General features: G+C 44.6%; 1 protein-coding gene across 6 annotated transcripts; it reads left to right on the top strand.

Annotated features, from left to right (window-relative positions):
* The first annotated feature begins 6548 nt into the window (after positions 1-6548).
* Positions 6549-63222, top strand: UCKL1 (uridine-cytidine kinase 1 like 1). 6 transcript variants are annotated; one of them, XM_073607407.1, is made up of 15 exons: positions 6549-6617; positions 15583-15767; positions 16482-16588; positions 22434-22604; positions 25070-25141; positions 27870-28059; positions 28175-28236; positions 45460-45479; positions 49080-49178; positions 49492-49585; positions 50656-50718; positions 58103-58225; positions 60161-60268; positions 60356-60512; positions 62781-63222. In XM_073607407.1, the coding sequence occupies exons 1-15, from the start codon at positions 6589-6591 to the stop codon at positions 62849-62851; spliced, it is 1551 nt and encodes a 516-aa protein (XP_073463508.1). In that variant the 5' UTR covers positions 6549-6588; the 3' UTR covers positions 62852-63222. The 6 variants fall into 6 exon arrangements, with proteins under 6 accessions (XP_073463508.1, XP_073463507.1, XP_073463506.1 ...); XM_073607406.1 differs by having other exon boundaries at positions 15580-15767; XM_073607405.1 differs by lacking the exons at positions 6549-6617; positions 45460-45479 and adding exons at positions 12286-12545; positions 30425-30441 and having other exon boundaries at positions 15580-15767.
* Positions 63223-63892: the final 670 nt, after the last annotated feature.

Below are 63892 nucleotides of genomic sequence, written 5' to 3'. Positions count from 1 at the left end.
GAAGCACCTGGGGTGGACGGGAGGAAAGGAGGGGCCAGCGGGGGAGGAGCGCGCCACGAGAGGTCTAATGACAGCTGCTTTGCAGGGACCAGATCTACCCGTCAACTAGCTGAGATTGACGGGTGGATCGCAGTCATGGGGACCCCTATTGGCAACGTGCCACCTCATCAGTGCCTACCAGCGCAGCCTCAGTGTCCACCAGTGGATCACTATCACTCCCGGCTCTGTCCTGCCCCCTCCCCTGGCAACAGACAGAAGACTCAGCTCGAGTGGCCGCCGCAGCCGTACTCCATTCGGCCGATCGCACTGCTCTGTCTGTGGCTGAGTGACAGGCCCAGCTGGGAGATAGCCCGGCGTTCGCGGGTGTCTGGGAGACCGCAGTCAAATGCGGAAGACTCGCGGGAGACTTGGGATGTCTGGGACTGGCACCCAGCTCAACCTCTCAGCGGGCCATTGAGAGCCTGAGCCAGCCGCTCCTGCCCCTCCACAGCCCAGCGCTCCAGTGTGCGGGGGGGGGCGAGCAGAAAACGGTGACTGACAGCAGCTCTCTGCTCACGGAGCCCTGAGAGCCGAGAGATCTGCTGAGTTTGATCGCTTGGTTCTCAGTGTTAGAGCCAGTGGAGGACAGATGCAGCATCCACTTAGGGAAGTATGATTCTGAAAAAAAAACAAACATCTCTTTCAATTCCTCCCAATGTATTATAATTCCTGTAGTAAATACCCCTATGTTCAGTATGTGTGTGTGGAGTATACCCCACCATAAATGTACTATAATCAATACAATATAGACCCACATGCCCTATATTACAGTCCTTTTGGCCTTGTTATATCTATGAGGCATATGTACACTATAAATACTCCTTGCACTATGTAGATCCCTGCGTCAGGCTTGGGTTCACTGTTTCCCTCCCTGTCATTCAAGAGGGTAGTATATTATGGCATATATAGTATATTATTATTAGTATATTATGTTCCTTCTGTTTGAAACCATTGGTCAAATTATAGGTACTAAAATGTCCTGTAAGAAATTCTTGTCCATTTCATGTCTATGAGGGGTATACAATTTAATCTAGTGCCCTTGCCATGTCGCAGGGATAGAGAGGGTAAAAAAGGGGGAGGCGTATGCCTATATATTAAGAATAATGTACAAGTGAATGTGAGAGTTGACATCACTAAGGGAGCTAGGGAGGAGGTGGAATCCTTATGGGTAGAGCTCCAAAGGGATGAAGCTAAGGGGAAAATAATACTGGGAGTATGCTATAGGCCCCCTAACCTGATTGAGGAGGGGGAGACGGATCTCCTGTTATCATAATGGGGGATTTTAATTATCCAGGCATAGACTGGGCCGAGGGAACCACGCATTCGTCTAAGGCTCGCCAGTTCCTAAATGTCTTGCAGGACAATTTCATGGGTCAGACGGTAGATGCACCAACTAGAAACAAGGCATTACTAGATCTACTGATTACCAACAATACAGACCTGATCACGGATGTGGAAATACGGGGCAGTTTAGGAGACGGCGATCACAGGTCAATTGGCTTCAGTATAAATCACACAATTAGGAAACATAAGGGGAATACAGAGACACTGAATTTCAAAAGAGCCAACTTCCCTAAACTACGAACCTTGCTAGAAGATATAAATTGGGATAAAATCTTAGAAGCAAAGAACACGGAGGAGAGATATGCTTGCTTTAAGAGCATATTAAATAAGGGCATTAGCCAGTTTCCCATTGGGAAATACATTTAAAAGTGTGAACCAAAGTCCTGGATGGCTTAACTCTAATGTAATAATACATATAAAAGCAAAGGAGAAGGCCTTCAAAAAATACAAGGCTGAGGGATCATCATCAGCATTCAGACTTTAGAAAGAATGCAACAAGATATGTAAGGGTGCAGTTAGCCGAGATAGAACACGAAACACACATAGTGGAGGAGAGCAAAAAAAGTCCCAAGAAATTCTTTATGTATATAAACAGTAAAAAATGGGAGGACAGACCATACTGGCCCCATAAAGAATAAGGAAGGACATCTGGTTACAAAGGATGGGGAGGTGGCGAAGGTATTGAATTTATTCCTCTCCTCAGTCTTCACAAGGGAATCGGGAGCTTCAGTAACCAAAGGATTTGTCCTCATGACACATCACAGGAAGCACCCTCGTGGCTAACAGAGGACCGAATTATAAATAGACTTGGGAAACTTAAAGTGGTGTTCCGGCCGAAATTATACTTTTTAGATAAAAATACCCCTATAATACACAAGCTTAATGTATTCTAGTAAAGTTAGTGTGTAAACTAAGGTCTGTTTTGTTAGTTTATAGCAGTGGTTTGTTATTTTATAAACTTACAGCAGGCTGTGGCCATCTAAAGTGTGGGCATCTGAAGCCAGACTGTATTTCTTCCTGGATCTCATCCTTGCAGATCTCGCACATGCTCAGTGCAGCACAAGCAGTGTAATAGGTTTCAGGTCAGTTTTCCATAGTTGTAAAAGTGGGTGGAACTCCACTTTAACATTAATAAATCACTGGGACCAGATGGCTTGCAACCGAGGGTACTTAGGGAACTCAGTCAAGTAATTGCCAGACCATTGTTCCTAATTTTTACTGGCAGTCTACTGACTGGAATGGTACCAGCTGATTGGAGAAAAGCCAATAGAGCACCAATATTTAAAAAAGGGCCAAAATACATCCCTTGGAATTACAGACCAATTTGCCTAACATCAATAGTATGCAAGCTCTTGGAGGGGATGATAAGGGACTATATACAAGTATATAGTAATGAGAACGGTATCATTAGCAGTAATCAGCATGGATTCATGAAGAATCATTCTTGCCAAACCAATCTATTAACCTTCTATGAGGAGATGAGCTGCCATCTAGACAAAGGAAGGCCCGTAGACGTGGTGTATCTGGATTTTGCAAAAGCATTTGACACAGTTCCCCATACACGTTTACTGTACAAAGTAGGGTCTGTTGGCATGGACCATAGGGTGAGTACATGGATTGAAAACTGGCTACAAGGGCGAGTTCAGAGGGTGGTGATAAATGGGGAATACTCGGAATGGTCAGGGGTGGGTAGTGAGGTTCCCCAGGGTTCTGTGCTGGGATCAATTCTATTTAATTTATTCATAAACGATCTGGAGGATGGGATAAACAGTTCAATCTCTGTATTTGCAGACAATACTAAGCTAAGTAGGGCAATAACTTCTCCGCAGGATGTGGAAACCTTGCAAAAAGAACTGAACAAATTAATGGGGTGGGCAACTACATGGCAAATGAGGTTTAATGTAGAAAAATGTAAAATAATGCATTTGGGTGGCAAAAATCTGAATGCAATCTATACACTGGGGGGAGAACCTCTGGGGGAATCTAGGGTGGAAAAGGACCTGGGGGTCCTAGTAGATGATAGGCTCAGCAATGGCATGCAGTGCCAAGCTGCTGCTAACAAAGCAAACGGAATATTGGCATGTGTTAAAAAGGGGATCAACTCCAGAGATAAAACAATAATTCTCCCACTCTACAAGACTCTGGTCCGGCCGCACCTAGAGTATGCAGTCCAGTTCTGGGCACCAGAACTGCCAATTCCATGTCTATGAGGGGTATACAATATAATCTAGTGCCCGTGTCATGTCTATAAGGGGTATACAATATAATATAATGCCCATGCCATGTCGATGTGGGTATACAATATAATCTAGTCCCCTTGCCATGTCTTTGAGGGGTATACAATATAATCTAGGGCCCATGTCATGTATATGAAGAGTATACAATATAATCTAGTGCCCATGTCATGTATATGAAGAGTATACAATATAATCTAGTGCCCATGTAGGGTCGCCACCTCATCCCTTTAAACCCGAACACATATGAATTGCACAGGTTCTGAGGCTAATTTGATGCAGATAAGGCACCAAGTGAGTTTAATTACCACCTTAATCACCCACAGAACCTGTGTAATTCATGTATGTTCCGGTTTAAAGGGTTAAGGTGGCAACCCTATGCCCATGCCATGTCTACGGGGGGTATGCTATATAATCTAGTGCCCATGCCATGTCTATGGGGGTATACAATATAATCTAGTGCCCTTGCCATGTCTAGGAGGGGTATACAATATAATCTAGTGCCCTTGCCATGTCTATTCGGGGTACACAATATAATCTAGTACCCATGTCATGTCTATGGGGCTATTCAATATAATCTAGTGCCCATGCCATGTCTATGAGGGGTATACAATATAATCTAGTGCCCATGCCATGTCTATGGGGGTATACAATATAATATAGTGCCCATGCCATGTCTATGGGGGGTATACAATATAATCTAGTGCCCATGCCATGTCTGTGAGGGGTATACAATATAATCTAGTGCCCATGCCATGTCTATGAGGGGTATACAATTTAATCTAGTACCCATGCCATGTCTATGGGGGTATACAATACAATCTAGTGTCTGTCATGTCTATGAGGGGTATACAATATAATCTAGTGCCCATGTCATGTATATGAAGAGTATACAATATAATCTAGTGCCCATGTAGGGTCGCCACCTCATCCCTTTAAACCCGAACACATATGAATTGAACAGGTTCTCAGGCTAATTTGATGCAGATAAGGCACCAAGTGAATTTAATTACCACCTTAATCACCCACAGAACCTGTGTAATTCATGTGTGCTCGGGTTTAAAGGGATAAGGTGGCAACCCTATGCCCATGCCATGTCTACGGGGGGTATACAATATAATCTAGTGCCCATGCCATGTCCATGGGGATATACAATATAATCTAGTGCCCATGCCATGTCTACGGGGGGGTATACAATATCATCTAGTGCCCATGCCATGTCTGAGGGGTATACAATATAATCTAGTGCCCATGCCATGTCTGAGGGGTATACAATATAATCTAGTGCCCATGCCATGTCTATGGGGGTATACAATATAATTTAGTGCCCATGCCATGTCTAGGGGGTATACAATATAATCTAGTGCCCATGCCATGTCTATGAGAAGTATACAATATAATCTAGTGCCCATGCCATGTCTATAGGGGTATACATTATAATGTAGTGCCCATGTCATGTCTAGGGGGTATACAATATAATCTAGTGTCCATGTCATGTCTACAGGGGGGTATATAATATAATCTAGTGCCCATGTCATGTTTATGAGGGGTATACAATATCATCTAGTGCCCATGACATGTCTATGGGGGTATACAATATAATCTAGTGGCCATGCCATGTCTACGGGGGGTATACAATATAATCTAGCGCCCATGCCATGTCTATGAGGGGTATACAATATAATCTAGTGCCCATGCCATGTCTAGGGGGGATACAATATAATTTAGTGCCCATGCCATGTCTATGGGGGTATACAATATAATCTAGTGTCCATGTCATGTCTACAGGGGGGTTATACAATATAATCTAGTGCCCATGCCATGTCTGAGGGGTATACAATATAATCTAGTGCCCATGCCATGTCTATGGGGGTATACAATATAATTTAGTGCCTATGCCATGTCTAGGGGGTATACAATATAATCTAGTGCCCATGTCATGTCTAAGGGGTATACAATATAATCATGTCATGTCTACAGGGGGGTATACAATATAATCTAGTGCCCATTAGTGCCCATGCCATGTCTATGAGAAGTATACAATATAATCTAGTGCCCATGCCATGTCTTCGGGGGGTATACAATATAATCTAGTGCCTATGCCATGTCTATGAGGGGTATACAATATAATCTAGTGCCCATGCCATGTCTATGGGGTATACAATATAATCTAGTGCCCATACCATGTCTATGGGGGTATGCAATATAATTTAGTGCCCATGCCATGTCTAGGGGGGTATACAATATAATCTAGTGTCCATGTCATGTCTACAGGGGGGTTATACAATATAATCTAGTGGCCATGCCATGTCTGAGTGGTATACAATATAATCTAGTGCCCATGCCATGTCTATGGGGGTATACAATATAATTTAGTGCCCATGCCATGTCTACAGGGGGGTATACAATACAATCTAGTGCCCATGCCATGTCTATGGGGGTATACAATATAATCTAGTGCCCATGCCATGTCTATGGGGGTATGCAATATAATCTAGTGCCCATGCCATGTCTATGGGGGTATGCAATATAATTTAGTGCCCATGCCATGTCTAGGGGGTATACAATATAATCTAGTGCCCATGCCATGTCTAGGGGGTATACACTATAATCTAGTGCCCGTGCCATGTCTATGGGGGTATGCAATATAATTTAGTGCCCATGTCATGTCTGGGGGGGGGGGGGGGGGTTAAACAATATAATCTAGTGCCCATGTCATGTCTTTACAACATGGTATGATAATACGGACATCTCCTGCTACAATTATTATTTGGTAACAGTGACTTTTAGTATCTCGGTCACCATGGTGACTCATCTAACAATCCTGCTTAGAGACGCTGGGAGCCGCGGGTGCTGCCGGGAGTTGTAGTCCGGCGGGGAGAGGCGCGCCGCGTGAGCTGCTGGAGGAGGCGCCAACTTGGAACTACAGTTCCCGGCATCCACAGTCCTACCTGTGACGTCATTCCCGGAAATGGCGGAGGATGGGAAGGAGGCTGAGAGGTGAGAGAAACCCGGGACTTTAGGGGGTGTTACTATGGAAACAGGCTAGTCTGGCTGGTGGTTTCTATGGCAGCCTGGTGACTGCTGTATGGAGACAGGCGTAGGCCTGTGTGCTGGGCCCTGAGGTGTCTGTCCTGTCAGAGATGGATGCCATGGGCTCTGTGAGAGGTCAGCGTCCTTACTTGGTGTTCACAGGACCATACCAACCCCAGCCTGAGCAGAGTAATGGAGGGGGTCCATTCCTGGCTGTGTTACTTCATGAAGACATCTCCTCAGTGGACAGGAAAAATGGAAACCCACCCTGGGTCCTCTTAACGCCAGCCATTGCTTTATTGCACTACAAGGCCCCATTCACACCTTCTCGTTCCGGCAGAAACACCTCTAAAATGTGCATTGCAGTCATTGTTTCCTAATGGCGCCCCAATGGCGGTCATGAGACACGTGACAAAATTCGCATTACAAAAATGCGCAAAGCTCACCGCCAAAACAAGTGCAAGAACTACTTTGACATATTTGTCACACATAGGGCAGCGACAAAAACAAACAAAAAATAATAATAATATGCTTTGTGCAGGTGTGAAGGCCCCCCAAGTCTAGGTTCACACTATCCCACACCCGCAGCCGACACATGGGGCTCCATCAATCCTTTTGTATTTTTATTTCAGCATGTTATTGGGTGTGCAAAACCATATGGTGCAATAGCCCCATGCAGTTTCTGTTCAGCTGCCCAGTGAGGGCATTTTGGATTAAGGTTCGGGGACCCTTCCCTGCACTTCCCACAGGTCAAGCAGCCCATTCTAATGAACGGGTAGCTGTGCCTGTGCATTCACGGCATGCAGGAAACGCAAAGATGTGAACTTAGACTAAATGACCTGGAGCCCCCTGGTGTTGGAGCTAGGCTCTGTTTGTTATTTTCAGTAATAAAATTAAAGTTTGAAAACAAATTGTAGTGCCTCCTACATGGTCAGAAGGAAAAAGGGTTCCCTACATGTTTGGTCAAAAGGAGAAGGGTTCCCTACATTGTTGGTCGGAAGCAGAAGGGTTCCATACATTGTTGGTCGGAAGCAGAAGGGTTCCATACATTGGTGGTCGGAAGGAGAAGGGTTCCATACATTGTTGGTCAGTAGGAGAAGGGTTCCCTACATTGGTGGTCGGAAGGAAAAGGGATCCCTACATTGGTAGTCATAAGGAGAAGGGTTCCCTACATTGGTGTTCCGAAGGAGAAAGGTTCCCTACATTGGTGGTCCAAAGGAGAAGGGTTCCCTTATATTGGTGGTCATTAGGAGAAGGGTTCCCTTATATTGGTGGTCATTAGGAGAAGGGTTCCCTACATTAGTGGTCAGTAAGAGAATGGTTCCCTACATTGGTGGTCAGTAAGAGAAGGGTTTCCTACATTGGTGGTCGGAAGGAGAAGGGTTCCCTACATTGTTGGTCCGAAGGAGAAGTGTTCCCTGTATTGGTGGTCAGTAGGAGAAGGGTTCCCTACATTGTTGGTCAGTAGAACAAGGGTTCCCTACATTGGTGGGTAGAAGGAGAAGGGTTCCCTACATTGTTGGTGAGAAGGAGAAGGGTTCCCTACATTGGTGGTCAGAAGGAGAAGGGTTCCCTACACTGGTGGTCAGAAGAAGGAGGGTTCTCTACATTGGTGGTCAGAAGGAGAAGGGTTCCCTACATTGGGGATCAGAAGGAGAAGGGTTGCCTACATTGGTGGTCAGAAGGAGAAGAGTTTCCTACATTGGTGGTCAGTAGGAGATTGGTTCCTTTACATTGGTAGTGGGAAGGAGAAGGGTTCCCTACATTGGTGGTCCGAAGAAGAAGGATTCCTTTACATTGGTGGTCTGAAGGAGAAGGGTTCCCTACATTGGTGGTCAGTAGGAGAAGGGTTCCCTACATTGGTGGTCAGTAGGAGAAGGGTTCCCTACATTGGTGGTCAGTAGGAGAAGGGTTTTCTACATTGGTGGTCAGTAGGAGAAGGGTTTCCTACATTGGTGGTCAGTAGGAGAAGGGTTTCCTACATTGGTGGTCAGTAGGGGAAGGGTTCCCTACATTGGTGGTCAGTAGGAGAAGGGTTCTCTACATTGGTGGTCAGTAGGAGAAGGGTTCCTTTACATTGGTGGTCAGTAGGAGAAGGGTTCTCCTGCATTGCTGGTCAGAAGGAGGATTCCTCTGTATTGGAGGTCAGTAGAAGAAGGGTTTCCTACATTGGTGGTCAGTAGGAGAAGGGTTCCCTACATTGGTGGTCAGTAGGAAAAGGGTTCCCTACATTGGTGGTCAGTAGGAGAAGGGTTTCCTACTTTGGTGGTCAGTAGGAGAAGGGTTTCCTACTTTGGTGGTCAGTAGGAGATTGGTTCCTTTACATTGGTGGTCGGAAGGAGGAGGGTTCCCTACATTGGTCGGAAGGAGAAGGGTTCCCTACATTGGTGGTCCGAAGGAGAAGGGTTCCTTTACATTGGTGGTCAAAAGGAGAAGGGTTCCCTACATTGGTGGTCAGTAGGAGAAGGGTTCCCTACATTGTTGGTCAGTAGGAGAAGGGTTCCCTACATTGGTGGTCAGTAGGAGAAGGGTTTCCTACATTGGTGGTCAGTAGGAGAAGTGTTCCTTTACATTGGTGGTCAGTAGGAGAAGGGTTCCCTACATTGGTGGTCAGTAGGAGAAGGGTTCCCTACATTGGTGGTCAGTAGGAGAAGGGTTTCCTACATTGGTGGTCAGTAGGAGAAGGGTTTCCTACATTGGTGGTCAGTAGGAGAAGGGTTCTCTACATTGGTGGTCAGTAGGAGAAGTGTTCCTTTACATTGGTGATCAGTAGGAGAAGGGTTCCCTACATTGGTGGTCAGTAGGAGAAGGGTTCCCTACATTGGTGGTCAGTAGGAGAAGGGTTCCCTACATTGGTGGTCAGTAGGAGAAGGGTTCCCTACATTGGTGGTCAGTAGGAGAAGGGTTCCCTACATTGGTGGTCAGTAGGAGAAGGGTTCCCTACATTGGTGGTCAGTAGGAGAAGGGTTCCCTACATTGGTGGTCAGTAGGAGAAGGGTTCCCTAAATTGGTGGTCAGTAGGAGAAGGGTTCCCTAAATTGGTGGTCAGTAGGAGAAGGGTTCCTTAACATTGGTGGTCAGAAGGAGAAGGGCTCTCTACATTGGCGAGGAAAGTGTAAACTAGCACTGGACCTGTAGGGCTAACTCCCTGGAATTGCTATCTTAAAGTATTGATGTTGGTGTAAATGATTTGGCAGGCAGCTTCTACATCCCAGAAGATCTCTATGGACTTCTTCGCTTGTAATGTAATGTAACAAAAATGGAAACTGAAGCACAACACCACTGCTAAGAGGTCCAGATACATCTTTATTCCAGTAGGTCAGGGCGTCAATCCAAAAAGTAACCAACACTTTTCAGGGAGTCCAAAGCCGCGTACGCACGATCGAATTTTCCGGCGGGAAATGTGTGATGACAGGCGGAAAATCCAACCGTGTGTACGCTCCATCGGACATTTGTCGGATGTTCTGCGGACAAATGTTGGATGGCAGGTTTTAAAATTTTCCGCGGACAAATTTCTGCTGTCGGATTTTACGATCGTGTGTACACAAGTACGTCGCACAAAAGTCCAAAGTACAAACACGCATGCTCGGAATCAAGGAGGAGCCAGAAGCGGTCGGTCTTGTAAACTAGCGTTCGTAATGCAGAATTAACATTCGTGATGCGGCAAATTATGAAATCTCGAAATGCAGTGCACAATTCTCTTCTTCTTTAATGGGATAATTATGAAGCTGCTTTGCTGGTGATACTGGTGGAGTTATTGCAAACAAAGTTTCAAAGGTTTTTTTTCTAGTGATATCAAGAATAACATTATTATGTTTTGTTATTTTCTTTTTGGGCAAGTTACCACAACACCATTATCTCGTAGTTTTTAAGATCAAAGATACAACTGTTGGTGTCCCTTGTCAATCTTACATTGTATTTTTTAAAATGTACCTGCCTACTCCCAAACTGTCATTTGAAGTAAAATACATAGCCAAGTATTATTCTCCACAATATTTTTATTGTGCATTAAAAAAAGAAAACACATAAAATTAGACATGATATCTGCCAATAGAACTTAACCAAAAAGTGCATTCTTTGCATCCAAAAATATAGAAAATATACCAAATCAAATCATCATAATTCAACCAAAAAATAAAATAAAAGCCTCATGCATGTGTCCTGCTTCTTAATATAGGGGGTCAGCAATGCCAAGAGTTGGTGAAAGCAGGGGTCCGTCATCCGGAGATAATTCCGAAAATCATCCGGATTATTCTTCTGGAGCTCCCGCAGCAAAGGCATATGACATAATTGGTCACGATTATTAAAGCAACCAATTTTTGGTCCAAGAACTCCTCCTCCTCCTGTTCCTGGACTGGACTTGGGTCAAAGCAATAACTCCAAGGCCAATAATAATTAACACATTATCTCCTCTGATTCCGCAACATGGCTGGTTGACGAATGGCTGTTCAGAAACGAACTGAAAAGTGCGAAATGAAAAGCGCAAAATGAAAAGCGCGAATCAACACTCACCAAACTTCTGCGAACACGAAATTAGCAGAAGGAGCACAAAGGGTGGCACCTGGCAATTGAACTTCTTCGTTTTCGGCTCGTAGTACATCACTACGTTTGTGTTTGTTGGCCGACGATTGTGTACCGTTTGTATGCAAGACAAAATCCAGGCACACGCCCTGTACACACGGGCGGACTTTTCGGCAACAAAGGTCCGACGGACTTTCGAACAGACTTGCCTACACACGATCACACCAAAGTCCGACGGATTCGTACGTGATGACGTACGACCGGACTAAAATAAGGAACTTGATAGCCGGTAGCCAATAGCTGCCCTAGTGTTGGTTTTCATCCGTCGGACTAGCACACAGACGAGTGGATTTTTCGATAGGAACTGGGTCCGGCGGAGTTTCGACGTAAAGATTTGAAACATGTTCCAAATCTAAAGTCCGTCACATTTTCGACAGAAACAGTCCCCCTGCAGGTCCGATGAAGCCCACACACGGTGGGATTGTCCGCCGGATTCGGTCCGTCCGACCAGTCCGGTCGAAAAGTCCGCTCGTGTGCACAGGTCATTAGGTGTCTGATTTGTCCACCGCAATGTCACAGTCCCGCTATAAGTCACTGACCACCGCCATTATTAGTAAATAAAATAAAAATAAATAAAAATATCCTATAGTTTTTAGACGCTGTAACTTTTGTGTAAACCAATCGATATACACTTATTGGGATTTTTTTTACCAAAAATATGTAGCAGAATACATATCGGTCTAAATTGATGAAGAAATGAGATTTTTTTTTTTTTACATTTTTTTTGTTGGGTATGTTTTATAGCAAAAAGTAAAAAATGTAATTTTTTTTTTTTTTTTAAATTGTTGCTTTTTTTTTTTTTTATAAAGCGCAAAAAATAAAAACCACAGTAGCGATCAAATACCACCAAAAGAAAGCTCTATTTGTAGGAAAAAAAGGGACATTCATTTTATTTGGGTACATCGTCGCACGACCGCGCAATTGTCAAAGTAATCGCAAAAAAATGGCCTGGTCATGAAGGGGGGTAAACCTTCCGGAGCTGGAGTGGTTAAACTTCAGCTTTATTATACATCGTGAATGCCATTCCCTGTAAACATACAGAATGGCAGCCTGAGTCTATGACAGGTGCACTTGAACTGTCCGTTTTCTTCCGTTGTGTGACATGGGACGTGTCCTGTGATCAGGCATGTTTGTAGTGATTGGCGCTGTGTGCGGGTCTGGGCTTTCCATATTTATCACCTGCACGCTATTAATATCAGCCTGGAACTTAATCTCCTCCTGCGGAGGGGGACACGCTGGGCTTATCAGGATGAGCCTGCCTGTGTGTCCGGGCTCCGGGGTGACCGCTTGTTGGAATCTCAGAGCGCACAACAGGTGAGTGACACTTACCTGACAGGTGACCACACTGCCCCCTAGCTGTAGCAGAAATGGCTGCCATGTTGTGGTGATCCTTGTCAGTCTGTGTGAGTCTGTAGTGGAGGGATTGAGCGCTGCCTCTTGGGTGTCACTGCTGCCTAGTACACAATGTCACTGACACTAGACCTAAACAAGATTACAGGGAGAGCGTAGGGATCACGTGACACTAGCGTTACTCTACTCAGAGCTGGAGAAATCGCAGGTGGGTAATGTTTTCTAAAAATGTATAGATGTTGCCAAACCTTTCTGGGACTTTTTCTGCCGTGTTGATGATTTTGTGTGTCTTTGCTTCCTAAAGCTGAACATTTGAAATGCATGTGAGCTGTTTTACCCGATACAGACAGCTCAGCCCGGTTCCTCCACCTCACTACATTTAAAAGAGAAGTGTGGCCAAAGCTAAAGTCCGCTGTCAGCTGACGTAGCAGAGCCGCTCCGGGCTCTGGGGAAGGATCCTGACAATATTGTTTGGATCCGCCCAGCTGCCTGATTCACAGCTGGCTCCACCTCTCAGCATGCGGCTCTCCAGCCCAGCACTCCCAGTGGGTGCTGGAGGCTGGTGAGCGGTAACTTGACAGTCTCTGCTCTCTGCTCTAACAAGACCAAGAACTGAGTGATCAACGGTCATGGGATCGCTCAGTTCTTTGTCTTAGAGCCAACATGGGACAGCTGCAGCACACAGGTGGGTATGGATGTTGTGAATATAAAATGAGTCTGCGCTGTGGATATGGGTACAGATGAAATATAGAACTGCTACCTCTACAGGTACAGTTCCACCTGGGTGGAGTGTACTAGAATATATATATAGAAAACAAGTGTAGATGTGGCGCTGTTCTAGTGGAGTGAATATATGATGGTAAACCGCCGTTTTATACCTTGTGTAGTCTCCCAGACTAGGTATGAAAGTTGAATAGTTTAAATTATATATACTATAAATTAGTGGCATGTGCCTCAAACCTTGTGTGTGTTGTGCACATATATCACAGTGTGGTGCTATGGACTTATGGTGTCCATTAGCAATTGAACTAGTTCAAACAAAAAATAGGTGAATGAATAAAAAATAAAAATAAAAAAAATATAAGAAACAACGGTTGTTACAGCCTCTATCATCCAGTTTATGGTGGATTTTGGATTGTGTTACAGCCTCTGGTGGCTATTTGGCAGTGTAGTTTCAATACCCATAGAATGTGTTTCAGTGTGTATTGTTAACTAAAGGTGGTGTGGGTTACACTCCGTGAATGTTGGTCACAAATATTATATGCTATTTTGCAAATACAAAAATGGGATTACATTAAATATACGACCCAATATTTTATCACAGGCAATTGCATTAATGATTTTTTTTAGTAAAAGCGCAAGAAGTGCTTCGTGATCAAAAAATGTGTGCTAGTTTACCAGCTATTAATTAGCAAAGTGACTAGTGCTCAAAAGGAAAACCAGTATTTGCTGGAAAAACAATTTTGTTTTTATAAGGTCTTCTTATATGGCAAAGTGACTTGTGCTCAGAAAGAGTGAGTCCTTATTGAGAGACAATATTATTTAAAGATCTTCTTATCCAGGTGCTGGTGATAGTGTTTCTTAATCGTGCTCCTAATGTGCTTACACTCACCGGATAGCCTCAGCCCTGCAGGGGTATTACGCGGTCACAGTATCTGCCACTGTGTAGCAACCCTGGATGGCTCCGGTCCGTGGTTTAAATGTTGTTTAGCGACTTTTTAATGTGTTTAATATATGAAAAAGAAGGGATGCCCATAGCGTAAAACCGTTTGAAAAGCTTTATTTTAACATAAGCAAGGATCGTACTCACATTTTAAAAGGTTAGTATAAGCATGGAAGGATAAGAACCATCACAAAAGGCCTGTGTTTGTCTGACTGGAGGTGACACAAGACGTTCATAAACCCCGCCCCACGCGTTTCGTCATTGGACGTCTACAGGGTATGGATGTTGTATTTTGTTTTTTTCTTTTATAAACCCCATCATTTCATACGGGCATTCTCTGTATTGCGCATCCTGCCTGTTCAACAGGGAATCTCTTTGCTGATCCCTGCTGAGCAGGCAGATGACAGGTCTGTGTCCACTCCGCTATGCAGAGCAGACACGGATAGAGCCCCACTGTTCTTTATGGCGCTGTCAGATGAAAATGGACCGTTTCCATCCGACTGTCATCTGATGCGCCAGACAGATGGTGAATGGATCCCTTCTCTGTCTGTTTTTGGCGGACTGGATCAGATCGGATGCCGGCAGGTGTTAGCGGACACATCTCCACTGACATCTGCTGCTTTATAGAGAGCAATGGGTGGTCCAATCAGGTCTGCCTGGAAAACTGACAGGTGGACCTGATCGGACCGCCTGTGTGAAACCAGAATTAAGCAATACAACATGGTCTCTGATCCAGCCCCAGCCTGCTAATTAGGTATTGCAGAGGTCCTGTATCTTTTCAAAGGGTGGTGAGGGAGTCTCTTTAAAACTATATCTTTTATTAACCCCATAGCAGCCTCCTTGGCCAACCCTTGTCATACTTGTGACCTTCTCCCTGCTGATAACTCACCGATGGCAAGATAGCTACAAGTGCAGTAAAATCACGATTCCTCAGATCAGTCAGGTTGCTGACAGAAACCCTGCAGAACGTCACTTGCCAGTGAGAGAGCGCCCCCTCTCTCCTCCAACCTGTGTGGCACCTTAGGAGTGACCTGTGAAACCAGGTGAGTATTTCTGTGCTCTGCCCTGCATAGCGATCCTCTCGTTCCTGGCGAGTTGGCACCAGCAATTGTATCGCAAGTATGACATGGGCCTTCATATTACAGGCAATGAATTGGCTCAAATAGCAGTGAACACAGGCAGCCTAAATGATGGACAAATTAAATAGATCTTGGAATCTGATTCTGCTGCGTGGGAATTGATCCGCTTATTTCTGCCTTTGTTGAATCACAATAAAAATATTCGAACAGAATCGAATTCTGCTGTTCTGTTTTCTTTTTTTTTCTTTGTCACCAGCAGCGCAGACTCCAGTCATGGCTTGCTCCCCCCAGTTAGCCCAGGACGAAGTAGACGACGGCGGACGACCAGTCAGTGTAAATCGGAGCCGCCTCTGCTGCGGACCAGTAAGAGGACAATCTACACAGCTGGGCGCCCACCCTGGTACAACGAACATGGCACTCAGTCCAAGGAGGCGTTTGTAATAGGTGAGAATGGCACTGCAAGCATTGGGGTGGCTGAGAACAGCGGGCAGCTTAGTACATTATCATTATTAGACAGAATTTATATACCACCTACAGTTTGCATAGTGCTTTACAATATGAAGGGATACAGTTACAAGTACAGTTCATGAGGGCTGTATTTTTGTTAAAATTTGAATTGCTGGGAAATAAGTAAAACTTTGCCATTGCTGATCTCCAGTGCTAGGTGCCTGTCATTCTGATCCTCTGGTTTCAGTGGCCCAGCCCAGCACCTTCGCTTCCCCCATCACCCGCTTTCACAGCTAGCGGGGGATCTTCTCCCCCTGCTAGCTGTCAAAATTTAAGAAAAACGCCCAGTCGCATCACTCATTCACAGTGCTCCCAGCTTGTAGTTCTCCATGAACTACCACGGCGCTGGGAGCACTGTGGTAGTTTATTGATTCTTCCTATCAGAATGTATTTGCCTGTCCATACGAGGTACGAGCAAGCAGATACACTGACAGGTCTGCACGAGTCCTGCATGGTATCTGTGATCTGCTGATCGCTGGTGCAATGCTTTCCAAGCTCCTACAACATAAAATAATTGCATACTTTACCTGCAAGAAAATGCTTTTTTTTGTCAAAAGGTGAACTTATCCTTTATTACTGGGAAGGAAAATGGGGTCGGGTAAATGTCGGTGCACCCAGCTCCTCATCCAGTTTCTCTTCTCCTTATCTCAGGTCTGGGAGGTGGCAGTGCCTCTGGTAAAACCACAGTGGCCAGAATGATTATAGAAGCCCTGGATGTGCCCTGGGTGGTCCTCCTGTCTATGGACTCCTTCTACAAGGTAATATTTAAAGCTCCTTTTGACTATAAAGTGTACTGTGACTATGGACACATTCCAAAACTTTGCCAAAACACTGAAAATAGTACGGCTCAAGTGCGCCCAAACCTGTATCAGTCAGATCGGCGTGTGGATAGACTGCTGCAAGATGGGACAGGATTGGTTTGTCAAGTAGACTTCAACAAAATGGCAACCATCTGCACACAGACAGTGGCTCCCTGTTGCATGAATGTGAAAGAAATGGGTGAAAGAAGGCTTCAGCTTCTGTTCTCCACCTGTGGAGAACTCCTCAGATGTGTTTCTCACTTTTTAGGGCATAATTGTAGAGGCCTCTAGAAGTAAGCCCCGGAAAGGGTGAAACGTGTCTGGGCAGTTCTCTACAGGTGAAGAACAGAAGCTGAAGCCATCTTTTACCCATTTCATTCATATTCATGCAACAGGGAGTTGGTGTCTGTGTGCAGATGGTCTCCATTTTGTTGCACAAAGAAGTTGCGTTTTGTTTCTAACAACTTAGAAACACCCGCTGTGTGTTTACTGTATAGGGCTGCAGGCATTCTGGTGCAATGGAAAGTAATAGGGAAAGCGCCAAGACACTTCTGCCTGTGTTGTGAAATTTTTAAAATCCCTTTCTTCACAATGCTTATACAGTGCATCTGGAAAGTATTCACAGCGCTTCACTTTTTCGTCACATTTTGTTATGTTACAGCCTTATTCCAAAATATATTAAATTCGTTATTTTCCACAAAATTCTACAAATAATACCCCATAATGACAATGCGACAGAAGTTTGTTTGAAATCTTTGCAAAGTTATTATAAATAAAAAACAAAAAAATTCCCATGTACATTCACAGCCTTTGCCATGACACTCAAAATGGAGCTCAGGTGCATCCTGTTTCCACTGATCATCCTTGAGATGTTTCTACAACTTGATTGGAGTCCACCTGTGATAAATTCAGTTGGTTGGACGTGATTTGGAAAAGCACACACCTGTCTATATAAGGTCCCACAGTTAACAGTGCATGTCAGAGCACAAACCAAGCCATGAAGTTCAAGGAATTGACTGTAGAACCCCGAGACAGGATTGTATGGAGGCCCAGATCTGGGGAAGGGTACAGAAACATTTCTGCAGCATTTCCCCAATTAGCACAGTGGCCTCCATCATCTGGAAATGGAAGAAGCTGGAACCACCAGGACTCTTCCTAGAGCGGGCCGCCCAGCCAAACTGAGTGATCGGGGGAGAAGGGCCTTAGTCAGGGAGGTGACCAAGAACCCGATGGTCACTCAGACAGAGCTCCAGTGTTTATCTGTGGAGAGAGGAGAACCTTCCAAAAGAACAACCATCTCTGCAGCACTCCACCAATCAGGCCTGTATGGTAGAGTGGCCAGATGGAAGCCACCTCTCAGTAAAAGGCACCTGAAGGACTCTCAGACCATGAGAAACAAAATTCTCTGGTCTGATGAAACAAAGATTGAACTCTTTGGCCTGAATGGCAAGCGTCATGTCTGGAGGAAACCAGACACCGCTCACAACCTGGCCAATACCATCCCTACAGTGAAGTATGGTGGTGGCAGCATCATGCTGTGGGGATGTTTTTCAGTGGCAGGAACTAGGAGACTAGTCAGGATCGAGGGAAAGATGAATACAGCATTGTACAGGGACATCCTTGAGGAAAACCTGCTCCAGAACACTCTGGACCTCAGACTGGGGAGAAGGTTCAACTTCCAACAGGACAACCACCCTAAGCACACAGCCAAGATAACGAAGGAGTGGCTACGGGACAACTCTGTGAATGTTGTTGAGTGGCCCAGCCACAGTCCAGACTTGAACCCGATCTCTCTCTTTGGAGAGATCTGAAAATGGCTGTGCACCGACGCTCCCCATCCAACCTGATGGAGATTGAGTGGTCCTACAAAGAAGAATGGGAGAAATTGCTCAAAAATAGGTGTGCCAAGCTTGTAACATCGTACTCAAAAAGACTTGAGGCTGTAATTGGTGCCAAAGGTGCTTCACCAAAGTATTGAGCAAAGGCCGTGATACTTATGTATTGTGCTTTTTTTTGTTTTTATTTTTAATACATTTGCAAAGATTTCAAACAAACTTCTTTAATGTTGTTTGAAGAATTTTGAGAAAAATAATTAATTTAATCCATTATGAACTAAGGCTGTAAGATACATAACAAGATGTGGAAAAAGTGAAGTGCCACTGTACTACTCTGGAGAAGCGATCAGGATTTTGTTTTTACGCACTATAATTGCTTATAATAGTGATGATCACTGTTATAGGCAATAATTATTATGAATGGCATCCATTTATTCATTGTGTACTGTTGTGAAGCTGTGATTGGCCACAGCTATCACATGGTACAGATGCACTGTGATTAGCCCTGTCTGTACTTTGTGGTCACTGTGACCAATCATAGAGAATAACACAATAGTAAACAATAATTAGCTATGAATGAAAGCCATTCATTGTGTACAACTGTCATGTGATTGGTCACAGCAGTCACCTGGTACAGAGACCAGCCCGGTACAGTGATCTCTCATCAGTGGGTGATCGATTGCTCTACAAAGTGGCCTCTAGGTACGTCCACCCATGGTGTGAGAGCTCCCACTCAGCCATCATTTGACAATAAGCATGGCGGGAAGCAGTTAAATAAGCTACCACATGCCCTTAAATCTAGCCTGCTTACTCCTGGAAATTATGCCTTTAGTCCCTACCACCTCATTCACTTATTGGTAAGGGACGCTAATGAGTGGTCAATAGAGAAGAGGAAGACTGGGTAGGCCAGAGGTGTAGGAGGTATTTGCAGGTACACATTCGCACCTCTAGGTACCCACATTACACTACGTAGCCTGAACCAGTGGTGTCACTAGGGGGGCCAGAGGGGGCCATGGCCCCCCAACATTATACTGTGCTCCCTATGTGCCCTCCCAATTAAAAAAAAAGACACTGGGAATGCAAGGGACAGGTATGGACTGAGCTTTAGCGGAGGGGCAGAGCTGAAACAGTGACGTCCAGAGTGGTGTGCATTTGTGGATTGTCTGTGGTATTACTGGTTGGAAGCCTCTGTGGAGGCTCTTAAAATTTAGAGTTAGGACTACAGAAAATGGGGTGCCTTGATGGGGCTCTGTAGCTTATGCATGTATTTGCAAATGTACGCTGACTAAACCCCTGTTTTTAACGCACACTGTTAGACAGAATAATTTCATTGGTTAGCAGGCTGGTCAGTAAGTTGATCTGGGGATGTCTTTGGTTTTGTTTTGCATGCGTTGCCCTTCCATGTGCTCCTTGCTGCAAAGCCCAGTTATAGGTGAGGGCAGTGGCCATTTGTTTGTACTGAAATTTGAAAGTACAATACTTGAACTTTCAAATAAATAATCTTTGAAACGGTTTATGCACTATGGTAGATTTTATTTTTCATGCATATATTATAACTGCGTGTGTTTGGGCCTATCTATTGTGGCTGCAGCCTCTGGTAGCTCCCTGTATGCTCACAGTTGTGGTGGTGGTGGCGGCTCACCAAAATGGGTGTAAAGTTCTCAAATATCCAGATGAACTTTTGTTTTATCACACGTCACTTTATTTTTGGTGGAGGAACAATGAAATGGCAGCTAATAGCCATCAGGAGATCCACTTTTATTTGTAATGCATAAATAAATTTAATCTGATGGTTTCAACTTTATTCACTTATTCTAGTTATGTATATATCGCTTTGTTTGCACGCAGCACTTTAATTAATTTTGCACAGCATGAAATCGGCACGACTTAGCAAATCTATTTAATATTTAGGTATTTCTCTAAGTGTTTGTTCATTCACACTTAATGCAGTGTGCTGTTTTCTCCATGTTATTATGATTTTTTTTTAAATCTTTTGGTGAATTACCACTAAGCACTTTAGTTTCTATGCACATTTATCAGATTCTATTTAACCTATTTCTCTTAGGCCACTCCCACTGTCAGGTGTTATCTCTGCATGCCCACTATGAACCGTGGCATGCTAAGTGCTTTTTTAATATTTTTTATTTCGTGTGCCCTAGGTCTTTCACAATCCTAGCAACACCCATGCACCATAGGGAGAGGCAGTATTTAGCTTTTCCTAGCTAATAAGCAATGATGGAGGGGTGTCAGGAACCTCTGTGGTCTGCAGAGCAATCTTGCATCTCTTGACATCTAGTCTATAGTAGCCTGCTGGGACTCGGGGCTGTCATCGTTGGCAAATTGATATGAGAAGAGCAGTTGTTTGTGGTGCAAAGAGGAAGTGGTCTGGAAGAGCTTCTGGTGCTGGCAAGGGACAAAGTGTGACTGAGTCTTTAGATGGTTCTCTGGTTTCTTTGCAGCCCTTAAAGTGGAAATAAACCCTTTTTTGGCACTTGTACCTACAGGTAATCCTATAATAAGGCTTATCTGTAGGTACATTGAATATCTCCTAAACCTCCATGGTTTAGGAGATATTCACACTGCATGCAGGCTGTGACGTCACCGGCGCATGTACTACTACTGCTTTAAATTACTATACTTAACTACCCCACCGACGAGGTTATTGTTAGCTAAGCAGAGAGGGTTCCACCGCTCAGGTAGGTTCAAATTCAGTGGAGAGAAAAACAGGTTTGCATCCTTCAAAGAAAAAGTCCCAGGTGCTGGCTGATGCAGGATGAAGCAAAGGAAGACGAAGAGATCTGGAAGTCTCACATCAGTAAGCATTCATAGCTATGAGTAAGCACTCGCTATGAGTGCGAAATGCGTCAGCTGATCCCTGTACACTTCTGCTGTAGTGTTTTGTACACTTCCATGATCCAACCTTTTATCAATAAAGGCACTTATCATCAGACCGGTGTGCGGCTTCCAGATCTCTTCGTCTTCCTGAGGTTATTGTTAGGTCTGGCACCTTGCTAGGGGTTATCATTGCTGGTCATGACATGTGCAGGGGGCTCTTATTGCTGGCTTCAATGGAGCTTTTTTTACTTCCACAATCTCTTCAGTGTACCTCCAGGCCTTATTCAGCCTATACAAAGAGGCAAAGGTGGCACACCACGAGCTTTAGAAGAAACACATCATTTTGACCACACCCACATTTTAGCCACACCCACACATGCAAATTTGCTAGGCGCGCCCAATCAGCCCTCCCACGTGTACTTCCAGCACCTGCACAGCACCCTCACAAAGTTTGGTCTGGAGCGGCCACCGCACTGATAGGAGGCGCTAATGCACACTGATAGGAGGCACTAATGGACACTGATAGGTGGGATTGATGAGCACTGATGGGCACTGATATGCTGCAATGACAGGGCTGCATTGGTGAGCACTGATAGGCAGCACTGATGCATTGAGCACTGAAAGGCAGCATTATGGCCACTGATAGGCTGCACTGATCAGGAGGCACTGACAGGTGGCATTGATGAGCACTGATAGTTGGCACTGATATGCTGCACTGATGGGCACTGATAGGTTACATTGATGAGCTCTGATAGGCGGCACTGATGGGCATTGAGCACTGATAGGCAGCATTGATGGGCACTGATAAGCTGCACTGATAGGCAGCGTTGATGAGCATGTATGTTAGCCCAACATTGAAAGAACAATTACACTCTTTGAATCTAAGTGGCCGCCTGCAGCTGCAATGTTCAGCTAACATCTCTCTTTCTAACAAGACCTCTGGAGTGCATTCAATTCTTGAAATATTATATATATATATATATATATATATATATATATATATATATATATATATAATTGTGTTTTATAGTTGGCCCCCGTACTTTTGTCCCTGTCCACCCCTAAATATGAAAGCTGGAGACGCCACTGGCCTGAACCCAACTGTGTTTATACTGCATGAATTCTCTTTTCAGGTGCTGACGGAGGAGCAGCAGATCCTTGCCGCCCGCAACGAGTACAACTTTGACCACCCAGACTCTTTTGACTTTGAGTTGGTCGTTAGTACGCTGAAGAAGCTGAAACAGGGGAAGAGTGTAAAAATTCCCACCTATGACTTCACCACTCACAGCCGAACCAAAGACTGGGTAAGATCAGCCGGTTACATTGGAGGTCACTTCCTTGTTCATTTTGCTGACTGATTATTCCAATGTGCGCAAATGTTAGTACCTATAGAGGAAGGAACAGGGCAGACACCCAGAGGACTGGCGATCTTAGAGGTTGGCCAAAAGTATCTCTAGTATGGCTTCAGTATTACCCCAGGTGATCTTCTTCTATACCAGCCTTTCTTGACCTTTTTACCCCAGAGGAACCCCTAAAGTAAGTTTCAGGTCTCAGGACACCCTCACTATAACCAATTCATCAGGGATCAATGGGAAAAATGACCCTTATATCAGTAGGATGAATGCAACCCTTACAGTGGTTTGTCAAAACCCTTACATACAGCTAAAGTCATATTTTTTTGTCATGCTGCTGGCCTTACCAATTGGTGTTAGTCCCGGAATAGTGCAGGAACCATTAAATGGGAGGTCAACCACAGCTCAAGGAGCCCCTAGCCATGCAAAAGCATTTGACACAGTTCCCCATACACGTTTACTGTACAAAATAAGGTCCGTTGGCATGGGCCATAGGGTGAGTACATGGATTGAAAACTGGCTACAAGGGCGAGTTCAGAGGGTGGTGATAAATGGGGAGTACTTGGAATGGTCAGGGGTGGGTAGTGGGGTTCCCCAGGGTTCTGTGCTGGGACCAATCCTATTTAATTTGTTCATAAACAACCTGGAGGATGGGGTAAACAGTTCAATTTCTGTATTTGCGGAAAAGACTAAGTTAAGCAGGGCAATAACTTCTCTGCAGGATGTGGAAACCTTGCAAAAGCATCTGAACAAATTAATGTTGTGGGCAACTACATGGCAAATGAGGTTTAATGTAGCAAAATGTAAAATAATGCATTTGGGTGGCAAAAATCTGAATGCAATCTATACACTGGGGGGAGAACCTCTGGGGGAATCTAGGATAGAAAAGGACCTGGGGGTCCTAGTAGATGATAGGCTCAGCAATGGCATGCAATGCCAAGCTGCTGCTAAGAAAGCAAACAGAATATTGCCATGCATTAAAATGGGGATCAACTCCAGAGACAATAATTCTCCCGCTCTACAAGACTCTGGTCCGGCCGCGCCTGGAGTATGCTGTCCAGTTCTGGGCACCAGTCCTCAGGAAGGATGTACTGGAAATGGAGTACAAAGAAGGGCAACAAAACTAATAAAGGGTCTGGAGGATATTAGTTATGAAGAAAGGTTGTGAGCACTGAACTTATTCTCTCTGGAGAAGACGCTTGAGAGGGGATATGATTTCAATTTATAAATACCGTACTGGTGACCCCACAATAGGGATAAAACTTTTTTTCACAGAAGGGAGTTTAACAAGACATGTGGCCACTCATTAAAATTAGAAGAAAAGAGGTTTAACCTTAAACTACGTAGAGGGTAAGAGCGCCAAGGATGTGGAATTCCCTTCCATAGGCGGTGGTCTCAGCGGGGGGGCATCGATAGTTTCAAAAAACAAATGGGCACCTGAACGACCACAACATACAGGGATATACAATGAAATACTGACATATAATCACACACATAGGTTGGACTTGATGGACTTGTGTCTTTTTTCAACCTCATCTACTATGTAATTATGTAACCCTGGTTGAGAATGGCTGCTGTAGAGAGTATTGCCACATACACACGATCGGACATTCCGACAACAAAACTGTGGATTTTTTTCCAAAGGATGTTTGCTCAAACTTGTCTTGCATACACACGGTCACACAAATGTTGTCGGAAATTCCGAACATAAGAACGTGGTGACGTACAACGAGCCGAGAAAAAGGAAGTTCAATAGCCAGTGCGGCTCCTTCTGCTTGATTCCGAGCATGCGTGAGCTTTTGTGTGATGGACTTGTGTACACACAATCTGACTTTCTGACAACAAACGAAGCTGTCGGAAAATTTGAGAACCTGCTCTCAAATATTTGTATGCGGAAATTCCGACAGCAAATGTTCAATGGAGCATACACACGGTCGGACTTTCCGACAACAAGCTCACATCGAACATTTCCAGTCGGAAATTCTGATCGTGTGTACTCAGCATTAGAGGATGGAGGTATCACCAAACAACCCCTACAGCTGCATATCTGGGGAACAGTAGTGCTTGACCAAGACTAGCGATCTTTCCCTCCTATATCAGATAGGAATTTGCCGCCGCCATAGACATGAGTTGAAAGCGCTATTCATCTGAAAATGGCCAAACTGTGCGACTATGCTGGCATCATTAAATGGGAGGTCAATAGGCCACTGTTCAATAAACACCTAGCAACTTCTGGACGAACCCTATGGCTCCATGGAACCCTGGTTGAAGATAGCAGTTCTATATTAACTTACAGGACTGACATCAGTAGTGAAATAAAGATAAATATTATACACTGCTTTATACACGTATCAGTTTGGGATCAAGCTATCATATCACCTGATCACAACTGATGTTTCCTCTTTCTCTTGTCTTAGAAAACCCTTTATGGAGCAAACGTGATAATATTTGAAGGGATCATGGCGTTTGCTAATGCAGAACTTCTACAGGTAAGGAAGGGGTCTTTGTTAAAATATTTCTATTACGGTTTAGTTTTGCAGGAAACAGAAAGAAACAAAGATACAAAAGAGTTTAGAAAAAAAAACAGCAACATTTTCATTCAATACCAAGGTGCAACATAAAAAAATATGAAAATTGGGTTGGTCAAAACAAACTGGCAAAATACTTAATCAAGTAGCTTTTTAAAAGTAGTTCTTGCTGGGATTTATTAAAGTTGAGCTAAAGCCGAATGATTTTTTTTTTTTGTTTTAGAAAGAGCATAGAAAGGTTTAGAAGCACTTGTCATGTTTATAATGTATGGGATTTTCCTCTCTGTGATCCCACAGGAAGTGAGGAGAATCTACCAACTAGGGAAAAACAATAAAAACCCAACAATGTTCGTAACTCTTTCTTACTCTATTCAAAACTACAAACATTTTTTACTGGCGTTCTCTTTTCAAACGAAACTCCGGCCTTCCTTTTAGTTGTCCACAGTTGTACAGGCTCCTGTCCTGTGCTGAAATGGCTTACTCTGATTTCACTGCACACTGTGCGCTTCTCACAGTGTACATTAGAAGCTGCATCAAGTTAGATAGAGCCTGTCTGACTGGAGAAAATCCAACATCTAGCTCTTTCCTCCCCAGTCTGACTGTCCCTGGCTCTGTTCCTTTCAATCATTGGATTTCAGTTCTTTCATTCATGGAGGTTCAGTATCACATGTGAGTGCTCACCATGGCAGTCTGTTTGCCTAGGAACATCCACTCTTCCAGACTGACCTCCACCCATCAGGGCATTTTGTTATTTGCATAATGCTTCCCAAGAGCCAGCCCGCTGCTTCCATCAGGGCTGAGGGCTTTGAGAAGGGTAGTCAGATGTTTCAGGAATCTACGTACAACATGCTGCCAGCCCTTCCCATAGGCCATGATCTACCTGTGATGAATGCAGATGTCCTCCTCACCAACCACAATGTATCCCTTTAAATGTGAGTGAAACTACACCTTTTAACTGAATAAATCTGTGTTGCAGTCTGCACTTAGTTGTGCCTCTGTATTTTCTATTTTGCATGTTTCCTGGAGATCGCTTCAGCTCCCCATCAGCATGCTCGCCCTGCATTGCTGACCTTTCCCTTTTCCCTGTGCTTTTAATTTTGGATGGATTTGTTTTAAATTTATCCGCATCCAGCCCACGGACTTCCCATACAGTGTAACGAATACTGCTAAGGTCCATTCATTCTGCACCATAATTCTATTCATCTGACCAATCAAGCGCCTCGGACGTGTCCATGGAATGTCAACGGGTTTAGGAGGGTATCGTGGCCTTCCCTTGCACACAGTTTTATACTAATATTATGATCTTCCAATATGTACAGGTTGCATTCTAGAAACTGGTAGATTATTGTTCAGCATTGAATTTTGTGTCCAGCGATACTAAACACAGGGTATCTCGGATAAGGATCCAGGAGGTAGGAAAAGTGAACTGTACTAGATTATTGTCACATCAGCATCAACATCAAGGTTAAGGGGAGGAGGAAATACTGGGGGAGCACTTCAGGTAGAGGAAGCAACTCTGGAGGAAACTAAAGTAAAAAACAGAAGGCGCTTCTAAGTGCAGTATTAAGAAGTATTTATTCATAAAATGCGGTTAAAAACACTTAGAATGTAGTACGTCAAATGAGCATCTCAGTCAGCATAATAGGCATCCTGTAGAGTCCTTTGTCTCTAGGGGGAGGGAGAGCTGGCTCGAAGCTATGACAGGAGAGGGAGAAGCGAGGAAGTGAGATAGCCAATGGACTTCCGGAACCACGCTGGAACGTAAAAGCCGGAGTTGACGTCCAGCGGGTGGTAACGCGTTTCGGAGCATGAGCAATTCGCTCCTTCATCAGGCTTCGCTTCTATTATGCTGACTGAGATGCTCATTTGATCTACTACATTGTTAGTGTTTTTCATCGCTTTTTATGAATAAATACTCCTTAATACTGCACTTAGAAGTGTCTTCTGTTTTTTACCCAGGAGGTAGGAGACTGCTATCCTCCCTTCTGTATACTATAGCTTAGTCACGTATGACTTAGATTCAGCATGATATTCCCTAATCAAATATATACTTAATATTTATTTTTTTCCATAAAGTTTTTATTGAGCATACTTAATATTAATGTGTCGTGTTTCTGTCTGATTTTATTAAATTGTATGTGGATTTGGTTAAATTGTGAATTGGGCGAGGGTCTCTGAAAGGTCACCTCAAGACTAACTGCTTTTTTTACAATAGCCATTCATTCTGGGTAGACATTTTATGGCATGGGCTATGTATTCCTAATGGGTTTGATTGCCCTACAAACCACTGTTGACAGAATTGAAGGATGTTGTTATAGTTTTCACTTCCAATCCCCTCAGAAAAGTGATAAGCTGTAGGAGTTAATGGCTAACAGACCCTGCCTGATCTCTGGCCTCGGAGATAACAGGACCTTTAAAATGTGAGCTAAATTAAAAAGCTATGGAAGTGCATTCTTCGGTATTTGCTGCTGCAATGTGTAGCAATGTGTTCTACAAAACCATCATGGCCAACCTATTATTCCAGAACAACATGGCCACCAGACACGGCTTTTTCGTGTGCCCAGTTCATGATACCCGTACACCACCTGCATTGCCTAAAGAGATGATGTCAGTGGGATTAAAATAAGGTATGTAACAGAAAACAGATTTTAGTTTTGTAATTTCTCTGTAAATTGTATTCCCTTTGCAGTTGCTAGACATGAAGATTTTTGTGGAAACGGACTCTGATATCCGTCTGGTACGGAGGCTGAGGAGGGACATCTCAGAGAGAGGGCGAGAAATTGAGGGTGTCCTTAAACAGTACCATACTTTTGTGAAACCGGCCTTTGATCAACACATCCAGCCAACCATGCGTCTAGTAGATATTGTAGTACCCAGAGGTAAGTGGGCGTAGCAGAAACAGCAAACATCCATATGGTTCTGTGAGGCAGTCAGACTCTATAAATATCTGTTATTTATCTAGTATTCGGAAATAAATCACATTGTGTCTTCCAGGGAGCGGAAACACGGTGGCCATTGATCTGATTGTACAGCACGTTCACAGCCAGCTGGAAAAGGTGAGTGAAAGTTATGTCACTATAATGTTTATAAGGCTTAAGGGGTCGGCCCGCCCAAAATTCATACTTTAGTTTTTGATGCTGGAATGCTAATGACTCATTGGCTATGTTCTAGGCTCCGCCCACCTGCTATAGCCACAATGCAGTTGACTCTCACGATTAGATCTTTTATTTTGCATTGGGGAGAATTCAGCAGGAGGAATTCCCGCAAGATTAAACACACCGATTCAGATTTCTGGACTCTGTGAGGAAGTGAAATAACAGTTTTTAGTTGAATATTCCTTTCAAGCAGCACTCCAGGATTTTTTTAAATTCTAATCCCCCTTCCTGCTGTATTAAAAAAGTATAGTGCCAAGTTATGCTGACCCTGTGCCAGTCCAGTGATGGAGCTCCTCTACTGGGCGAAACAACACTGTCATTCTGTCTATTTCCTGTGAGCCCAGTCTTATGATTGCATACCCCCTTACGGGGCACAGCATCATGCAGACTGGGTGCGAACCAAGGATATGTGTGCGAGCCGCTCAGGCTGTATGGCAGGGGTAGGCAACCTCTGTGGTGCTGTAAGCTGTGGTGAAACTACAAGTCCCATTAGACATTGTAAGACCCTGACGATCACAGGCATGACTCCTAGAGGCATGATGGGATTTGTAGTTTCACCACAGTTGGAGGGCCGAGGTTGCCTACCCCTGCCATATGGGAATGAAGTCCTGTGCCCACCAGTGTAAGTAGTGGCTAGGAAGGGAGCTTGTCTATACTCCAGGCAATGATAGAGAGTGACTAGGTGTCCTGGAGCCGCACATCAAGTCAAGACCTGCTGTATGATAGTGAATGGCAGTCTCAGCCTGCACCCCCACCAGTCCATGCTTCCAACACATTTCACTCTGCCCACCAGAGCTTTCTCATGGGGATGGCATCCCCATGAGTAAGCTCCAGTGGGTGGAGTGTAACACATTGAAGGCATGGCCTGGCGGGGGTGCAGGCTGGGACTGCCATTCACTATCATACAGCAGGTCTTGACTTGATGTGTGGCTCCCGAGACACCAACTCACTCTCTATCATGCAGGCTAGGCTCACAGTACTTTAGGACTGAGTAGGACTTAAAAGTCATTACATGATCATCACTCAGTTCTTGAAGAACGCCACTTCTATAAGGAGAAGAGGCTGCAGTGATGTCAATAAAATGACAAGTAGACTTCAAGAAAAAAGGTAAGTACACGAATAAAAAGGGGAGGAAGTGGCTTGTAGATTTAAAAGAGAAGTATGGCCAAACATTTTTTTGGCCATACTTCTCTTCTGGGTCACAAGAGTGCACTTATTTCTGAGTGCACTCCTGTGACCCAGATTGAGCCGACATGTTGGCTGACATCACAGAGCCGCTCCGGGCTCTTTAAGGTTGGGATTCATCCAGATGACCAGCAGCTGGCTTAGCCTCTCAGTGCCTTGCTGAGAGCCTGAGCCAGCTGCCCCTCCGCCCCCTCCACAGCCTGGTGCTCCAGTGAGTGCTGGAGGAGCTGAGCAGAGTCGCTGTTCTCTGCTCAGTGAAGACCGAGAACAGCAGTCACGTGATCACTCAGTTTTCGGTCTTAGAGCTGGCAGGGGACAGCTGCAGCATTGAACCATTGCTGCAGCCATAAAGCTGAGTATGTATGTTTGTTTTGATATCCCACACCTCTCCTTTAAAATTTCTGGAGTTCCACTTTAAGGGTTGGTTTTCTTGCTTGTAGGGTTGGTTTTCTTGCTTGTGATGATGGTGACCGAGGAGATCATGGCACTGCCAAACCTGGGGGAGCCTCTTACCCCAACTCAGGTTGATTTAGGTGTCTCCATACTGAATGCAGCCCTAAATTATGTACAAAGAAGGAACCTGATATGCACAGTGAGATCATTCAACAATCTAGGGAGGAATCTCTGGGAACAGCAATGTTTGTTTATTCATTTTGTATAGCATGGTGAAGGCTCAGAACTTCGTCAGATTTTTACTGCTTTCTGTGATTTCCCCTCATTTGTGTCACCAGGGCAAAAATCGCTTTATTAGATAGCAATAAAAACTTGACAGGTTCTCTTTAATATTGGGTGATCTCGCAGTCTATGTAGAGCTATTTGTTATGTTATTTTGGGCATTTTTGTAGGTGAGCTGTGTGTCTGTCCTTGGTCTCATCATGTCTGTGTGTCTGTCCCACTGCTGCAGAGGGAGATCAGTGTCAGGTAAGGGGAAACGTGTCTCTGTAGAGTCGGTGCGGCTGTGGCTGGTCACCTCTTCCTGTGGAAAGATTTCTGTCATTCTCAGAATCTCTAGTATTGTATAAATTTAGTTCTCTGCTCTTTTCACACCATCAGAAAACTAACAGAAACTGTAAACATGTCATTTATTATCTCCTTCTTTGCTTCAACATGGCAGGAGTAATGATCTGTATAATCATTATAGAGACTGCCTGCCTGAGGAGTGACAGACCGGTACAATGAGACATAATCCGACTGTAATTAGTGCTTACCATCACATGCTAATTAGCGATTGATTGATTCAAAAATCACTTAAAAAAAAAATCGCCTTCCACATTCACTGTTCAAGTTGAGGTCCTGTGTAAAATACTAACTCCAGACAAATGTTATTTCTTTAGTTCTGGATAGAGTTGGGGAGATTTAAAGCTGAACTCCGTGCTTAATAAATATTGTCTAAATATGAGAGGTATGTGTATTCTTTCTTGAATCTTGGTGTGCTTTGTGTATTCCTTTCAGATCTGTGCAGTAACTTCTGCCCTTTGCCTCTGTGTGGGAGTTTCCTGTAATACAGACCAGTCATTGCTGCTCTCTCTCCTTGTGTAGGGTGACAGGTCTCATCTCTGCCCCCTCCTGTAGCTTTCTGTAGGCAAAGTGTAGTGGGTGGGACCTGCTGGGCCCCTCCCACAGCTCTGCTTTCTCTCCTTGTGCAGGGTGACTGGTCTTGTCTCCGCTCCCTCCTGTAGCTTTCTGCAGTCAGAGTGTAGTAGGTGGGACCTGTTGGGCCCCTCCCACAGCTCTGCTCTCTCTCCTTGTGCAGGGTGACTGGTCCTGGCTCCGCCCCCTCATGTAGTTTTATGTAGACGGCCTACTGGGCCCCTCCCACAGCTCTGCTCTCTCTCCTTGTGCAGGGTGACTGGTCTCATCGCTGCCCCCTCCTGTAGCTTTCTGCAGACAGAGTGTAGTAGGTGGGACCTGTTGGACCCCTCCCACAGCTCTGCTTTCTCTCCTTGTAGTTTTATGCAGACGGCCTGCTGGGCTCCTCCCACAGCTCTGCTTTCTCTCTTTGTGTAGGGTAACTGGTCTTGTCTCCGCCCCCTCCTGTAGCTTTCTGCAGGCAGAGTGTAGTAGGTGGGACCTGTTGGGCCCCTCCCACAGCTCTGCTCTCTCTCCTTGTACAGGGTGACTGGTCTTGTCCCTGCCCCCTCCTGTAGTTTTATGCAGACGGCCTGTAGTGGGTGAGGCCTGCTGGGCCCTTTCCACAGCTCTGCTTTCTCTCCTTGTGCAGGATGACTGGTCTTGCCTCCGCCCCCTCCTGTAGTTTTCTGCAGGTAGAGTGTAGTAGGTGGGACCTGTTGGGCCCTTTCCACAGCTCTGCTCTCTCTCCTTGTGCAGGGTGACTGGTCTTGTCTCTGCCCCCTCCTGTAGTTTTATGAAGACAGCCTGTAGTGGGCGAGACCTGCAGGGCCCCTCCCACAGCTCTGATCGATCCATAGGCTATGTACAGGATATTGATGATGTCACTGCCACTTTTACAAGGCATACAAAGGCATTTGGTACTTACAAAGCAGAATTATGTCCTTTGTGGCCATCAAGGAATATATTTTTAACAATTTTGTGTGGCCAGCCTGTAGCTTTAATCTTCTGTCAGGAGTTTAAATCTGGCTGTGACTCCAGTTGGGAGATATTTATTAACTTCCTGTTTGGGTGACACCAGGATGGGGGGGGGGATTGTTCCTAGAACAGCATGGACAGCAATAATAAAACATTGTCAAAAGTGCTAACCTCTGCCCGCTCACACTACAACTCTGATTTGTCTATGTCATGGGTCTCCAAACTACGGTCTTCCAGTTGTTCAGGAACTACAATTCCCATCATGCCTAGTCATGTCTGTGAATGTCAGAGTTTTACAATGCCTCATGGGTAGTGTAGTTCAACAATAGCTGGAGAGCCATAGTTTGGAGATCCCTGGTCTATGTGAAGAGATTTTCACTTAAAACTTTACCCATAACAGTTTGATAACAATTAATGTTCTTTAACAAAAGAACGTACGTTCCACATTAATAAATATGTTACCGAAATTAGTGTGTGCTGTAAGTTGCCACTAGCATTGCTCCTGTTTCGTCTTGCTGGAGGCCGCCATTTTGTTGAAGCCTAGCACAGTCACTTCCTTATAGGAAACTTTCCCGCTCTCCTTAAAAACTATATGCCACTTTCTGCAATTGAAATGTGTGAATTTCCAGCCTTGTTTGTATATCTTGGCTCAACCAGAGGGGAAGGCTGACATGAGCTTTACAGTGCTGAAGTTCATATATATTTGAAGCAGAATGGAGAGAGTATACTGTATAGGAGAGGTAAGTCACTATCGCTGTAAGTTGAACTCTTTTTGTGTCTCCCTGGCAGTAGAGTTTGTCCTGTCACCTCTCCCTGCTTTTCTTTTCTCCCTTCCTAACCTGTCTTCTCTCTGCACAGTCTGTGTCATTCCTGTTGTATTCTTACCCCTTCAGCAAGAGTTAGTCCTAAATCTGTCAGGAGATCAGCCTCTAGTGGCTCTGATTTTAAGCACAGTGCTGAGGATAGAGAGCAACTGAGCATGTGCAGAGCAGGGTGAGACAATGTATTACTGGATTTTACACAGTATAGGCACTTATTTTTAGTGCTAGTTCATACCACATGTGTTCCAGTGCTTTTTTATCAGCATTCAAAACGCATAGAAAGTAGGTTACATGGTTTTCAATGGCATAGTTCCTCCAGTGCTTTCAGTTTCAGTGCGTTTTGGTTCCAGTAAAAAAAAAAGTAGCACATGCTGCATTTTTCCTGCATAGAACTGTACTGGAATGTGACAAAATGCATAAAAAATGCACCGGACCCCAGTACAGCGGGGGAAAAAAAATAGAAAAAAATCATCTGAAAAGCATTTGACACAGTTCCCCATAAATGTTTACTGTACAAAATAAGGTCCGTTGGCATGGACCATAGGGTGAGTACATGGATTGAAAACTGGCTACAAGGGCGAGTTCAGAGGGTGGTGATAAATGGGGAGTACTCAGAATGGTCAGGGGTGGGTAGTGGGGTCCCCCAGGGTTCTGTGCTGGGACCAATCCTATTTAATTTGTTTATAAACGACCTGGAGGATGGGATAAACAGTTCAATCTCTTTATTTGAGGACGATACTAAGCTAAGCAGGGCAATAACTTATCTGCAGGATCTGAACAAATTAATGGGATGGGCAACTACATGGCAAATGAGGTTCAATGTAGAAAAATGTAAAATAATGCATTTGGGTGGCAAAAATATGAATGCAATCTATACACTGGGGGGGGGGGGGGGGGGAGAGAGAACCTCTGGGGGAATCTAGGATGGAAAAGGACCTGGGGGTCCTAGTAGATGATAGGCTCAGCAATGGCATGCAATGCCAAGCTGCTGCTAACAAAGCAAACAGAATATTGGCATGCATTAAAAAGGGGATCAACTCCAGAGATAAAACGATAATTCTCCCGCTCTACAAGACTCTGGTCCGGCCGCACCTAGAGTATGCGGTCCAGTTCTGGGCACCAGTCCTCAGGAAGGATGTACTGGAAATGGAGCGAGTACAAAGAAGGGCAACAAAGCTAATAAAGGGTCTGGAGGATATTAGTTATGAGGAAAGGTTGCGAGCCCTGAACTTATTCTCTCTGGAGAAGAGACGCTTGAAAGGGGATATGATTTCAATTTTTAAATACTGTACTGGTGACCCCACAATAGGGATAAAACTTTTTCGCAGAAAAGAGTTTAACAAGACACGTGGCCACTCATTACAATTAGAAGAAAAGAGGTTTAACCTTAAACTACGTAGAGGGTTCTTTACTGTAAGAGCGGCAAGGATGTGGAATTCCCTTCCACAGGCGGTGGTCTCAGCGGGGAGCATCGATAGTTTCAAGAAACTATTAGATAAGCACCTGAACGACCACAACATACAGGGATATACAATGTAATACTGACATATAATCACACACATAGGTTGGACTTAATGGACTTGTGTCTTTTTTTCAACCTCACCTACTATGTAACTATGTAGCATCCAGAAACACATCAGAAACCCCTGAAACACACAGAAAACATGTTAAAAACACGCATGCAGAAAAACATCCAGAATGGATCTTCAGTACGTCTTTATAGTGTTAACTGGCCCTTAATGTTTTACATAGCTATACTTGCAAAAGGGGCCAGAATGAAATCATCTACCCTGACATAATATTCTGACTAAAGCTCCACTTTAAAGTGGTTCTAAAGGCTGCATTTTTTTTCTTCATGCATAGAATGCATGAAGGTGAATAAACCTCTGTATCCAGCCCCCCACAAAGTGCTTTCCTGAGCTGATCCAGGGATGTGCGCTAGAGCAGCAGCTCTTATGAATCTCTCTCCCCTCATTGCCTGAGACACAGCAGTGTGAGCCATTTGCTACCACTGCTGTCAATCACAGCCAGTGAGGAGGGAGCAGAGGACAGGGCCAAGTCTTGCTTTCTGTGTCTAAGGACGCAGCCAGCGAGGGAGCGATCCCGCATGAGTACCCCCATGGGAAGCAGGCTTCCTATGGGGGCACTCACTGAAGAGCAGGAGCCAGGAGCACTGGCAGGGAACCCAAGAGGGGGATCGGAGCTGCTCTGTGCAAAACCATTACACAGAGCAGGATACCATGTTTGTTTGTTTTTTTTTTTTTTATAATTTTACCTTTAGAATCACTTCCAGTCATCAATGAAGATCCAGACGGCAATAAAAACTGGACAGAGGCTTTAACCCTTCCTCGTTCTATCTAAAGCAAAATAAAATGTTTTAGCTGGGGTTGGGATTTAAAAAGACCAATAAGCATTGGTATTTGTTAAGCTGCTGTGTGCTGAGCCCACGCTAGAACGGGGTGGGGTTACAGGAATCTGACACTCCCGGAAGTGTCGAAAGTCACAGTGTCCAGGAGTTTCCCAACAAAGATTGTATATATTTTGGGCACATAAAAGATGATGGTGCGGGACTCCTTATCAACGCCGGTCACAGAAAACGTAAAAATATATACCGTATTTTTCGGACTATTAAACGCACTTTTTTTCCCCAAAAAAATATGGGGGAAAATGTCTCTGCGTCTTATGGTCCGAATGTACATCAGGCACCGCCGCCCCGAAGCCCCCCCCCCCCTGCCGGCACCACAATCGCCATCACCGCCAACACCGGCATCGCCCCCCCCACCACCGTCATCACTGCTCCCCGTCGTTGTCGCCGCCGGCGCAATGCTAGTCCCGGAAGACAGACATCCCAGGCCACCGCCAACACCAGCATCGCCCCCCTGCCACCGTCATCACCGCTCCCCGCCGCCGCCGCAATGCTAGTCCCGGAAGACAGACATCCCAGGCCCCCCACCACGAGGGCCGGCCGATCTCCCGGCCTGACACCTGCTGAGGAGACCAAGCAGTGGCACAGGTCAGGCTGCATTTATGGCAATGGTTATGGGCACTGGTAAATATTTTAGTACACCATTTGGTTCAGAATATTTTTTTTCTTGTTTTCCTCTAAAACCTAGGTGCGTCTTATGGTTATGTGTGTCTTATGGAGCGAAAAATACTTTAGTTACATGGTTAGTCTGGTTGAAAAAAAGACACAAATCCATCTGGTTCAATCAATAAATCACTGACTATATAACATATGGGGCGTCCGGCCCCAGGTATGAGCGCGTCGGGCCCCAGCTATGAGGACGTCATGCTCCAGCTATGAAGGTGTCAGGCTCCAGCTATGAGGGCGTCAGGCCCCAGCTATGAGGGCGTTGGGCTCCAGCTATGAGGGCGTCGGGCTCCAGCTATGAGGGCGTCGGGCTCCAGCTATGAGGGCGTCGGGCTCCATCTATGAGGGCGTCGGGCTCCATCTATGAGGGCGTCGGGCCCCAGCTATGAGGGCGTCGGGCCCCAGCTATGAGGGCATCAGGTCCCAGCTATAAGGGTGTCAGGCCCCAGCTATGAGGGCGTCAGGCAGGATGTCAGGCCCCAGCTATGAGGGTGTCGGGCTCCAGCTATGAGGGCGTCAGGCCCCAGCTATGAGGGTGCCAGGCAGGGCGTCAGGCCCCAGCTATGAGGGCGTCAGGCCCCAGCTATGAGGGCGTCGGGCCCCAGCTATGAGGGCATCGGGCCCCAGCTATGAGGGCATCGGGTTCCACCTATGAGGGCGTCGGGCTCCATCTAGGAGGGCGTCAGGCCCCAGCTATGAGGGTGTCAGGCCCCAGCTATGACGGTGCCAGGCAAGGCATCAGGCTCCAGCTATGAAGGCGTCAGGCCCAAGCTATGAGGGCGTCGGGCCCCAGCTATGAGGGCGTCAGGCAGGATGTCAGGCCCCAGCTATCAGGGTGTCACGCCCCAGCTATGAGGGTGTCAGGCTCCAGCTATGAGGGTGTCAGGCAGGGCGTAAGGCTCTAGCTATGAGGGCGTCAGGCTCAGTCTGTACATATTACAGGAAGTCCAGGAGTTTCCCAACAAAGATTGTATATATTTTGGGCACATAAAAGATGATGGTGCGGGACTCCTTATCAACGCCGGTCACAGAAAACTTAAAAATATATACCGTATTTATCAGTCTATTAAACGCACTTTTTTTCCCCAAAAAATATGGGGGAAAATGTCTCTGCGTCTTATGGTCCGAATGTACATCAGGCACCGCCCCCCCCCCCCCCTGCCGGCACCGCCAATGCCATCACCGCCAACACCGGCATCGCCCCCCTGCCACCGTCATCACCGCTCCCCGCCTCAGCCGCAATGCTAGTCCCGGAAGACAGACATCCCAGGCCCCCCACCACGAGGGCCGGCCGATCTCCTGTCCTGACACCTGCTGAGGAGACCAAGCAGTGGCACAGGTCAGGCTGCATTTATGGCAATAGTTAGGCTGCATTAATGGTAATATTCAGGCTGCATTTATGGCAATGGTCAGGCTGCATTTATGGGCACTGGTAAATATTTTAGTACACCATTTGGTTCAGAATATTTTTTTTCTTGTGTTCCTCTAAAACCTAGGTGCGTCTTATGGTTATGTGTGTCTTATGGAGCGAAAAATACTTTAGTTACATGGTTAGTCTGGTTGAAAAAAAGACACAAATCCATCTAGTTCAATCAATAAATCACTGACTATATAACATATGGGGCGTCCGGCCCCAGGTATGAGCGCGTCGGGCTCCAGCTATGAGGGCGTCGGGCCCCAGCTATGAGGACGTCATGCTCCAGCTATGAAGGCGTCAGGCTCCAGCTATGAGGGCGTCAGGCCCCAGCTATGAGGGCGTCAGGTCCCAGCTATGAGGGCGTCAGGCCCCAGCTATGAGGGCGTCAGGCAGGATGTCAGGCCCCAGCTATGAGGGTGTCAGGCTCCAGCTATGAGGGCGTCAGGCCCCGGGTATGAGGGTGCCAGGCAGGGCGTTAGGCCCCAGCTATGAGGGCGTCAGGCCCCAGCTATGAGGGCATCGGGTTCCAGCTATGAGGGCGTCGGGCTCCATCTAGGAGGGCGTCAGGCCCCAGCTATGAGGGCATCGGGCCCCAGCTATGAGGGCATCGGGTTCCAGCTATGAGGGCGTTGGGCTCCATCTAGGAGGGCGTCAGGCCCCAGCTATAAGGGTGTCAGGCCCCAGCTATGACGGTGCCAGGCAAGGCGCCAGGCTCCAGCTATGAAGGCGTCAGGCTCCAGCTATGAGGGCGTCAGGCCCCAGCTATGAGGGCGTCGGGCCCCAGCTATGAGGGCGTCAGGCAGGATGTCAGGCCCCAGCTATGAAGATGTCAGGCCCCAGCTATGAGGTTGTCAGGCCCCAGCTATGAGGGTGTCAGGCCCCAGCTATGAGGGTGTCAGGCTCCAGCTATGAGGATGTCAGGCCCCAGCTATGAGGGTGTCAGGCCCCAGCTATGAGGGTGTCAGGCTCCAGCTATGAGGGTGTCAGGCCCCAGCTATGAGGGTGTCAGGCTCCAGCTATGAGGATGTCAGGCCCCAGCTATGAGGGTGTCAGGCCCCAGCTATGAGGGTGTCAGGCTCCAGCTATGAGGGTGTCAGGCAGGGCGTAAGGCTCTAGCTATGAGGGCGTCAGGCACAGTCTGTACATATTACAGGAAGGGTGATAGTGCTATAGAAGTGCCGCTGTTGGGCTGGAGCATTTCTTTAGCTCTCTCACGCTAGACACGGCTTTTGTCTCCTCACTTCAGTCTGGTTAAAGGTGTCTGTGGGGGGGGACAGAATATATTTTCCATTGTGGGTCCAGCAGAGATGAAGGCAGGAAATTGCCCCTCCTTCCTCTCATAGCTCTCTCTCTCCCTCCCCCGCACGCCATACAGGAAACCCTCATCTGTATCACCTACGCTCGGACACTGCACCTTCATCTCTATTTTAAGTTCAGACTTTCGTTTAGGATCATTTCAACTAAACCGAAAAAAACGAGAGAACTAACAAAATTCACAAATGTGTGTATACAAATTGTCACATCTAAAATTATATATTTCACACTAAACGCAACTGGACACTTGTCTGGGGTATCAGGATCTGGTGACTATGTGTGGATAATAAATGCCATGACTGTATTCACTATATAAACTCCCATGCCTTTTTTATATATATATATTTTGTAAAGCGCTGCACAAACTGTTGAACTGTTGGCACTATATGTAACCTGTATAATAATAATAATAATGATATATATATATATTTTTTGCAATAATTACATGTAGGCCAAGCTGTCCTCAATAAAAGTGACAGCTGCAGAGCTTGGGGAAAACTATGAAATTGCCTGGGGGGGGGGGGGGGGGGGGGGGCAGTGATTTGTCCAAGTTCAGGTATGCATCAAATGCAGGGGGGAAAAAAATAACACCTTTGGGCCCTTTAAAAAAAAAATCCAATCATGGGAGTACATACCCTTCCAACCAACCCCACATGCTGTGTTTATGGTTTGTCCCAGGACCTGGAACTGTCACATTTTGCTGGACAGCTTGGCCTGCCTTTTAAATGTAAAAAAATGTATATAAAATAAAATAACAAATGTTGAAGGGTAAATCCACTTTCATGGGAACAAAACAGCAAAAAAATAATAATAATAATAATAATAATATCACATACTTGCATGCTTATAATTGCTACAAAAGTCATATTGTAATTGAATGTTATTAAAAATTACCTTTCCGTTTCCATCTGCAGGGCTGTAATTTTCTATAAATGCAATATGGCAACCAAAAATGTAATTTCCCGCCTGTGTGATTGGCTCACTGATTTTCCCAGAAGTCTGCACTAAGATACAAATCAGATTTTGGGCATCCCCTGAAACAAAAATTTCATTTTTGGTGAGATACTTCCGAAGGGAAGACATGTCTAAAGAGATGCAGACCCTCATTAGAACCCTACAAATACAGCAGCTGATTGATCATTACAAAGTCACTGCTATTCACATTCATTTTCCCCATAGACATAGACAAACAAACAGCTATTTCCTCTCAATAACAAAAGGTTGGACCTGCAATAAAGTGAGGTAAAATCCCTGCAATGTACATAGATCACCCAGAGGGGAATTTTTTTTCTCAACAGAAGTGGAATTACTCTTTAAAGCTGAACTCCAGGCAGAAGAAAGAAGTTTTTTTTAGTTTTTTTAATCATTTGTAATGCGAGAATGCAATTGACCATAAGAGTATCCGCAACATTTGGCCAATAAAACAAGATAATAATAAAAATATACATTTTGTTGCACTGTGTTTATTAAATGTATTTTTTAATACAAGCAGTGCAAGTACCTAAATTTGGCTTAGGTTTAGCTCCTTGGAAACCATGTACAGCAGGGCTCAGGCTAGGAGATGGAGAAACAGCACAAGGTGCCAGTTACAGTGCCTTGAGAAACTTTCCACATTTTGTCATGGTACAACCAAAAATGTAAATGTATTTTATTGGGATTTTATGTGAAAGACCAACACAAAGTGGCCCATAATTGTGAAGCATTTCTATTTAGCCCCCCTTTACTCTGATACCCCTAACTACAATCTAGTGGAACCAATTGCTTTCAGAAGTCACATAATTAGTAAATAGAGTCCACCTGTGTGTCATTTAATCTCAGTATAAATACCGCTGTTCTGTGAAGCCCTCAGAGGTTTGTTAGAGAACCTTAGTGAACAAACAGCATCACGAAGGTCAAGGAACACTCCAGACAGGTCAGGGATAAAGTTGTGGAGAAGTTTAAAGCAGGGTTAGGTTATAAAAACAGAGCACTGTTTAATCCATCATCCGAAAATGGAAAGAGTATGGCACAACTGCAAACCTACCAAGACATGGCCGTCCACCTAAACTGACAGGCCGGGCAAGGAGAGCATTAATCAGAGAAGAGCCAAGAGGTCCATGGTAACTCTGGAGGAGCTGCAGAGATCCACAGCTCAGGTGGGAGAATCTGTCCACAGGACAACTATTAGTCGTGCTCTCCACAAATCTGACCTTTATGAAAGAGTGACAAGAAGAAAGCCATTGTTGAAAGAAAGCCATAAGAAGTCCTGTTTTCAGTTTGCGAGACAAAACCCCGAACGCGGGCCGTGATTGGTCCGCAGGCCAGACTTTGGACATGCCTGGTTTAGATCAAAGCATATTCATGTGTTAGAATGACTCAGTCCAAGTCCAGACCTAAATCCAATTGAGAATCTGTGGCAAGACTTGAAAATTGCTGTTCACAGACGCTCTCCATCCAATCTGACAGAACTTGAGATATTTTGCAAAGGAGAATGGGCAAAAATGTCCCTCTCTAGATGTGCAAAGCTGGTAGAGACATCCCCAAAAAGACTTGCAGCTGTAATTGCAGTGATTGCAGTTCTACAAAGTATTGACTCAGGGGGGCTGAATACAAATGAATACAAATACACGCCACACTTTTGAGATCTTTATTTATAAAAAATATTGAAAACCATTTATCATTTTCCTTCCACTTCACAATTATGGGCCACTTTGTGTTGGTCTATCACATAAAATCCCAATAAGATACATTTATGTCTTTGGTTGTAATATGGCAAAATGTGAAAAATGTCAAGGGGTATGAATACTTTTTCAACAAGGAACTGCATGGACAGACATACAAATCCCTTTGACAGTAAAAATATTTCCATTCTATGTCTTTCATCTGTGTATTTAGCAGGATGCCTGGAGTTCAGCTTAAATAAAGCTGTGCAGTTAAACTAGATTCAAACATCAGAAAAAAGGAAAAGAAGCAATACGCAGTGCAATTGCTCATGATTGCTTAAAGTGATATTAAAGCATTTTTTTATTTGGAGGACTTGCATGCACTTGCTCTTATTTTTTTAAATGTCTCCTCTTTTCTTGCTCTGATGACTGTGCCCTGGGCAGACTGGCTGACTTCAGGTATGTGGGTGCCCCTGTGCCCGCTGGGACCACTACATGCACAATGCTGTTTAATACTACAACCCCATGTGCAGCTGTTCCTGAGAGGGGGACTGAGCCAATGATGCGGGAGCTGATGTCAGTGGAGGAGGAGAGGCCAGGCTGTGGCTCTGTGTCCCTTTTTGCTCTGCCTGTATGTGCGGCGCTGGGAATGGCTGCACATAACATAGTAGTGCACGACTCTATGGGGCTTGATTTACTAAAACTGGAGCACTCAGAATCTGGTGCAGCTGTGCCTGGTAGCCAGCTTCTAACGTCAGCTTCTTCCACTTCCACTTAGCGTCTGGAAGATTTACCCCCTTTATGACCAGGCCATTTTTTTTGCAATACGGCACTGCGGTACTTTAACAGATAATTGCGCGGTTGTGCAACGCTGTACATAAATGAAATGTATATCATTTTTTTCCCCACACAAATAGAGCTTTCTTTTGGTGGTATTTGATCACCACTGGGTTTTTTATTTTTTTCGCTATATACGAACAAAAAAAACTATATTTTTTTTTTTACTTTCTGCTATAAAACAAATCCAAAAAAAAAAAATCAAATTTCTACATAAATTTAGACACAATGATGTGTCAGCAATAAAGTGCATGAAGTACTAGTATAAATGAAAACACATAATGCAAATAAACAGGTATGTATGAAAGCAACTCAATAGTGGAATGAATACTCATATATAGGTGCTTGAAGTGCAAAATATAAATGTGCAAATCAATGCTGATAATCTCAATGATGAATAACAATTATAAGATATGAAAAGTCCATCAACATTCATGTTGGAATAAATCTCAACCCACTAGACGAATGTAAGTGAGAAGTACCGTATATACTCGAGTATAAGTCGATCCGAGTATAAGTCGAGGCCTTAATTTACCACAAAAAAATGGGAAAAACTTATTGACCCGAGTATAAGACGAGGGTGAGAAATGCACAGCTACTGTAAGTGGAAAAGAGGGTCAACAATGCCCATTTGCAGCCTCACTGTGCCAATTTGCAGCCATAGGTCCCCCGAACTTCAAACTCGGTAGTTAAGGGTTCCTAGATGCCCCCTAGCTGCGGCCAAAATTTGGGGTCTCTGAACCCAAAGGGTCCCAAAATGACATTGCTGCAGATGGACACAGTTGACCGACTTTGGGGTCCTGTATCTTGGGGCCACTTAGTGCTAGGAACCCCAAATTTGGTGTGCAAACCCAGTGGAACTAGCAGCATAACATATCCAGCTGGGGTTTCTAGCACCAAGTGGCCCCGAGATACAGGGCCCCAAAAATCGGTTCAGAAAATGTCAAGCACTTTTCTGCAGCAGAGAATGACATTTTCCGAACCGACTTTGGGGCCCCGTATCTCGGGGCCACTTTGGATATGTTATGGTACCAGTTCCACTGGGTTTGCACACCAAATTTGGGGTTCCTAGCACCAATTGGCCCTGAGATACGGGGCCCCAAATTCGGTTCGGAAAATGACATTTTTTGCTGCAGAAAAGTGCTTGACTCGAGTATATACGGTACAGTCTATGCAATGTTGGTGGACTTTTCATATCTAACCACATCTTATAATTGTTATTCATCATTGAGATTATCAGCATTGATTTGCACATTTATATTTATATTTTGCACTTCAAGCACCTATATATGAGTATTCATTACACTATTGAGTTGCTTTCATACATACCTGTTTATTTGCATTATGTGTTTTCATTTACACTAGTACTTCATGCACTTTATTGCTGACACATCATTGTGTCTATACTTTGAATATTAACACGATACGAGCGCTGCACTTTTATTCCATATCTTACACATTGTAGTGTCAGCGGCTTCCTGATTTGGTTTGGTAGCGCAGTAATTTCATACATTTCTCTTCATAAATTTAGGCCAATGTGTATTCTGCTAGATATTTTTGGTAAAAAAAAAAATCCAAGTCAGCGTAAATTGATTGGTTCGCGCATGTTCTAGCATCTACAAACTATGGGATATATACTGGAATTTTTATTTATTTGTTTTTATACTAGTAATGAAGGCGATCAGCGACTCATAGCGGGACTATGATAGTATGGCTGCAAATCTGACACTAACTGACATTTATTTATTTATTTCAGGTACTTATATAGCGCCGTCATTTTACGCAGTGCTTTACATATACATTGTACATTCACATCAGTCCCTGCCCTCAAGGAGCTTACATTCTAAGGTCCCTAACCCACATTCATACATACTAGGAACAATTTAGACAGGATCCAATTAGCCTACCAGCATGTCTTTGGAGTGTGGGAGGAAACTGGAGTACCCGGAGGAAACCCACGCAGGTACAGGGAGAACTCCCTGCAAACTCCAGGCAGGTAGTGTCGTGGTTGGGATTTGAACCAGCAACGCTTCTTATTGCTAGGTGAAAGTGCTACCCACTACACTACTGTGCCGCCCATTACATTTTGTGGGAACCAGTGACACTAAGGCCGGGTTCACACTTATGCGAATTAGATGTGGGTTTCCCCGCATCTAATTCGCATAGCAGGAGAATGTGACTGGCTCCCACTGGTATCCCCTTTGTGGCCGCAAAGTGCACTGCACAGAAACGCTGTGCGTCTTTGGCTCCGTTTCAGGGCCGAATTCAGGCAAAGATTCTGGGCCGATTCGTCCCGGAAATGGAGAACAGGGACGGCCAGCGTTGCTGTGTGATCCACGGCCGGTTTAGGTGTGAACCGAGCCTTGTACAATGATCAGTGCTAAAATAAAAAATGATACACTGTCACTGTACTAATCACACTGGCTGCAAAGGGTTTACTAAGGGATGAGCCGGTTTTTAGTCCCTGCTTTGCAGGAAAACAAAAACCGGCAAATCTCCACTGACAAGATGGAGCTCTGCGTTGTTTACATACACAGAGCTCTGTTCTGTCATCCATCTTCGCCGATCAGTGGGTGCTAGCGGGTTATCCATTGGCCGGCACCCACTGATCGGCTTGTGCTGTCACTAATCACAGCACAGGTGGCGCACGCGTGCACCCCATCCTACCTGGAAGTGCTATACGTGATCCAGCGCAGAAGAGCCGCTCTGTCATCATACTCCTACGTGAGGCGGTCGGCAAGCAGTTAAGCTTTGGCAATAAATCTGGGCGCTGATTGGTTTCTATGCAGAGTTGCATCAGATTTTGCACTCTTTAGTTTTAGTAAATAACCCCCCTATAGGTTCCATCATGCACAGGGGGGTCTCACATACTTGAAGCTGGCCAGAGCGGCTGGGGCACATTTATCAGAACATGAAGAGAGGAGACCTTTTTAAAAAAATTAGCAAGAACATGTAAGTCTTACTATAGGCATCTCATTAAAAAAATGTAGCTTTAATATCAATGTAAAACAGAGCAGAGATGGGGGCAGTAATCTTGCTGTTCTGTTATTCCATCAGCAAAGGAATCTGGTTGCTATAGGCAGCTGCAGTCTACATAAATGAGACCCCCCGCTCTTTGGAGACACTTTGATGGACAAGTCATGAGCTGTGAGGTGGTGTGGGGTTGGCAGGACTACAGCCATCTTGTCTCCCCCTCTCACTATTCCCTCCTCTCCTTTATTTTTCCATGTGTGGTCGTTACTCATCCCATCCTGTGTGTGTTCTGGTCAGAGGAAACTCCGCTGGGACATGTGAGAACGGCGTTAAGCCTGCGTGTGTCTTCATTTCCATTAACGCTTTTTGTGTGTGCGCCCCGCAGTGATTGGCTCATCCTGGAGCAGGCTACCTTTCACGGCACTAACTCACATGGGACTATCCTTCTTTGCAAGCTGGTCTGTTCACGGCAAGCTGTGTGTGAGATTTGCAACGCTTATATAAGAGTGCGGGAGAGTCAGCTGACAAGGTTTGCCCAGCAAGCTGGAAAAGGGATGTGACCTGGAATTTGGTTTTCCATGTATAACGGGCACAAGTCCTATTTACTCCTATGTCACATCAGAAGCAACTGTTGCTAAAAGCCTCTCTTCATCCTGGGGGTGAAGGATGACTTGAGCCATGTGGCATTCCCTGCACAGGAAAGAACCATTTCATTTTCCTGTAGAGGATTATTTTCCAGCATGGTGGAAAATCTCAGATGATCTCTCATTGGTTGGGTTGCAACTCACACCATGTAAAAGCAGCTTAAAGCTGACCATATACATTGCAATATCTTTTAGATCTACCAGAACTATGTAATGTGAAGGCTTACCGCAGGCCCTCACACTACATAGTTGTTGGGAGATTAAACGAGATTGTACAATCTGATTGTCTAGACTAAGTTCTGATCAAAAGTAATGTACATTGAATCTATGGTTTCATGAAGGGAAAATACAGGGGAAGCCATTGCTGACTATTTGCCTAGTTGGTCCTCCTGGTTTCATCATTTTTGGACTCATAGCAAACACAAAAATTAAGAAATTTAAATTTAGAAATTTAGTGGCTGCATGCTTGTTTTAGGTTAGTGACCTAGAAAGTATGTAAACCAGAGACAGCCAGGCAGGTAGTATTTTCAGCAATGGCAGCCTGCGTATTTTTCACAGAATATGTTTACTTTAAGGTTAAAGACCCAAGTAACACCCCTTTGTGCCATTACAATGCAGACATCCATTGCTTTTCTCAGCCCCATCCTGACCCCTGTTCCAGCCACCATGAACATCCTTCTGGGTATAGCCAAATTGTCAAATTCCCAACCTCCAATGCCAATCAACAACCCCAAGCATGGATTCAAGAATGGGGGACATGCATAGCAATGGGGTTGATTTACTTAAAAGATAAGTTCACTTTTACAAAAAAAAACTGCCCATGCAGGTAAGGAGTGTTTGCAGAAAAACAGAGCATCCAGCTCTTACTGAGGATGAATAATGTTCTTGCTACAGGTGTAGGCAATTTACATACCTTATGAAGCCTGACTAAGGCTTGGTTCACACTGGTACGACACGACAGTCGTACGACTGTGGATCTGACTTTGCCCTACGACTTGAAGTCTGACTTCCATCCGACTTCAATGAACGAGATTCGACTTTGATCCTGACAGTACCATACCCTTTGAGTCTGGTATGAATCTTTAGGGGAAACTCCAAGCCAAATTAAAAAAAAAAAAAAAAAAAAAAAAAAAGGTCATAGGGTCCCCCCTCCAAGACCATACCAGGATACCAGGCCCTTCGGGCTGGTATGGATTTTCAGGGAAACCCCCACACCATACCAGACCCTTATCTGAGCAAGCAGCCCGGGAGGTAAGGAAGAGGGGTTTGGATGAGCGCTCCCCCCTCCTCGACCATATCAGGCCACATGCCCTCAACATGGGGGTTGGGTGGTTTGGTGTAGTAGGTTCCCCCCCCGCCCTGTTCCCGACAACCCTGGTCGGTGCTTGTCGGAGTCTGCGGGCGAGAGGCTTGTCGGAATCTGGAAGCCCCCTTCAACAAGGTCCCGCCCCCCCACCCTATGTGAATGAGTATGGGGTACATTGTACCCATTCACCTAAAAAAAAATGTCAAAAATAAAAACAGCACACCGGTTTTTGACAAAGTTATTTATTAAAGCAGCTCCGGCGTCTCTTCTCCTTCTGACTTCTTCTCCCTCTGGCGCTGTCTTCGTGCTCTGGTTCTTCTCCCTCCGCTGATGACATCTTCCTCTGGTTCCTCTCCCTCCAGTTCTTCTCCCTCCGCTGATGTCTTCTTCGGCTGCCGGTTCTCCTCTCTCCACTGTCTTCTCCCTCTGCCAGGTCTCCTCTCTCTGCTGTCTTCTCCCTCTCCCAGGTCTCCTCTCTCTGCTGCCTTCTCCCTCTGTTCTTTCTGTGATGTTCTCTCAACGCTCTCTCCGGCTGTAATGCTAGGGCCATTGTGTGCCATTACTTATATAGCCATGGGGCGTGACCACCCTGTGACGTCATCAGAGGCCCGTCCCCTTGTGACATCACCGCCCCATCATGCCCTGGGTGGTGACGTCACAAGGTGGTGGGGCCTCCGGATGACGTCACCGGGTGGCCACGCCCCATGGCTATATAGATAATTGCACACGGCGGCCCTAGCATTACAGCAGGAGAGAGCATCAAGAGAACATACGGCGATGACAGCAGAGGGAGAAGACAGTGGAGAGAGGAGAACTGGCAGCAGAAGAAGACCTCAGCGGAGGGAAAAGAACCATGGGGAGAAGTCATCAGCAGAGGGAGAAGAACCGGAGGATGAAGACAGCGCCGGGGTTGAAGAAATCGGAAGGGGAAGAGACGCCGGAGCTGCTTTAATAAAGTATTTTGTCAAAAACCTGTGTGCTGTTTTTATTTTTGACACTTTTTTTAGGTAAATGGGTAGGGGTACAATTTACCCCATACTCATACACATAGGGTGGGGGGCCGGAATGTGGGGGCCCCCTTGTTAAAGGGGGCTTCCAGATTCCGATAAGCCCCCCCGCCTGCAAACCCCGACAAACACCAGCCAGGGTTTTTGGGAAAAGACCCTTGACCCCATCAACATGGGGACAAGGTGCTTTGGGGCGGGGGGCGCACTAAAGCATCCACCCCCCCATGTTGAGGACATGTGGCCTGGTTCAAACCCCCTCACACACTCTTTTTCTCCCCTGATGCAGTAGTTCTGACTAGGCCTCACTAAGCAACGTCCTGGGAGTCTTTCAGTCAGGCTTCATGAGTTATGTAAATGACCTACACCTATAGCAAGGGCATTACTCAACTTGAGTCATAGCTGCACTGTTTGTTTTTATCTAAACACCCCTTATTCACATAGGCAGTTTTTGGTAAAGGTGAACTTACCCTTTAAACCCGGAGAGTGCAAAATCTGGTGCAGCTAAGCATTGTGGCCAATCGGCTTCTAACTTCAGCTTGTTCAATTAAGCTTTGACCTCAAAAAACAAAATAGAAGCTATTTGGTTTCTATGCAGAGCTGCGCCAGGTTTTGCAATCCAGTTTTAGTAAATCAACCCCACAGTGCTCAGCATGATCACTATTTCTCTAGAATTTTTGATTTTACCAAACCGCATCATCCTATAACTAAAATATCAGTTTAGCATGATTTGTTTCATTACCCTGCAGGAGCATTCCTGTTATGAAGCAGACTTGTAATTGTGTGGGATTTGGTGATTATGGGGTTTTTTTGTTCTTATAACAAATCAAAAATATTGGATGAAACTGCATGTAGCATATGGAGTGTCACTTGCATGTGAATGACAAATGGTTAAGACTTGTAGTGTGCTCTTCAGCTTAATGTCTGGCTGGTGTGCAACATCTGTCTCTGTTCTACCACTAGGGCGGCACTGGCGTCTGCCCACCAATCACAGCCTCTTCCACGGACGCTAAGCGTTTTGGTAGAGACGCCTCAAGTGAACGTCATGCACACAATAATTAGGTAGGTGTTTTCCATGCAGCTCTTCTTTACCCTTCCCAGTTCTAATCCCCCAGCATTACTGTGGGGTTGATTTACTAAAGCTAGAGAGTGCAAAATCAGGTGCAGCTCTCCATAGAACCAATCAGCTTCGTTTTTTTTTTTTTTTTTTTTTGCCAAAGCTTAATTGAACAAGCTGAGGTCAGAAGCGGATTGGCTACCATGCACAACTGCACCAGATTTTGCAGTTTCCAGTTTTAGTAAATCAACCCTAGTGTATATATATTTTCGTATTACTGAAATTATCTCTAATGTATGTTTATTTCTCCCCAATCAGGAACCGGGAGACGAGCCGGGATGAATTCATCTTTTACTCACGGCGACTAATGAGGCTTCTTATTGAGTATGCGCTGTCTTTCCTGCCCTTCAGGGTGAGTTTTGCCTACTACACTAAAGGAGAGACTGGTATCCAAATCAGTAATATCTATAAAATGTCACATTCATAATACTGAGTGTCAGTTTAATAAAAAAAATCTACAGTTAACATGATTTAATGTGTGCTAGATCAACATACGTATGTTGCTACACCAACAGTCCTCCTTTTCTTTTTTCCTTTTCTGGAACACAGTCTCACTTTAAAGTTCACCTTTTGTAACATGTTACATGTTACACCTATATTCAGGGTGTAACATGTGACATGTTACATACGCACCAGCCCCGATCCCCCGGGGGATCTTCTCCCCCGACTATCTGTCACAATCTGAAAAAGATGTGGCCATGTGGGGCACCGCCCACCAGGCCGCATCATCTATTCACAGTGTTCTGTAAATGGGAAAACTACAAGGTCCAGCGGCCTTTGTGGCTGTCGGCTTGTAGTTCTCAATGAACTACCATGTTGAGCACTGTGGTGGTTCATTGAGCTTCCTGTCTCAAGTGTAATTGCTTGCTCATATTGGAGGTACGGGCAAACAGATACATCGTGGGTGTGCAATGCTTTACAGGTTCCTAACAGAAAAAATAAGAAGTGCATATTTTCTTTACCTGCAAAAAAATGTGCATTTATTATTTTATTTTGTAAAGGTGAACTTATCCTTTAAGGCCACAGGAAAACAATAAGCATAAACTGTAATCTAATGGGCTTAGATAACACAGTAAAGTGTGGAACACAAAGAAAATACCCCATTGGATCATCTGCCAAGCTAACAACCGGTCCTGGCAAAATGACTGGGAACAATGTGCCCTGGTGTATACGAGTTATGACCAAGGTATATAGAAAACGATTTTTAGTGTATTTCCAAAGTTATATAGTTACATAATTAGGTTGAAAAGAGACAAGTCCATCTAGTTCAACCAATAAGGCCGGGTTCACATATGTGCAAATCGGATGCAATTTTTACCGCATCCAAACCGCATGACGGGTGAGTGTGACCGGCTCTCAATTGGTGAATGTGCATTGTGTGAGCTGTCTCCATTCCTAATGACCTGCCTCCTCTCTTTGCAGAGCTGCACCGTTCAGACCCCGCAAGGACACGAGTATGAAGGAAGGACGTATGACGGAAAACGAGTGAGTGGCTCTATTGGGGTATTTTGTGAAGTGGAGGTGTTGGGCACACAGAATCTTCTTTAGTCTTCTAACCTGCATTAGAATAACACCAGAATGAATCTAGTCACTTGGAGCCCCTTACAAATTACATCTGTATAAGACCTATTTAAAGCGGAGTTCTGACTAAAAAAAAAATACTGCAGCTGCTGACTTTTAATAATCGGACACTTACCTGTCTCAGGGTCCAGCGATGCGGGGGACCGAAGCCCCGCTCATCTCCCCCTCCTCTCTGCGGTGCCGGCATTGTCACTGTGGGCTCACGGCTGTGACTTCACAGCCAGGCATGCACTGCACATGCTGACTGGCCGGGCAATCATCTGGGACCCCCCAAAAAAAAATGACATGCCAAATGTGGCATGTCAGGGGGTCACCTTCCATTAAAGCAGAAGTTCCATTTTTGGGTGGAACTCCGCTTTGATTTTATCTGAACTTCTGTAGCAAGCTAGATGTGCAAAGAGAGACCATAGTGGCAGTTAAAAAGTTTTTTGTGTATTCTAGGGAAAATATTTTAAAACCTCTGTTGCTTCTTATGTCAGTTGGTATGGCATCTCTATAAAGTTAGATCGGTGATCTGTCGCTGACGGCAATTTGTTAGTGACAGGATCGCTAAGAGATCACTCAGGTTAGCTTGTCCTACAGTGTGGCCTGCTCATTCACTGAACCGGTAAGTTGTTGCTTCATTTCTGCTCCCTCGGTGGTGAGTGACATTCATTCTGCACTGCTTTGGCCAATGAGGGAGCAATGTCATAGAAGCTGTGAGAGCTCTCTACAGCAATCTTGTGGCTGCAAAGATGCCACGAGTGACACCATCACAGGTGACATTACTTTTAAGTGTCCCAGTGATGTTCAGGGAAGCTGAAAGTGGTTGTAAAGGCACACTTTTTTTACCTTTATGCATTCTATGCATGAAGGAAAAAACCTGTGTGCAGCATCTTCCCTCTTACATTGGGGAAAATAATTATTTGATCCCCTGCAGATTAAGTTTCCCACTTACAAAAAAATGAAGGGTCTATAATTTTTATCATAGGTGTATTTTAAATGATAGAGATAGAATATCAACCAAAAGTCCAGAAAAAACACATGATACAAATGTATTTATTGAGTTGCAGTTCAGTGAGTAAAATAAGTATTTGATCCCCAAGCAAAACATGACTTGGTACTTGGTGGAGAAACCCTTGTTGGGAAGCACAGAGGCAAGATGTTTCTTGGAGTTGGTGACCAGGTTTACACACATCTCAGGATGGATTTTGGTCCACTCTTCTTTACAGATCTTCTCTAAATCCTTAAAGGTTTCTTGGCTGTCTCTTGGCAACTCGAAGTTTCAGCTCCCTCCATGCAGAGCTGCACCAGATTAAGGATTAAGTTCTGGAGACTGGCTAGGCCACTCCATGACCTTAATGTGCTTCTTCTTGAGCCACTCCTTTGTTGCCTTGGCAGTATGTTTTGGGTCATTGTCATGCTGGAAGACCCATCCACCACCCATCTTCAGTGTTCTGGCTGAGGGAGAAAGGTTCTCATCCAAGATTTTACAATACATGGCCCCTCAATGCCCCAAAGCATAATGTTTCCACCTCCGTGCTTGACTATAGGGATGGTGTTCTTAGGGTCATAGTCAGCATATTTCTTCCTCCAAACACGATGAGTCCCCCTCCTCAAGAAGGCACCTGTACAGTCATGCCAATGAACATCTAAATGATTCAGGGAAGGATTGGGAGAAAGTGCTGTGGTCAGATGAGACCAAAATTGAGCTCTTTGGCATTAACTCGTAAAATCTTGGATGAGAACCTTTTTCCCTCAGCCAGAACACTGAAGATGGGTCGTGGATGGGTCTTCCAGCATAACAATGACCCAAAACATAATGCCAAGGCAACAAAGGAGTGGCTCAAGAAGAAGCGCATTAAGGTCAGGGAGTGGCCTAGCCAGTCTCCAGACCTTAAAGAGGAAGTAAACCCTGATGGGTTTTACTTCCTCTTTTTTCCCCTGCAAAGTAAAAGCATAATGGGCTAGTATGCATCGCATACCTGCAAACGAGGCCCGCGCTGTCACCACTGATGGCCGCATCCATCTTCACACCTCTTACTTCCGGCTCTGTGACTGGCCGGAGCCGCGTGGCGTCACTCCTGCGCATGCGCGCGGGAGCCATCAGTCACGGCACTTGGGAGTGAAGGAACGGCACGGTGGTCCGTTTCTTCACATGCGCCGATGGCATCATCGGCGCACTACAAGGTAAATATCTCCTAAACGGTGCTCGTTTAGGAGATATTTCCACTACCTATAGGTAAGCCTTATTCTAGGCTTACCTATAGGTAAAAGGGACAATCGGGAGTTTACAACCACTTTAGTCCTACAGAAAATTTATGGAGTGAACTGAAACTTTGAGTAGCCAAGAAACCTTAAGGATTTAGAGAAGATCTGTAAAGAAGAGTGGACTAAAATCCCTCCTGAGATGTGTGCAAACCTGGTCACCAACTACAAGAAATGTCTGACCTCTGTGCTTGTCAACAATGGTTGATCCACCAAGTACCAAGTCATGTTTTGCTTGGGGATCAAATACTTATTTTACTGACTGAACTGCAATTCAATTTATAACATTTGTATCATGTGTTTTTTCTGGCTTTATGGTTGATATTCTGTCTCTATCATTTAAAATACACCTGTGATAAAAATTATAGACTCTTAATTTTTTCAAATAATTATTTTCCCCACTGTACCTGAGCCCCCTCTCGATCCAGCGATGTCCATGAAAGCCTTGGCTCTCCAGGGACTCGCACTCCTGATTACCTTTTGGCAGCAGTGGAAGCCATTGGCTCCTGCTGCTGTCAATGAAAGCCACTAAGCCAATTAGGATATGGAGGGGGCAGAGCCGAGCCGCGGCACTGTGTAAGAATGGACACACACAGATGCAGCTTGGGAGTGCACCTCCTTGGGTTCCCCCAGAGCAAGCTACTTGCTCTGGGGGCACCCAGGAGGAGGGAGGAGCCAAGAGCGCTGGTGTGGGACCTGAAAAGAGGAAGATCAAGGCTGCTCTGTGCAAAACCATTATACAGAGCAAGTAAGTATGACATGATTTGTCTTTTTTTCTTTTTTTTTAAATAACAGACTTGAATACCACTTGAAGGTATAAGAGAATCGCCTGCACAGGATAATCCTTGATAAAACCAGTGGCAATTCTCACATTACTTCCTGTTTTGAGCTGTCTCTACATCTCCAGAACAGTTCTGGTAATCACACCAACTCCCCTGTCCTAACCTCCTTGCACTGCCATGTTAAACAAATACTGTGTGTGTGTGTATATATATATATATATATATATATATATATATATATATATATATAATTAATAAGGTTCTTTACTTTGTCATTTAAATCCCTGATGAAATTCACAGTAATGTTATGTATTGGAGCTGTGACCCTGCCTTCCAGATGAAAGCAGCGGCTTCCCTAATGGTGGCCACACACATAGCGATTTATCTTCAATCTTAAAAACAAAAACTCATTGTGTATATACAAAAAATATAAAAAAATGCAACACGCTATATTTTTATGCACTTTGCGATTGAAAAGACAATCTATTTAAAATGACCATTTAATTGGTCTTTATTATTGTACACACATGTCGGTATTGGTCAGATCAACAAAGCTTTGGCACTGCCAATCAACTTGGCACAGTAGGAATCTACAATTCACTAAATTGATCGAATAAGGGGGTCTTTAAATTGCATTTTTCAGTCAGTTTAGTTGCACTGGATAATGGATTATATGATGATATGGGGTACATGTGGCCTACAGCATGTACAGTGAGGGAAAAAAGTATTTGACCCCCTGCTGATTTTGTACATTTGCCCACTGACAAATAAATGATCAGTCTATAATTTTATAATAATACATTTTAATAAAATGCTAGGTTTATTTTACCAGCGAGAGACAGAATAACAACAAAAATATCCAGAAAAACACATTTCAAAAAAGTTATAAATTGATTTGCATTTTAATGAGTGAAATAAGTATTTGATTCCCTATCAATCAGTAATATTTCTGGCTCCCATGTGTCTTCTGAACAGGTAATGATCTGAGATTAGGAGCACTCTCTTTAGAGGGCTTTCACACCGAGCCGCCTAGGGTGTCAGCGGTAAAGCGGCGCTATTTTTAGCGCCGCTTTGGCGGCGCTATTTGGCCGCTAGCGGGGCGGTTTTAACCCCCTGCTAGCGGCTGAAATGGGGTTAAATCTGCCAGCAAAACACAGCCGGAGCGGAGTTATGCCAGCGGTATCGCATCGCTGCCCCATCGATTTAAATGAGGGGCAGCGGTGGAGGAGCGGAGAGTTCACCACTCCAAAGAAGCTGCTGGCAGGACTTTTTCTGACGCCCTGCCAGCGCACCACTCCAGTGTGGAAGACCTCAGGCTTTCACACTGGAGTGAATGTAGCCACTTTTTTCAGGCGCTATGCAGGCACTATTTTTAGCGCTGTAGTGCCTGAAAAAAGCCGGCAGTGTAAAAGGGGTCTTAAAGGGAGTGCTCTCAGCTTGTTACCTGTATAAAAGACACCTGTCCACAGAAGCAATTAATTAGATTCCAGACTCTCCGACATGGCCGAGACCAAAAAGCTGTCCAAGGAAGTCAGGGACAAGATTGTAGACCTACACAAGGCTGGAATAGGCTACAGGACCATAGCCAAGCAGCTTGGTGAGAGGGTGACAACAGTTGCTGCGATTATTCGCAAATGGAAGAAACACAAAATAACTGTCAATATCCCTCGGTCTGGGGCTCCATGTAAGATCTCACCTTGTAGAGTTTCAATGATCATGAGAACGGTGAGGAATCAGCCCAGAACTACACGGATAATCTTGTCAATGATCTCTAGGCAACTGGGACCACCAAGAAAAAAACTGGTAACACACTATGCTGTGAAGGACTGTGAAGAACTGAAATCCTGAAAGAAAGCACATGTACAGGTCCGTCTGAAGTTTGCTAATGAACATCTGAATGATTCAGAGGAGAACTGGGTGAAAGTGTTGTAGTTAGATTAGACCAAAACCAGTCAACTCAACTCGTCGTGTTTGGAGGAGGAGGAATGCTGCTCCAATGACTTGGAGAGGATCTGCAAAGAGGAGTGGGACAAAATCCCTCCTGAGATGTGTGCAAACCTGGTGGCCAACTACAAGAAACGTCTGACCTCTGTGATTGCCAACAAGGGTTTTGCCACCAAGTACTATGTCATGTTTTGCGAACGGGTCAAATACATATTTCACTCATTAAAAATGCACATCGATGCATAACTTTTTTGTTTGCACTATGGTACATAAGAGCAAGTAGTTTTACATAATAAGCTATATAGTATTAGGCTTAGAGGTACTTACATAAAGGGTTCACTGAGAGAACATGAGGAAATGATAAAAAAAATTACAGGGGATCCATGTTGGCTGAGAGAGTCCGCATGGACAGCATAGGTGACCAAGCATGCAACCCCCGGACTAGTCACTGATTCACATCCACAAGAAACACCCTGATGGCTGCACCAGCAAAAGATTAATAATGTCTAAAAGGCAAGAAAAAAAACGAAAGGAGATTAAAAAATGTATTGAGATTAGTACACAGACACAACCAGTGTGCGTGACAGCAAAGCAGGGGCATATATTGCCCAGAGTTTCCTGTATTCAAAAGTATTCATACCTTTCACTATGCTGGTGAGAGTGTAGACATCACAGCGGCCGTGCTTGAACCGAGACATGCCAGCTGTGTGTGAGCACTATAAATAGGGAGTAGTCCATTGAGGGAACCAATCCTTGCAGGGGATGGTGCTGGGTGTCCGGCCTCATTTGCTGCATAAAGAGCAGCTGTGGAGGCGCGTGGCATAGTCCCGCCCCTCTGGGCGTGATGACATCACACGCTGGCGCGTCACCAGCGAAAAATAATCATCCATGTCAGAGACACAGCTGGGACGGGTAGGAGCTCCTCCCTGCACATATGGCCTGGTGTGGAGGCAAGGGAACCCCTGTCATCCATCGGCCATGCGCAGGTGGAGCCTACCCGCCGGGTGGTGTGAAAAAACAAGGCAGCCCAGGGAGCACACAGTGCGCCACCCAGTGGACCAAAAGGACAATGACAGCCAACATGTTTACAATATAGGAAAAACATAATGACAAAAAAAAAAACAAAAACAGAAAAAGCGTAACAAATAAATGCCATATAGACATATTTTACAATAGGATAAACAATTCATATTACATACATGTAGTTATAAAGATAGTCATGCAGTCAAAAGGCTGTACAGCAGTTCCCTGCTGTAGATTTACGGTATAACTCACTGGAAAGGCCACCGTATGTCTGTTTTTTAATGAGGACATCTAGAAAGGCAATCTCAGTTGTGCTATGTGACATGGTGAAACTTAAATTGAATTCATTGATATTAATACAGGCCATAAATTTGTGTAAGAGATCGTCTGATCCATCCCAAATAAGAAACACGTCATCTATGTAGCGGTGCCATGCAAGTACATGGTCCATATACATAGATAGCTTATCATTGGTAAGCAGTGAATGTTTCCACTCCCCCAGGTACAGGTTGGCATACGATGGGGCACAGCATGTCCCCATCGCCACCCCCTGCACCTTGAGGTAGTGGGAACCATCAAAGCAAAAGGTGTTATGATGAAGTATGAATTCAAGGGATGTTAAAATAAAATCAGTATAGTGGGGTTCACATTTGCTGGATTGTGACGCATCACTGCAAGGCCCTTCTCATGAGGAATTGTACTATACAGGGCCTCAATATCTATAGCAACCAATTGAGTGTTATCATCAATGTGCATATCTTGAATGATTTGCAAAAAGTGGATAGTATCCTGTACATAGGATGGCATATATGTTACAAAGGGTTTAAGATGACTGTCCACTACACAAATGAGATTTTCAGTTAGGTTGCCACACCCAGATATAATGGGTCTACGTGGGGGGTTCGTGGAGTGCTTATGCAGCTTGGGCAAAGCATAAAACAACAGTTTTGTTATTGTTGTTGTTATTCTGTCTCTCAATGTTAAAATAAACCTACCAATAAAATTATAGACTGATCTTTTCTTTTTCAGTGGGCAAAATCAGCAGGAGTTCAAATACTTTTTTCCCTTACTGTGCATTAGGAAAATTGTCCCTTTTTTGTGTGTGGAAAAGGAGGTGAACTGAATGATCAATTACATTTCCAGCCCACTGGCAAATCTTTATGAGCTCCACTGTCTTCTGCATAGCATAAGCATCGCTAATCATGTCTACGTGAGCTGTTTTTCTGCAAAAGATGTGTATAGCCAGGATTACTTCACTTGCTTGAACCTAAGCCATGTTTCCTTTGTATCAGATCACCGGGGTGTCCATCCTGAGAGCTGGCGAGACAATGGAACCCGCGTTAAGAGCCGTGTGCAAAGACGTGAGAATTGGAACCATCCTTATTCAGACCAACCCCAGCACTGGAGAGCCTGAGGTCAGAGGTCATGTTATCTCGCTGTGAGTGGGGTGGTGGTACTCATTAACACGGTAACGGTGTTCATAGCCAATTGGATCTCAATAAATCTTCTTTAGGTTGCCATGGTTATATATATGTTATGGAGTGCATAAGGATGTGATCAACTCAACGTATACACACTTATCATTGTGTCTTAACATAAATAAAAAAGTTAGCAAGAATAGTTCAGCATTGTATCTGCCCATGTAGCAGCTCTATTTGACTATTGGGTGCAGTGCAGCACAGTGATTGCACTTTACAGCTTCCCTCAATTCAAGTCTGCCAGTCACACAGGACTATAGAATCTATATGTGGCTTATCCTGTAATTTAAAGCAGTTCTGTCGGGAACCAATCTTAATGATTTTAGGCACCCCAGCAGGGAGATCTCCCCTTTCTCTGGGTTTCTTCCCCTGCTATGGAGTCTCACCCCTCCTGTTGTACAGTCGTGGCCAAAAGTTTAGAGAATGACACCAATAATAATTTTCACAAAGTCTGCTGCTTCAGTGGTTTTAGATCTTTTTGTCAGATGTTACTCTCGTATACTGAAGTATAATTACAAGCATTTCATACGTGTCAAAGGCTTTTATTGACAATGACATGAAGTTTATGCAAAGAGTCAATATTTGCAGTGTTGACCCTTCTTTTTCAAGATCTCTGCAATTCTCCCTGGCGTGCTGTCCATCAACTTCTGGGCCACATCCTGACTGATGGCCACCCCTCGTTCTTGTATAATCAATGCTTGGAGTTTGTCAGAATTTGTCGGGTTTTTTTTGTTCACCCACCTTTGGAGGATTGATCACAAGTTCTCAATGGGATTATGGTCTGGGGAGTTTCCTGGCCATGGACCCAAAATGTTGATGTTTTGTTCCCCAAGCCACTTAGTTATCACTTTTGCCTTATGGCAAGGTGCTCCATCCTGGTGGAAAAGACATTAGTTGATCACCAAACTGTTCTTGGATGGTTGGGAGAAGTTGCTCTCGGAGGATGTTTTTGTGCAATTCTTTATTCATGGCTGTGTTCTTAGGCAAAATTGTGGGTGAGCCCCCCCACTCCCCTGGCTGAGAAGCAACCCCACACATGAATGGTCTCTGGATGCTTTACTGTTGGCATGACACAGGACTGATGGTAGCGTCACCTTTTCTTCTCTGGACAAGGTTTTTTCCGGATGCCCCAAACAATCGGAAAGAGGATCCATCAGAGAAAATGACTTTACTCCAGTCCTCAGCAGTCCATTCCCTGAACCTTTTGCAGAATATCCGTCTGTCTCCGATGATTTTCCTGGAGAGAAGTGACTTCTTTGCTGCTCTTCTTGACACCAGGCCATCCTCCAAAAGTCTTCTCCTCACTGTGCCTGGCGATGTCCTCACACCTGTCTGCTGCCATTCCTGAGGAAGCTCTGCACTTGTGGTGCCCCCGATCCCACAGCTGAGTCAACTGTAGGAGACGGTCCTGGCACTTGCTGGACTTTCTTGGGCGCCCTGAAGCCGTCTTCACAAATGCAGTGGAAATGTTTTTTTTTATGGGATTACGTTAATTTTCACAGCAAAGACGGACTTTGCAATTAATTGCAATTCATCTGATCACTCTTTAGAATATTCTGGAGTATATGCAAATTGGCATCATAAAAACAGAAGCAGCAGACTTTGTGAAAATTAATATTTGTCATTCACAAAACTTTTGTCCACAGCTGTACTTCCAGTAATGTAAAATTTTAAAATGCAACAGGATAAGTGAAAGCCAGTTGTAGTGTTTAAGGTAGGTAGGTAGGCAAAGCTGGGAACTTAGGCATGGAAATCTCACCTTCTGTGCCCTGAGAGACCTAATATATTGACCATTGAATAATTCAGCTAGCTGGCTTTTTGGTCTGTAACTTATCACATCATTTCTTTCTCTGTGCCTTATTTCACCCTCAGCTGCATTACCTGCGACTTCCTAAGGACATCAGTGAGGACCACGTTATTCTCATGGACTGCACAGTGTCTACAGGAGCAGCGGCCATGATGGCGGTCCGTGTACTGCTGGTAAGCTTGTGACGAGACTGGGGAATTAAATAGAATCATCCGATGAACTGAAATTTTGCCTACTGTAACGTCTTTTTATCTGGGTAGGATCATGAAGTTCCTGAAGAAAGGATATTTCTGCTGTCGCTGCTCATGGCAGAGCTGGGCGTCCACTCCGTGGCTTATGCCTTCCCACGTGTGCGCATTCTAACCACTGCTGTGGACAAAAAAGTTAATGACATGTTCCGAATCATCCCTGGAATAGGTAAGAGCCTGATTTTCCAAACCTTCCCCAGATTGCTCACATTAGTATTCTCTCCATTCACGCAAGCACAAAAAAAAAAAAAAAAACCCCACTGAAATCTCAGCTTATTTTTACCCAGATTTATACTATTTTTATACATTTTTTAATAAAGCTTTCATTGTTCTTCCAGTCCATCTTGATTCTAGATTTCTGTTAAGGACCATTCACACTGGGAATTTAGCCCCGGCTCTGTTTATCTGTGGCTGGAGGGCACAGGCGCACCTATTGTTGGTTGGGTGGTGCACTCACTGATACTTTGTTTAGGGCAGTATGGAACCAGAAATGAATACCCAGACTGCTTGTGTTGGGGGCATTTGTCTCTGGGCATGTACTGCCCTAAATGTATAAGCCACTAAGTTTATCGCCCAGCCGCAGCAGCTGTGAAAACTCTCATAGAGTTTGACAGGCTGGACAGGGCACCCGTGCCCTCTAACCACAGCTAAACACCAGAGCCTCATTTATTATGAATAGAATGCCAATGTAGGAAAAATTTGCCTGATCTTTTTCTGAAAACTCAACACACAGTATATACCTTATGGTGTGCTCCTCTGGGTTGGGCTCTACTGTACTATCTCTTGGGGTGGCATTCACAATGAATGACACTGCAAATAGACCAGGCCCGTTGCCATGTGTTGTTGTAACGCACGATGATGAATGTGTTTTAGTGCTCTTAGCCACAGCTCATAAGCGTGGATGGGAATCCATTCACATTCAGAATCCATTTCCTTTGGATATGTGAGGTTTTAAAATATATGTGGAACTTAAGTAAAATTTTAGGACTCAGATAAAGGAAGGGTTAAGTGTTAGGGTCAGCTTTAGGGTCATGTTAAGATTAGAAGTAAAAGTGTGTGGGTTTCCTTTTGCTTTTGGCAACTAAGCGTAGGTCACAATAACTGGCATACACCAGTTTCAGGCATGAAAGATCAACGCACCGTCTCTCTTGACACCTTTCAGTAAAAGCTCTGCAATAGCTGAATAGCTACAGGAAAATGATCCTTACTGTATAAAGGGATCACATGCAGAACTGTCTTTATCATTGTCGGAATTGGAGTTGTCCTTTAAAGTGTATGTATAGGCAACACTTTTCTTTTCCCCTAGAGTAGGGTTAAAATCCCTGCCAGTTTTTTTTTTTTTTTTTGCTGTCTTTGTATCAGTGGCAAAATGTACCACCACATACTGTTCCAGGGAGGCAAACATCCTGACCTTAGAGAGCTGACTCCGGAACAGACGTCTCCATTGGAAAATGTCCCCTCACCTCCTGTTCTGGGTACAACTGTAAAATTTTAGATTTCTCCAAACTTTCTTTCTCGGTGACCATGGCCATCAGAACAAACAGAAGAGTGGATCCCCAATGACGGCAATAAAAACTGGACATATGTTCTAACCCTTCCCTACTTCCTAGAGATACATTTTAACATAGATGTAAATGCAATGATTAAAATCTCGTAGAAGCTTAACATGTTAACGCAATTGCAAAAATTATTTTCAATCTATTTAAAAGTGCATCTTTTAGCAACACCTTGTGATCCTGCCAGGAAGGTCCTTGTTTTTAGGCACCTCTTTTTATAGTGCTCTGTCCCTGATCCCAAATGTACTTCTGTGTTGTCACCCAGTAACATGTATTACAAGTAGCTTTGCGCTGATACCGAAACTGGTGGCAACACTAAGCTTTTGCACGAGTACTTGTGCAAATGCTCCAATACCTTCAAGTTTTATTAAAAACATGTAAAGTGGCACTTTACAGGCAGGAAATCTACAGTGGCTTGACAAAGAGGCAGTGCCTTGAAAAGAGACTTCCAGCAGAGTCCCCAGTTCTAGTGATACGGTTAGTTTCCAGTCCACCGTGACTGGTGATGCCCAGTGGCTCTTCCTGGATATGGAGATACACAGCACATCACCATCCACATCCCTTATCCCAGCTGGTTCATCCATCTTTCCATCCTTTGCTTTCCTGGTGGCCACAGATGGTATTTCTCAACATCAGAACCTGGTCACTTGTGGGGATGTGGTTTTGCTCTATTTCTTTGATGTAAGTGGTCCTTTGACATGTTTTTATCCAATAAAGACACTAAAAATAGGTAGCGGGTAATTGGTATCGGCGAGTACTTGAGAATAAGTATCGGTACTTGGGTTAACACCTAGTTTGAATGGTTTGGACATCAGACCTCCTAGTAAACCCAACGCCTGTGTGCAGTTGCTTTTTATTACTATCTCTGTCTTTCATTCCAGGTAATTTTGGGGACCGTTATTTTGGCACAGATGCCCCTGCGGATTGGAGCGATGAAGATGACCCAGCTTGATTCCCCCCACTTGATCTCCATCACTGGTGCCAATGTCTGACAACTAGAACAAGAAGACTCACTGCGGTTTTTCATAGCAACCAGATTCCATGTGTCATTTTCCTGGGTCCAGAGAACAGAAGCTGAAATCTGGTAGCTGTGAATGACGGCTCTGCTTATAGATCGCACCAGTTTCTTGAATTCTGTATCTTAAGAACCAAGGCAGACTTCAGCTCCAAGCTAATTCTCCAAAAACACCCATGTTGTTTTTCATGGTTTAAATATATATATATATATATGTATATCAAAAAATATTTTTTTCTGCTGGTGTTCTCCTTTAAATAGCTTTATTATTTAAAAATAAATCTTATTATACATATTACTATGTAAAATGTAAAGTATGGTTGATTTTTTTATTTACTTTTTTATTGTTTACCATAGTTACATAGTAGGTGAGGTTGAAGAAAGACACAAGTCCATCAAGTCCAACCTATGTGTGTGATTATATGTCAGTATTACATTGTATATCCCTGTATGTTGTGGTCGTTCAGGTGCTTATCTAATAGTTTTTTTAAACTATCGATGCCCCCCGCTGAGACCACCGCCTGTGGAAGTGAATTCCACATCCTTGCCGCTCTTACAGTAAAGAACCCTCTACGTAGTTTAAGGTTAAACCTCTTTTCTTCTCATTTTAATGAGTGGCCACGTGTCTTGTTAAACTCCCTTCCACAAATGGGATATCAATATGGTGACCCCACAATATCCCTATTGTGGGGTCACCAGTACGGTATTTGTAAATTGAAATCATATCCTCTCTCAAGCGTCTCTTCTCCAGAGAGAATAAGTTCAGTGCTCGCAACCCTTACATAGTTACATAGTTAGTCAGGTTGAAAAAAGACACAAGTCCATCCAGTCCAACCACAAAAAAAAAAAAAAAAAACGTACAATCCAATATACCCAATACTATACCCACAGTTGATCCAGAGGAAGGCAAAAAACCCCAGCAGAGCATGCTCCAATTTGCTACAGCAGGGGAAAAACTTCCTTCCTGATCCCAGAGAG

Source organism: Aquarana catesbeiana, linkage group LG12 (assembly GCF_042186555.1).
Source record: "Aquarana catesbeiana isolate 2022-GZ linkage group LG12, ASM4218655v1, whole genome shotgun sequence".
NCBI lineage: Eukaryota > Metazoa > Chordata > Amphibia > Anura > Ranidae > Aquarana > Aquarana catesbeiana.
The sequence above is the reverse complement of the archived record's forward strand: the minus strand, read 5'-3'. Positions and strand labels throughout refer to the sequence as shown.

Excerpts from the sequence above, each read along its gene's own strand:
- UCKL1 (XM_073607403.1), top strand. The coding sequence starts at position 12,358 with ATGTTTGTAGTGATTGGCGCTGTGTGCGGGTCTGGGCTTTCCATATTT. Across the intron at positions 49,179-49,491 it reads GTCATGCACACAATAATTAG|GAACCGGGAGACGAGCCGGG; the intron begins GTAGGTGTTTTC and ends CTCCCCAATCAG. Across the intron at positions 60,269-60,355 it reads TGGCGGTCCGTGTACTGCTG|GATCATGAAGTTCCTGAAGA; the intron begins GTAAGCTTGTGA and ends TTATCTGGGTAG.